This window comes from Humulus lupulus, chromosome X (assembly GCF_963169125.1).
Source record: "Humulus lupulus chromosome X, drHumLupu1.1, whole genome shotgun sequence".
Classification (NCBI taxonomy): domain Eukaryota; kingdom Viridiplantae; phylum Streptophyta; class Magnoliopsida; order Rosales; family Cannabaceae; genus Humulus; species Humulus lupulus.
The window spans coordinates 17,442,892-17,514,980 of NC_084802.1; the positions used below are offsets into that span (position 1 = coordinate 17,442,892).

At 34.5% G+C, this 72,089-nt stretch overlaps 3 protein-coding genes across 11 annotated transcripts; 2 read left to right on the plus strand and 1 right to left on the minus strand.

The window, feature by feature from the left end:
• The first annotated feature begins 25,829 nt into the window (after nucleotides 1-25,829).
• LOC133804503 (dof zinc finger protein MNB1A-like) lies at nucleotides 25,830-27,059 on the plus strand. Its single transcript, XM_062242659.1, has one exon. It carries the CDS (start codon nucleotides 26,023-26,025, stop codon nucleotides 26,902-26,904), a length of 882 nt encoding a protein of 293 aa, XP_062098643.1. The 5' UTR covers nucleotides 25,830-26,022; the 3' UTR covers nucleotides 26,905-27,059.
• A 6,199-nt stretch (nucleotides 27,060-33,258) lies between these two features.
• LOC133803435 (uncharacterized) lies at nucleotides 33,259-39,044 on the minus strand. Its single transcript, XM_062241483.1, has 6 exons — nucleotides 38,576-39,044; nucleotides 38,267-38,381; nucleotides 37,513-37,594; nucleotides 36,860-36,911; nucleotides 35,037-35,091; nucleotides 33,259-33,555 (listed from the first exon to the last, which is right to left on the minus strand). Exons 1-6 carry the CDS (start codon nucleotides 38,954-38,956, stop codon nucleotides 33,467-33,469), a joined length of 774 nt encoding a protein of 257 aa, XP_062097467.1. The 5' UTR covers nucleotides 38,957-39,044; the 3' UTR covers nucleotides 33,259-33,466.
• A 9,360-nt stretch (nucleotides 39,045-48,404) lies between these two features.
• On the plus strand, nucleotides 48,405-51,055 carry LOC133804463 (probable polygalacturonase At1g80170). 9 transcript variants are annotated; one of them, XR_009878497.1, is made up of 4 exons: nucleotides 48,405-49,126; nucleotides 49,675-50,178; nucleotides 50,348-50,716; nucleotides 50,829-51,055. XR_009878497.1 is itself a non-coding variant. In XM_062242619.1 (4 exons), the coding sequence occupies exons 1-3, from the start codon at nucleotides 48,929-48,931 to the stop codon at nucleotides 50,014-50,016; spliced, it is 390 nt and encodes a 129-aa protein (XP_062098603.1). In that variant the 5' UTR covers nucleotides 48,421-48,928; the 3' UTR covers nucleotides 50,017-50,716; nucleotides 50,829-51,055. The 9 variants fall into 9 exon arrangements, 1 of the variants encoding a protein (XP_062098603.1); XR_009878494.1 differs by having other exon boundaries at nucleotides 48,407-49,126; nucleotides 49,675-50,426; nucleotides 50,504-50,716; XR_009878495.1 differs by having other exon boundaries at nucleotides 48,409-49,126; nucleotides 49,675-50,426; nucleotides 50,600-50,716; nucleotides 50,821-51,055.
• Nucleotides 51,056-72,089: the final 21,034 nt, after the last annotated feature.

Here is a 72,089-nt window from a genome sequence, read left to right on the forward strand (position 1 = left end):
CTGATTGTAGGAATTTTGACCTCAATGGGAAACATTTCTTCGTAGCCGTAGGCTAGGGAGAAGTAGGTATGTCTAGTTGAGGTTCGAGCTGTTGTTCTGCAAGCCCATAAGACTTGTGGTAATTATTCAATCCATTTGACTTTAGATTCTTCGAGCGTTTTATTAATGGAGCTCTTTAGAGTCTTGTTTATGACTTGAACTAGGCCATTTTCCTGTGGATGAGCTACAGAAGAGAAACTCATAATTATCTCATTTTTTCGCAGAACTGTGTAAACAGCTCGCTATCGAACTGGGTTCCATTGTCTGAGACAATTTTTCTTGGTATCCCATGTCTGCAAATTTCCCCTCCAAGATAGTGTATCGTCATATCTTGTACATCAGTTTTCTAGACTCGTTTCAGTGTGCTAGGAGGCTCCTGGTTTTGAGGTGGTAGATTATGGGTGTTATCCAAGTAGGTTGTGATTCTATCATATCGACTTCAACTTCGTCAGGCTCGATTGTGCTCGGTACTGGTAAAAATTTGACTGGTACCACATTAAGTGTATCAACCTCCTTGGTTGTTGTGAGCTAAGCTAGAGTGTCTACATTTGAATTATGTTCTTGTAGAACTTGCTCAATCGCGTAGAACTTGAATTGTTCAACCGCTACTTTGAATTTTTCCAAGTATGTTGCCATTTTAGTTCCCTGAGCCTGGTATTCTCCTAAGACCTGGTTGACAACTGATTGGGAGTCACTATAGCAGTGAATGGATTTTTTTTTTAGCTCATAAGTTATTCGAAACCCTGCTAATAGTGCCTCATACTCAACCTCGTTATTTGAGGCCTCGAAGCCAAACCCTAAGGCTGAGTGAAACTTGTTTCCCGACGGGGTAACTAGGATAACGCCTGCCCCTGACATGTTCTCGTTACAGGAACCATCGACGTAAAGTCTCCATAGCTCACGGGCTGGGGTTACGACTTCCTCGCTGATGATTCCGGTACACTCGACTATGAAATCTTCTAAGGCCTGTCCTTTAATCGTCATTCTCGGGTGATACGCTATCTTGAACTGCCCAAGTTCGACCACCCATTTCAATAGTCTTCTGGATGCTTCAGGATTTGACAATACTTGTCTCAACGGTTGATCAGTCAGCACGTGTATGGGGTGTGCTTGAAGTAAGGTCGAAGTTTTTTGGATGCATGCATTAAGCACAATGCGAGTTTTTCAATTAATGGATACCTCGACTCTACCCCCAATAATCTTTAGCTGACATAATAAACAGTTTTTTGTACTTTCTTATCCTCCCGAACATGTACTGCACTAATTGCATGCTTGGTCATGAGGTACAAGTACAATATTTCCCCTATGACTGGTTTGGATAAGATAGGTGGCACAGTAAGATGGTTTTAAGAGCTTGAAAAGGGAGCTCGCACTCGTCTGACCATTAGAATTTTTTGCCCCCTCTAGAAAGATTAAAGAATGGTAGGCATCTGTGTGTATATTTCGAGATGAATCTACTTAAAGACGTCAGTCGTCCAGTTAAACTCTAGACATCTTTATGCTTTTGAGGTGAAGACATATCAATTAAATCCTTTATCTTATCTGGGTTTGCCTCTATGCCCCGAGCGTTTACTATAAATCTGAGAAACTTTCCCGAGGATACTCCAAATGAGCATTTTTGTGGGTTGAGTCTCATGTTGTACTTTCAAAGTATAGCAAAACACTCGACTAGATCATCAACATGGTTACAATTGTGTTTGGACTTGACCAACATATCATCCATGTACACCTCCATGCTTTCACCTATCTGCTCGGCAAACATTCTATTTACCAGTCTTTGATACGTAGCCCTGGCATTCTTGAGCCCGAAGGGCATCATGTTGTAACAATACAACCGTTTATTAGTCATGAATTTTGTGTGCTCCTAGTTGGGTGCATGCATGGCTATCTGGTTATATCTAGAATATGTGTCCATGAATGACATGATGTCATGACCTGAGGTTGCATCCACGAGTTGATCAATTTGACACAGGGAAAAACAGTCTTTTGGACATGCCTTGTTGAGGTCTGAATAGTCAATGCAAGTTTGCCACGTTCCATTAGCCTTTAGGACCAGAACTGGGTTGGCTATCCATTCTGGGTAGAAAGACTCTCGGATAAACCAATTTGCTTTTAGTCTTTCGACTTCATCTTTCAAGGCCTTCTTCCTCTCGTAGTCGAGGAGTCTTCTTTCCTGTTGCTTTGGAGGGAAGTTTTTATCGATGTTCAATGCATGGCTTATAATATAAGGACTAATCCTAATCATATCTAAGTGTGACCATGCGAATACATCTTGATTTTCCCTTAGGAAGCGAATTAATTGCTATCTCGCGTCATTTGGGAGGTTCTTCCCAATCTTCACCACCATGGTGGTGTTCTTCTCATCGAGCTGAATGTCTTCGAGCTCTTCAATTGTCCTGAGATCGGCCTTATCCTCATCTACCCTTGGGTTGATCTCTTCTTCTACCTTGTATATTGCGTCGCTTATTTCCTCAATAATTACCCGTGCTTGCGCACTAGTTTGGCCCTGACCCCTCATCGAGATGCTATAGCATTCTCAGGTGGCTAATTGATCTCCTTTTAGTGTCCCAATGCCACTTGGTGTTGGCAATTTTACGGCCAAGTGCCTCACAGATGTAACTGTCCCCAGCCTAATCAGGCCTGGTCTCCCGAGCAATACATTGTTGGTGGATGGGGTGTCTACCATGATGAACTCCATTATCTTGGTTATCGAGACTGGATAGTCCCCCAAGGTCACTGGGAGCTCAATAGACCTCGTATTGGCGACTCCCTCTCCTGAAAATATGTACAACGTTGTCGCTAGGCCTTCAGGTCTCGAACAGAAAATCCCATTTTCTCCAAGGTTGCCTTATAGAGGATGTTGACCGAGCTCCCGTTATCGATCGGGACTCGTCACACCTTCTTATTGGTGAGTTGAAAATTTATGAGCAGATGGTCATTATGAGGAAAATGGACGTGCGTAGCGTCCTCTTCAGTGAAGGTAATGGGTTAGGACTCAACCCTTTGTTGTTTCAGAGATCGTGGTCCAGGCTCGTAGGGAGATCCATCCCCAGTTTTGAGATCCCGAACATACCACTTTTGGGCATTCCTGCCCGACCCTGCAATGTACGGTCCTCCCGCAAAGATTATTACATCTTCTCCATCGATTGGGGGAGGTCGATTATCCTCCCTCACATGTGGGGCCACAGATTGCTGGACAAGTTGAGCCGAAGCTTCCTTTTGTTTAAGCAAAGTTTGAGCTGGATTTCGATTTCGGACATATTGCTCGAGGTAGCCTCTTGAGATCAATGCTTCGATCTCATCCTTTGTTTTCATCAGTGGTATGACCTACATCCCTGTGAAATCTGTAGAATTTGTTTGAATCCCTCTTGGATTTCTGGTTTTGCATCGCATCAGGTCACCTGAAAGGGATCTAATTTTCATTTGCAACAAATATATTTTCCCGAGTATCTGTGAGCTCAGTATAAACTGTATAAATGGAGAAGTATTTTTCTCCTTGATTTTTCTTACCCCCCGTTAGCCTCTGAGTTACTCCCTTCATTATTCTTTCTCTTAGAAGGGTTATACCTTGAGGGTCGCGTTGTGGAGGGTATAGCCGTGGTGGTGGCTGAGTACACGTTTTTCGTTGTAGTTGTTACGAGCGGAAGAGTTAGTTTGAGTTCCAACCTCACCTCTTCTACATTGAAAAACCTATGAGCCTGTAACGTCACAAATTACCTAATATGGCTTATGGCCTTGATTAGGGGCCAGGATGACAAATTATGGGAAAGTATGTGATTTAATTATGGAATATGTGTTTATGTGATATATATGTGTATAATTATATGATTTTTATGAATTATATTATAATATGAATAGATATGTATGTTTAGGTGTATTAAGTATGCATGTGGGCCCGTTTCTTTTTAGAAGGACAATTTGCATAATTTGGCCCGTTACGGGTGTATTTAGAATATATGTGATATATGTGTGAGACCACATTACTATGTGGATATATTTGGGTTACTCGGCACGAGGCGATCCTAGGGAGCAAGTTAGCAGGAAAGTCACAATGGGACCAACTTGGGGTGAGTCAAGGGGTATTTTGGGTATTTAGCACATTACCGGGATATCGGGTAACGGGAGTAAATATTTGAGAATATTATGAGGGAATTTTGGGAGTTTTTACCAATTTACCCTTGGGATTTACTTAGAGTTACTTGAACTCTAAGTAACCTCGCAAAAAAAAACACAGAAAACACTTACGTTCAAACTCTCTCAACTCTTTCTCCTTCGTTCATACTCCCTTTCTCTCTTAATTCATTGGTAATTCCTTGCGATCTAAGAGATATCAAAGCTAGCTTAGGCTCGAGATTGCTTGGGGAAAAGCTTGGTATCATTTTGGGCAGTTGAGGTAACAATTTCTAGCCTCAATTCTCTATGTTTCTATGGTTTTTAGCTGAGTTTTGGAGTTCTGAAAACTCAATTATGAATTTGAGATTTAGTAAGGTTTTGGTCAATTTTTAGCTTGGGTTTTGAGGATATTGAGGTGATGAGTTGATTGGGAACTGTGACGCCCCACGTCACTATGGCTGCTTTCTGGAATGATGACTGGCCCTACAAACCAAGACAAGTCTTTCCAGCGTGCTTTGTCCTCACTCGCACACTTCCTGGGAAAACTTCCCAGGAGGTCACCCATCCCTAGATTACTCCAGGCCAAGCACGCTTAACCATGGAGTTCTCAAGTGATGGGCTACCGAAAAGAAGATGCACCTTCCTGATATAGGTAGTACCCATCAATCCATTTAAGCCATCTTCAACTGTGTAGTCTCATACCTACACAGTCTTAGAATCATTACACTCGACCTTCCTCAGGCGGTGTGGGATTGCACAGCTTACCCGGTCTTTCCCCTTACGGATCACGGGATTCTGATTGTCACAGGAACTTTGTTTATGGGAATTGTCTATGTTTGGATAGGTTTTGGGCGAGATTTTTCTTGAACAAACGACGAAAAATTCGTGGCTTTCATGTTGATCCGCAACCCTGCTCTTGGGGCACCACAGCTCTCATGAACGAGAAGAAGAAGGAGGTGTTGAACCTCCATTTGAGTCGTGGCACTTGTAGGGGCATGGCCCGATGCGTGTGTCTAGAAAAGAGCCCTTGGGCTCTTTGACTTGGGTCGGGCCGCAACTCTTTTTCCTTGGGCTGCGGTGCTTGAAGGACTTTTGAGCCCAGAGAAGGTTTTGAGTGCGGGAACTCAAACCTAAGGGTTCAGGATTACCAGGTTTAGTATAATTTGACGTCCTAGAGGCTAGGACTCGGTCTGGAAGCCTTTATTCGCTTGTTATTGACGGGATTCAATATTTGGTTGTGACTAGGTTACCGCTAGGGTTGTTCTTATTTTACTTTGCACTCAAACCCGAGGTAAGAAACCGGCACCCGGTCTGCGTTTAGGGCTTGGCCCGGTTATAGTACAAGATTAATATCATGTTGAGAATGTTTTATTAATCATATTAAATGTGTTGTGTTTACCTATGTTATGTAATAACTGCTTGCCTGTATATATGCTTGGAAAGCTCAACTTATAAGCTAAAGATTTGTCTTTGTTATCTGATGAAGAGCTTGGCCTAATAGTCAAGGGCATAGCTGGTTCTAAAAGACTCGACTAATCAGTCATAGGTTAAAAGACTCGACTTATCAGTCGAAGGTTAAAAGACTCGACTTATCAGTTGAAGGTTAAAGACTTGACTTATCAGTCGAAGGTTAAAAGACTCGACTTATCACTCAAAGGTTAAAATACTTGACTTATTAGTTGAAGGTTAAGAAACTCAGCTTATAAGTTGAGAGTTTAAAGGCTCAGCTTAGGAGTTGAGGGCGGTAATAGCGTGCTGAACACTAGCCGATAGGGTTAAGCCAACTCGGAAGTGAGATATACGCTTGAACGCCTCTAAGGTCGTCTGGAATGTTAAGCATCAGATTTGCTTGGCCAGCTCTAAGGTTGGTTATACGAGAAGTGTGACTTTATAGTCACTTATCTAGATTGATTGCATGCATGAGTAGGGTTATTACTGCTAAGCATGCTAATTATGAATCTGTGATTTGATAATGTACTGCTTATAAGCATGATTATGTTTTCTTGCTGAGCCTCGGCTCACGGGGGCTAACTGGTGCAAGATAAGGTAAAGAAAACCTGGACCAACCATGAGTTAGAGAGCTTCAGGGGCAGAATGTACATATGCGGTCTGCTCGTCCACCACGGCCGAGGTTATCAGTTGGAACTAGGGTTGGACCCTAATTTTGCCGCCTAGGTCGACTCTTGTATACATTTATGGGTTTGTAACCATTTTAAACTATGTTGGGATCCCATGTATTGAAGTCAAACTCTTTTAATGAAATGGTTGAATTTTGACTGAAATTTTTAGTACCTAAACTTGTGGTTTGTTTTAATTACACGATTTAAGCCCAAATGAATCGTTTAGCGAGTTAAGCACTATGTAAATTACACAGTGTAATGGTCCTGGATTAGGAGGACGTTACAGAGCCATATTATTGAACTCGGCTATCGACCTCACAGGCTTCCTCTACATGTCGTCCAAGAGAGGACTCCTTGGCAATACTCCAGCTCGTACTGCCATGAGAGGACCACTGTCATCGACATTGCAAGCTCACACCACTTCTATATTGAACCTTGCCAGGTAGCCTTTTAGTGACTCAGTCGGCTACTGTTTGACATTGGTCAATGTGGATGCCTCGGGTTTGATGCTCTTCACAGCTTGGAACAGTTTTTTGAATTCTCTAGAAAATTGATCCCATGATGAGATCGAATGTCTTCAAATTTGTAGAACCAATTCTTTGTTGGTCTAGTGAGTGTGGTCGGAAAGAGCATACACCTGAGCTCATACCTGACATTACTAGATCGCAATACTATATTGAATTTACTCATGGGGATACCTTTGGTCGGTGGTCCCATCGTAGGGTGCCATATGAGGTATTTTGAAACCATTAGGAAATGGTGCATTTGAGATATGGGGGGAAAAAGGATCGAGCTCCTCTTCGAAATCGTAAGCCTTTTCTTTATTTTTCCCTTCTTGAAGGAGCCTGAATGCTTCCTCCAGCTGGTTGATCCTCTTTTGGACCAAATCCACCAGAGAGGGAGCTTGTACTGCTGGCAACTGGTTCTTGTTGTGAGAACTCCAGCTCCTTGTCGTAGCATAAGGTTTTATTGATTTCCATATACTGGTTGTAGGGGCTCTCTCCAAATATTTAAGTGTGTTCGCAGGTCTGGGTTTGGCTGATTAGATTGCCCCCTGTTCTGATTTAGGTGATCTCAAAAATTAGGATAATCGTTCTGATAATTCTCGTAATTTATAGGCTCAGTGTTATACACACTCACCGAATTGCTGTAATCCTGACTTCCACCAAGGAAGCTAACATTCCTCTCTGGCTGTTGCTGTTGTGGGGCTCGATTACGAGGTGGGTTTTGCACACGTACTCTCCTTCTGGTCGCTTGTGACCTTGACTGTAACGCCCTAGTTACTCCAAGATCATTACTGTGGACTTTAAACAGTGCTTAACTCACTAAACAAGTTATTTGGTTATAAACGTGCATCTAGGTGTTATTAATAGGCTAAGGTGAAAAATCTTGATCAAAAGGAATGGATATATTTTATTTAAAACATAAAACTGTACAGGGGCCCATAAAAGTGTTTACAAAGTTAATTACAATCCAAAATGGTCATTATAGTGTAAAAATTACAACCCGCCGACCTAAGCGGCAAAAATAGGGTTAAGCCCTAGTTCCTCTGAGAAACACCTTGGCCGTGGTGGTCAAGCGGCCACATATGTACACATCGCCACTAAGCTCTCCACTCAAGGCTGGGTGAGCTTTTCTTTCCCTTTACCTGCACCACATAGCACCCATGAGCCAAGGCTCAGCAAGAAAACTTATTACTGCATGTATGTAATATCAATAAATGATTATGGTAATCATCATGGGGCTTGCAACCCTAATCAGATAATGAGTCATACTTTGGGCTCCGCACCATAATCAGATAAGTGACTATTAAGTCATACTCTGAATAGATAACTAATAATTCTATCTCCGAATAGATGACTAATAAGTTTATCTCTACGGCTCTGCACCCTAAGCCATGTGACATTCAGTCACCTGAGCCTTTGGGCTCTAGCTCTAAGTAACTAGCCTTTAGACTAGACAAGCGCTTTTAGATTTCATTGAACATTGGGTCAGTCAAGCATTTCATGCTCATGGTTGTTGACCACGATTTTGGCCAACAATGAGTAGACGTCAAAATGACAATAAGCCTTGAATAGAAAATATGACACTAATAATTTTATAGTGGTTCAGCCTAGGGGTGCACATTTAACCCGCAAAACCCGAAAACCCGCAAAACCCGCCCGACCCGAACCCGGAGAACCCGTTTTTTTTCGAAAAAACTGACAAAATCAAGTTTAACCCGACCCGAACCCGAAAAAATCGGGTCGAATTCGGGTTTGCAATATATGTATTGTCGGGTTCGGGTGTAACCCGAAACCCGATTGAATTTTTTTTTAAAATAAAAAATAAAATCAAAATCTGAAACAATTTAACCCTAAACTTTATACCCGACCCCCTTTTTTTTTGTTCTTCTCCTTCGTTTCAGTCAAGCGGCAGCCCAGCCCCAGCCTCCCTCGTCGTCCCTCCTTCGGTTCAAGCTTCAGCAGCACCATCATCAAGCACGGCAACCTGAGCTGAGCCTCCCTCTTGGTTCAAGCTTCAGCACGGCATCAACAGCAAGGAGGAGAGAAGAAGAGAAGCCGAGTGCCACTGCCTTGCCTGCCGCCGACCCAACCCTTCGAGACGAGCCCGGAGCCTCCCTCACCCTCAGCTCTCACGCGCCGGCACCACCGGCCACGACCAGCGGCGCAACACGCCTCACCTCGCCTCGGTCCGGTAAGCACAACTATACATAATACATATTTACATTTAGTATATATATATGTATATATATATAATATATATATATATGTTAGGATAGGCAGTTTCGGTTAAGTTAGAATTTTATAATTCAGATTTCATATATATATGTATATATATATGGTAGGTAGGTTTCCGGTCACCATTAAGTTAGAATTCTTTCATATAATTCAAATTATGAGATTAAGAAATCATTTCTTGGTAAAAACCATTAAGTAACCAGATGGAATTATGAAATCATTAACTTAATATAATTCAAATTTCTGCCTAATGAATTCATATATATATATATGTTAGTTGTCAAACCATTAAGAAATGCTCTAACAGTTAGGTAGTTAAAGTTTTGTTTTGGTTGGAAATAAGGGCAAGTTTTGTACACAAAAGTCAGAGATTTTGGGTTTGAAATTGGCAATGTGGGTTCAGTTTGAATATTTTGTTAGTTTAACTTTTGTTAGGCAATGAACATATGATGCATTAATAAGGACCAATAACTAAAACTTTATTGTATGCGATGGTCAAAGTATATTTTTTGTGTGTATATCAGTGTGTGTTTTATGTTTATAGTATCTTCTTTTGTCTAGCAATAACAATTACTTGAATTTCTATTGATTTGTTAGGTAATGGATATTGATGAGGTAGATGAAACTCTTCCCCTAATAGATGCTCAAGATCAACCACCTCTCACTCAAACTGAAAACCCTGCTCCTCCTACTGATCAGGGTAGAAAAACTAGAGCTAGTAGAAAGAGGGTTAGACCTCCCCCCATCCCTAATGCTAGTAGTACCGGGAAAACAAAGGGAAAAGGGTCATCTATTTGGGATCATTTTACTAAGGAAGATCCTCCTCCACCCTCGACAGATCCTAATGAAGAGTCTCCTCCCCCCAAGTGCATATGTAATTATTGTGGGTCTGACTTCTTGTGTGACAGTAGAAAACATGGGACCAGTCATTTGTGGAACCATTTTAAGAAAGTATGCGACCTAAGTCCGTATAAGATTGATGAGCAGAGACAAAAGACTTTAAGCTTTCAGAATGTAAAGGGAGGGAAAGAGGGGGAGACAAACTTAGTAGCGGTAGCTTATAACAAAGAAGCTTGTAGGGTAGCCCTCACACAATATATTGTGTTGGGTGAGTTGCCATTTAGACATGTCGAGGGTGAAGGGTTCAAAAGATTTGTCAAAACACTCCAACCTCGGTTTGATATCCCTTCTTGAATGACTGTTGCTAGATATGTATTGAAGTTATATAAGGAGGAGAAGGCAACATTGAAAAATATTTTGAGTCGTGAGAGGATATCGATTACTACCGATACTTGGACTTCCATTCAAAATTTGAATTATATGGTCACACTGCTCATTGGATTGATAATTCTTGGGAGTATCAGAAAAGAATTATCAATTTTTGCCAAGTGGTAGATCACAAAGGGGAAACCATTGGCCATGAGATCGACTTATGTCTTTTAGATTGGGGCATCTCTAAGTTGTTTACCATTACGGTAGACAATGCTTCGTCTAATGATGTTTCCATTAGATACTTGAGGCAACAATTCAAGGAGAAAGAGCGAGGCCTAATTTTGGATGGAAAGTTTTTACATATGAGGTGTTGCGCTCATATTGTGAATCTAATTGTCACTGAAGGGTTGAAGGAAAAACATGGGTCAATTGCAGCAATTAGAAATGCTGTGAGGTTCGTTAGGTCTTCTCCTGCTAGGCTAAAAAATTTTAAGGGGCGTGTCATGCAGGAAAAGATTGAATGTAAAGGACTTTTGTGTTTAGATGTCCCAACAAGATGGAACTCCACATATCTAATGCTCAATTGTGCAATGAAATTTCGAAAGGAATTTGACAGGATGAAAAGAGATGCTAATTATATGAATTATTTTGATGAGGTTGACAAAAATGGAATACCAAAGGAGGGGCCCCCCACTGTTGATGATTGGGAAAATGCTTCAGTGTTTTTGAGGTTTTTGGAGACTTTTTACGAAGTAACATTAAAGTTTAGTGGGTCTACTTATGTTACTGCTAATAAGTACTTCATTGAGATCTCCAATATGCAACAAGAACTGTGTGACTTAGTAGCTGACGATGATGATAATGAGTTATTGAGGACAATGGCAATGAGCATGAAACTAAAGTATGACAAGTATTGGGGAAAACTTGATAATTGCAATGAGACACTTCTAATTGCCTTAGTCCTTGACCCAAGATACAAGCTTGACTATCTCAACCATTGCTTTAGTGCTACTTATGATGAGATGACGTGCAAAGAGATGGTGAAAAAGGTAGAGAAGAAAATGCGGGCAATGTTTGATCAATATAATGAGACAGCATCAAGTCTTCATCTATCGGCATCTATGACTCAGGCTCAGCTACAATCAACCTCTATTGTTAGTTCTTCATCCACATTTGTCATGCCTGTTAGTGGTCGACCTAGTGCCAACAAGAAGTCACGAAATTTGCATGATGAGTTTGTGGCACGAAGATTGGAGAAGGATGATGGAGTGACAAAAAATGAGGTCGATAAATATTTGGAAGAGGAACCTGAGCGACCAACTGAGAATTTTGATGTTTTGGGATGGTGGGCTAGCAGTGGGTGCAAGTACAAGATCTTGTCACTCATGGCTCGTGATGTGTTAGCTATACCAGTTACCACCGTTGCTTCTGAGGCGGCATTTTCTATAGGAGGTCGAATTTTAGATCCTTTTAGAAGCTCACTAATCCCAAGGATGGTCGAAGCATTAATTGTCTCAATAACTGGTGGAGCAGGTCACATCAACCCATCATAACTCGAGAATATATGGAAGAAGAAGAAGCGCTTCAAACATCAGAGTATCTTGAGTCAGGTAGTTTAATACATTTTAATATTTATTTTAAGTGTGTGAATGTTTTTTTATAATCTAATATTTATCTTTTATATTAAAAATATTTGTAGAGATGACCAATGATCCTACAAGTGCTGGGCCTGGGCCAGCTTCATCCTCCGTCAATTTTCAGTCTTCAGCCTCATCTGCTGCACAACAATCTACAAATTAAAAGAATTGCAATTGCTTGTAAGAATTTATTCATGCCTACCTGCCTTTATGTTATTTATTATCCTTGATTTCTTTTCTTTACTAATTTTTCTTATTTGAATTTTGAAAGGAATAAAGGAAAGGAAAGAAGGAAAGGGCATGGACTTTTGCTGTTCATGTATTTTGAACTTTTATAGACTTAATTTAATGTTTATGGTTGTAGACGACTTATGGACTTTATTTTGGTTTTGTGGTTAACTAGTTATGAACTTAAGTTTATGGATTTTATCGTTGTTTATTTATGGTTGTATTTTGGGACTTTGACATTTTTAGTGTTTGATTGACATTATATTTTAACTTCTTTTTTCTTTTCTTATTTTTTTTAAATTAAAGGATGTATAAACTCCAATCCAAGGGTAGGTTTTATGCTGGTATTATAAAAAAAAAAAAGTGATATTGGTGCTTGACAATTTTGGTCCACAATGTTACATGAACACATGGCTCCTGTTTTTTTTAGTCCATACACTAGAGATAAGTGCTTGATCACTTCACCATAAATACATACATATTTTTTTAGAAAATTTTCCTAGCAAAAAATACATACATATTTTTTGAGAAATATGATATTTTTGAAAAAAAAAATGGTATTTTTTTTTAAAAAATGGCATTTTTGCAAATCTGGGCTTTTCGGCCCAAAATCAGAAATGGCCCATCAAACCCGAAATTACACCCGAACACGACTGAACCCGAACCCGAAAAAATCCAAAAATTTCGGATCGGTTTCGGTACCATTTTTCGTAACCCGAAACCCGCAAAACCCGAACCCGAAACCCGAAAATCTGACCCGTGTGCACCCTAGTTCAGCCCCATTTTATTGGTAATAGCCTAATCCACTTGGAGTTGTGATATATATATATCCTACACTTAAGATCAGATGAACTTGAGTCAACTGAGTTTCTTAATTGTAAGTAGAAAAATACAGAGTTTCTCTCTCTAGAGAATACAATCTTTCTCTCTCTAAGCTCTCTCAGAAAATGCCCCAAGAATGCCCCAAGTAATAGTCTGAAATAGGGGTGAGCATCTAAACCGACAAACCGTGGCGACCGACCGCACCGCACCACACTACATCGCAAACCGCAGTGTCAAAAGTGGAATGGTTCGGTATGGTTTGTATTTTAGCTAAATCACGCAGTGCGGTGCGGTGCACGGTTTGGCAGTGTGAAATTTTGGTTTGCACCACACCACATCGTATACTTACAAATATGTTAAAAAAAAATTAAACTTTACATGTATACTATTTTTTAGTAATCCAATATGAAACTAGGAGCCCACTTAAGTTAAAGGTATAACCTTATTCACTAACACATCATACACAACAACAACTCCTTCCTCTCTCATCTCATTTGCGCCTCCTCCCTATCTCCATCTCTATCTCACACATTTTTTAACACACTTACACCGTGGAAAACCACCCAAACCACACCGCAAAAAATGTTTTGGTTTGGTCGGTTTGGTGCAACGAAATCACACCGCACGATGTGTTCTAGCTACTACACCGCACTTGTGGCGAGGTGTATTAAAAAGTGTTCAAACCGCCCAAACCACACCGTGCACACCCCTAGTCCCAAAGTCTAAAAACTAGAGAGTTCTTTCAGTCTCCCAAAAAGATCCCCCTAAATGATGCCATGAGCCATTTATTTATAGGCTCATGGATCGTACATCAGATATATCCCTTTGACCGAGTCCTTGGTTCTTCCAACAGACTTTAATTAATAAAATATAAATAAATTTAAATTACAATAATATAGCTATTATTCTGGGATATCTGAGAGATTCCCGCGACAATTGAGAATGATTCGGGTTGAAGCTGTTACTGAGGCTTTACTGAAGAGTCACTAGACGGTAACTTCTGAGATTCTAATCTGTGAACCAACCAAATCCACCCTCGAAGTGACTGATCGGCCAAGACAAATCACCGGTCGAAATAGGCAAGCACCTTTCATCGGCATAGGCAAAGCACTCCTCTAGCACACCTCTGGTCTAGCATGACACATCTCTGGTCTAGCATGACACATTTCTGGTCTAGCAAAACACTTTACTAGTCTAGCAAAACACTTTACTGGTCGGGCAAAACAAATGACTGGTCGGCCAAACTACTCCACTGGTCGGCCAGAACATTTTACTGGTCAGTCAAAAATCTTTACTGGTCGGACAAAAATTCTACCTGGTCAGTCAAATCACTTCCAAACCAGATAAATAATTTTCATGACCAGTTATATCACAACTCCGAAGATTGATCTCAAACCTTTCCATCCTTGGTCAATACATTTATTGACTATTAATGTGTCATTTATTGACCATGCATTGCCACTTGTCACTTCTGATTGCCACATCATCGAACTGAAATTTTGGGGATAACAATGGTGATTAGATCTAATTATTTCGACCTGTGTTAACCACATTAATGTCATTCTTGACTCTTAAGTCAATACCATACGACCAGTGCTTATATCATCGCTGAACTTGACTGGTAAGTCACAACTTCAAGGATCAATACTGAGCACCATTGTTGTTTTCTGACTAATAAGTCAGTACCATACACAAATAAGCCAAGTTGCTATGCATTTACTATGCAATTCATGCCAATATATAGAGCACTCAACATGCTTCATCAATTACCATGCATGTCACATTCTGGGTGCAGTTTTCTTACCTCTGGTTCGAGCGAAAAATACTAAGAGAACGACCTTTGAGAACGATTAGTCCTTAAGTTCCTTAGCAGTCACCTAGTCATAACCAAATATGGAATTCCATTAATAAAATAAATCATAAAAGATTCATAATCTAAAACCTCGCTCCCGGGACCTCGAATCGTACTAAAACAGTTAGTAGATTCGATCTCAAGCCTTAGGAAATGAAACCCCAAGCCTAAGCCCTCGAAATACCCTTCTTAGTTCAAAAATGAAGGGTGGGTCGCGACTTGGCTTAGTGGGTTGCGACTCACCCTGAAGACAGAAAGCACCATCTAAAGAACCAGGGGCGGGCCGGGACTTGGCCCAAGCAAGTCGCGGTGCGCCTGCTTCACAGAGCCCAAAGGAGGCTCTGACTTGGGTCCAGGTCGCGACTTGCTAGAACTCAGTCACGACTTGACCCCACGAACCCAGCTCCCCTACCATTTTCTCAATTCAAACCTCAATCAAACCTCCATCAAATCACCCCAAAATCAAAACCAATCATCAACGTAGCATATCCACTAGTTTAACCACAAAACCCAAGCTTTGAACCATTTAAAACCACACCAAATAACCACTTCTAAGATCAAAACTCTCAAACTCAAGAACTAACTCAAAACAGAGCAAAACCAAAAAATAAAGTTTAGAATTCTTACCCCTAACTTGAATTAAACCCCTTCCACTGGCTGAACCAATAACCTAAGTTCACAAGCCTTGATTCCCAAGTTTGAATCCTCAAAGTAAGCTTCAAAATTCCAACCTAGAAGAAGAAGAAGAAGAAGAAGAAGAGATGATCGTGGGATAGGAAGGAAAAGGCTATGTTTTTGGCTGTCTAAAGCTTCTACAACCAGACACCTAATTTAAATATAACTGTTGGTCAAAAGACCAAAATGCCCCTAAGCCCATTTAATCCTTTTTTAAGCCACCAAGGGCAAAACAGTCATTTCCCCCTTATCCCGCTAATTATAATTAATGTCCTCCAATTCTCATTATTCTCAAGTAATAATTAAAGCATATCCCATTACCCATTCATTCCCAGTAATGTACTAAACATCAAATTACCTCTAGGCTCACCCCAAGCCCGGAAATTAATCCCGTTGTGACCAAACCGCTAATTTGCATTCTAAGATCGTCTCATGCCGAATAGCTCAAACATATCCACATAATAATGTGGCCTCATCAATACCTCACCAACATGCATGAAAATATACAAATATGCCCTCAGCAGGCCAAATTACCAAAATACCCTTACAATGAAAAGTGGACCAACATGCATGCATTTATCATCATATAATAATATAACTCACATAATCATGCATATAATCATTTAATTGCATAATAAATCAATTATGGCCCTCCCGGCCCCCTAATCCAGCCATTAAACCACATTAGGGATTTTGGGACATTACATTGACATATGACTCCCTAATGGTTGGGGTTGTCTATGTTCCTGATGCGCTCCCCGTGGGGCCTCGCATTCACCCCTGTGCTCGGGCCGAGCCTGATGGCTCCTGTCTCGACTTCCGCTTCAAGCACTTCGTGAAGACCTCTGAGGTGCCACTACAAGAAAAAGGCTCTACATCGACGACATCTATTACGACGGCTGTATGTAGGCAAAATCCACGAAAAATTATTTTCTCTTAATTTATTAAAAAATAAGCTATAGCAACAACATGTCGTCGCTGTAGGGTCGTCAACAACACACGATCTGGCCTCCAAAATTTTTGATACCCTACAGCGACGACTATACGTCGTTGTAGGGTTCCAAGAATTTTGAGGGAACAAGAGGCGGGAACTGACTATACAACGACGACATGTCGTCGCTGTAGGGTATTCGTAGGAAAAAATAGGGAAATTTGTTTGTTTATAGCGACGACATGTCGTCGCTGTAGGATGCTTAGGGAACTCAACCGTCCAGAGTTGATTGCCTATTTTGCACACCCTATAGCAACGACATTTCATCGCTGTAGAGTCCAATATAATCCACTGATCAGTTATTTTGTACTCTACAACGATGATATGTCGTCGCAATAAGGTCCAAAATAAAACATGGGAACGTGAACCGCCAAAAAATTTAAGTCAAATTTCACTGACTACAGTGAGGATATGTCGTCGCTGTAGAGTGGACACATAGCACACGAGGGGATTCATGTACTATTCACTATTCTACAGTGGCGATATGTCGTCGCTATAGGGTCTCATTGTTTGAGTAAAACGATGCGTTTGATATCAGTGACGACATTCATATACTCTATAGCGACAACATGTCGTCGCTATAGGTCATAGCCATATAACCCCCAGGCAGAGGCTTTCTTCCTCATTTGTGCTCTGTTTTCTTAAAAAAAAACAGAGAGCTCTGGTGATTTAAGCCCCCCACCGGCGATCCAATTTATTTCAGGCTGATTACTTGCAATTTCTTCCTTGTTTTGGTAATCTAAACTCATTTTATTGGTATTTTATGGTTTAAAATATATATTTTTTGTTAGTATAAGTGTGTATTTTGTGTTCAGTATAAATGAGTTTTTGAAATTTTGTGGGTTATTTTTTTTGCAGATTACTTGTGCCTAGCCCGAGCCTTGGGATTAGATTATTGGCATTGGATAACGCTCTATAGCTTGACTTTTGGGTATTGTTTTTAAGTTTTTTTATTATTGATTAAGTGTTAAATTAAGTTTTCAATTGTGTAATTGGTTATTTTATATTGTGTTGAATTTTGTTTTTTAGGTTAGATTTGTATTTTTGTTAATTTAATTATATTAGTATTTTTTTAGGGATAGATTGTAAATATATTTATTAATTTGATTTAATTAAATATTAGATGATATAAAATATTAGATGTTATAAAAAATACATATGATAGGTTTAGATATTAGATGATATAATTTTATTTATTAATATATGTATGTTTATTTTTTTATGTGTATATGAATGTATGTATAAAAAATGTGAATATGTTTATATGATTTAATGTAAATGTGAACATTAGAATTTAAATAATAATTATATTATTATTTTAGATAAATATAATTAAATGTTTATAATATGATTTATGTTGTTGATATGAGATATAAATCTTTGAAATCAATTATATGTATGTTCTGGGACTGTTTTTGTAGTTTTTATGCAAGTTTTAAATTTTGGGATAGATTAGATTATAGCTATTATGCTGCCGAAATTTTAGTAGTTTTACAAATATTAAACATTATAATTTAATTTTTAATTAATTTTAAAACAATTAATTAAAAATAAAAAGTACAAATTTTAACAATATAATTTTTAAATTAGTGTTATTAGAATTTTTATGATTGTAAATTTTAAATCAATTAATTAAAAAATTATAAATTGTAAATCAAAATAATAATATTAAATAGAAAATTATAAATATATAATTAAAAATAAAAAGTACAAATTTTAACAATGTAATTATAAAATTAGTTTTATTAGAATTTTTATGATTGTAAATTTTAAATCAATTAATTAAAAAATTATAAAGTGTAAGTAAAAATAATAATATTAAATAGAAAATTATAAATATATAATTAAAAATAAAAAATACAAATTTTAACAATGTAATTATAAAATTAGTTTTATTAGAATTTTTATGATTGTAAATTTTAAATCAATTAATTAAAAAATTATAAAGTGTAAATCAAAATAATAATATTAAATAGAAAATTATAAATATATAATTAAAAATAAAAAGTACAAATTTTAACAATGTAATTTTAAAATTAGTGTTATTATAATTTTTATGATTGTAAATTTTAAATTAATTAATTAAAAAATTATAAAGCGTAAATTAAAATAATAATATTAAATAGTAAATTAATAAATATATAATTAAAAATAAGAAATTAAAATTTTAACAAAGTAATTTTAAATTTTGATAATTTATTCATAAAATTTACTAATGTATTAATAAAATTCAATAAGATATCATAAGTTAATTGAAACAATTAGTACTTTGGTGATAAAAAATTTATTACCAAATAAAAGTAGTTTTTTATGATTATCACATTGTGATAATTTATTTTCCACTTGAATCAGTTATGACAATTGACAAGAGTTGGATAACTAATAGATGACATAACTCTTATGAGTTTCACCGATGCAAGCAAGGGTCGAAATGTGACTGAGAATAACATAACTAGTACCATGATTAATTATGAATGGTACAAGAACGATCAATTTATTCTCGCCACTCAAACAAAACAAGTTTTCTACTTGGAAGATCCTTCAAGAAACAAAAATTGGATGGTAGTACAAGAAGTCAATCATCGAAAGATCTGGGATCATCCAAGTATTGATGATGATAACAAGGATGATGTCGTACACGATAGCATTTCATCAAATTTTGTACTCACTGTGGAAATAGGAGAGTTGGAGATTATGCATTTGGATCGACCTGGTCACACCAGCATAATTGGGGAAACGTCTCGATGTGTTCCGGATGTGGATGATGATTTCATCAATGACGATGATGCTAACGAAATTAGTGAAGATGATTTAGAAAGTACAGATGATGATGTAGGAATCGACATTGATGATGAATAATATTTTCTTATGCATATTCATATTTGTATGTTTAATGTGTATGTTTTAATTTGAAGACTTTTCAATCAATATATGATTTTTCTCAACAATGTTTGTTTTTCAATAGTTTTAACTGCATTACCGAAATTATTTAAGTTATGTAATTAACCTCCACCTATAACTGAGTTTAAGTTAATAATTATTTAAATTGCAAAGATATGTATGTTACTGTTGCTCGTTCTCATGGCGGTGATGGAGCGGATCCTCTTCCTCCTCCAGGTCCCACGCAAGTTCCTACTTCCTGTGAGACAGATAATATACTATAATTAGTCTATCTTTTATCAATAAATGACAAATTGTTATTATTTTATTCAAATTAATTGTATTGTTTAATTAACATATGCAGTGGCTGCTGCAAAAAGAAAAGGACGGTCTTGATCCAAAAATTTGCAGCAGCTCGTCAACGACAATAAAGGTCCGTTGGCTCTACAATTTGATCTAAATGAGGGAACCTACAAAGCAGTTGGTGATATTGGGACGATGTTCACGAGACTTATTGGCAACCTTATTAGTCACCATGTCCCGTTATATTATGACTCGTGGCAGAGTATTTCGGATGAGCACAAGATTGGATTGATGCAAAAACTTGAGGTAAATTTATCTACTTATTCAAGTGTAATGTTTTTTTATAATTTAAAAAATCTCACCATTTATTTTAAGGAATTTTTCATTCTTCACAAAGCTCTCCCTGAGTGGCGACTGATAGAGACTGGGATTGAGCGAGAGTTTCAGGATCGCTACAAGAATAGAAAATGTCGCAAGAAAAGACACTTCAATGAACATGGAGGGTGTGATGATATCGAGACAGCCAGAAAGAATCCACCAGAGGACATTGACAACGAGAGTTGGCAGAAGTTGGTTGACCTTTTCACTACTCCACAGTTCATGGCACGCTCAAAGACAAATGTTACCAACAAAGCGAAACAGAAGTATCCAAGTCTCCATGGATCGACTTCATATGCTTCTGCTCGATTTAAGAAGGTAAATAAAAAAATATATATAATTTGAAATATTTTAAGTTATCTTAATAATAATTTCAATATTTAACTAAGATTTTGTTAAATTTTGTTTTCTAAAGATGAATCTTCAGACCAAGGAGCTGCCCAGCATTATCGATACCTTCCATGACATGCACAATCATCCGATACGAGGATGGGTGAACACGAATGCTAAGGATGCGTATGTAAGTAACTTTCTAAGGTTTGTATCTATGTATATTATTCAATTATATTATGTATTAATTGTCTTGTTTCTAAACTGCAGAATGCCTTGCAGCAAAAAGTCCAGACACAATCCCAATCTCAGTCTCAATCTGAATCTGAAGCAGGAAGTGCTAATGTCAATGAGACACAAGTTGTCTCAAAGGTACTTGGTCAACGTTGTGGCCACAACCGAGGTATTGGACGAAAGTTGAAGGGCACTAGTACATTTGCCTCATGTGCCACCAGATCTTCTTCACAATCAGAGGCATCACTGTTTCCGTCCACCATAGTTGGCCCTCCGACGATACCACCTGAGGCTTTCCAGTCCATGATTCAACACTTCAGTCAAGCCTTTATGACCCAGAACAACAACTTCCAGCAAATGCAACAATATTTGCAAACAACAAATCCAAGCATCAACCTCCATAATTTCAGCCTGTCAACTTGGACATGAACATGATACAGTCCTTGATGGCAAGCTTTCAACCACAACAGCCACAACCACCACAACAGCAACCACCATAACCAACACAACAGCCCGACGATAATGACTTTGGAATTGATTTTGATGACATTTAGATTTATTAAGTTACTATTTTTAAATTATTAATATTTTGTGTTTTTTTTTACTTTGGAGACAATACTACTTGTGTTTTGTTATCTTACATTTTGGAGATTATGAATATTGTTAAATTGGTTTTATTATTTAATTAATAAATTGGTTTTATTTATTTAATTAATTAATATTTAATAATTTATTAAATAAATTTTAATCAATATAATTAATTAAATATATATTTTTTAAAAATTGTATACCTACAGCGACGACATGTCGTCGCAGTATATGGAGCGGTCGACAGACCTACAGCGACCACATGTCGTCGCTGTAGAAGTTTTTTGAAATTCAAATTTTCAAATCTTTGCACCACCAACAACGACGACATGTCGTCGCAATATCCCAGTCCAACCGGAAAAAAAAAAAAGATTTCCTACTGCGACCGACATGTCGTCGCTGTAGTAAAACCCTACTGTGACGACAGAGTTTTGTCGTCACCGTAGATTGCTACACATATGGACCTACAGCGACGCCATTGTTGCGACGACATATCGTCACTGTCTACCTACAGTAACGACTTCTTGATCTACAGCGACGACCTTTTCTTGTAGTGTGCCCTATCTCTTGCTCGGTTCCCACTAGGAACTTGCTGGGATACACCCTATGCTGGAGAGGGGTGTCTTATCGAAGAAGGAGGATGCCTAATGGGCAAAGGTGGTACCCTCCCATTATTCGGCCTGATAGGCTTAAGGCTAGTCCGGGCAGGCTCTAGGTTATCGCTCCGAGCTATCGAGGGAGCTCGGTTATACCCAGGTTCTGCAGGAACACTCCATGATGGATTATTCCTAGTAGGGTTCCGAGAAGTCCCCCAGGTCGATTTTTCCCAGTATTTTCCTTATGCCTCGGTTGAGCCTGTTGGGCCCTTTGTTCGGCCATCCTGGTAGCCATACTCCCCGAGGTCGCCCCCTGGTCCTCCGGGGTGGTGCCTGGACTTCAACAGCTCGTCTTGCCATCTCCTCGTTTAGTCATGTAGCTTCAACTAGCTGTTCACGCAACCTATGATTTTCATGCTCAACCGCTGGCATGTATCTTTTAGGATTATAGTAAAACTCCTCATTAGGTCTAGAACTCTAACCAGACCGTCCTCTAGGAGACGACGTGGCACTCTCTTCATCAGGGCTCTGGTCTACAACGAGTTGTTTACCAGGCCTTCGAGGATGGTCCTCAGTTCGTGGAGTATGCTCCTCGGGGATTTGAGGTAATGGTCGCCCAATAGTTCCAAGGATGTTCAGGGCGGCCATCGTCACTATGTAGGAGGTTTTATTCTAAACAATAGGAAGAATTGCTTAATGCTCTCAATGAAAATACCAAAATGTTGATACCATTTTTCGTTAACTTAATTATGTAGAACAATAAATATTGATTAGGAAGAAAAGAAAAGAAATAAATTTTTGCGTGGTTCAACAATTAAAATATGTCTACGTCCACGAGTCACATTTAATCTAGAACTTTGTATCAAGGCTTCAAGCGAAAGAAATTTTTCAGAGTCTTTTCTAGTACAAAATTGTGTGTGAAAAATAAATGACTAGGATCCAGGGTATTTATAAGCCTGATTGTAATAATATCTTCCCATAAATTCAGGGAAGTTACAACAGATATCCAAATTTAATTCAAAAAAAAATATTTAAATTATAATACAAATAAAATGCTTCATTTTAAATAAAGATTCCATTAAAATAGGAACTAAGTGCACGGTCAAACTTAATCAATAAGAAATAAGGATTTTCTAACAGTCTTCCGTGTTGTTGTTTAATCTTGTCTTCGAGCCTGACTTCTGTCTCGAGACACCTTTAAGACTATACTCTATTACAAGTTCACTAATCCAGTCATCAACACCTCAGTACTAGATGAGTTTGTCGAGCTCATTTCCTGGGGAAGACGATTTCCTTCGAGCTTACGACTTATGCTCGCAATCTGATGACGTGACGTTGACATTCTATGATAATTTGCACAAGTATAACGTGGAAATTCATTTATTTCGAGTCTATGCTTTTACAAGCTTACATTTCGAGGTTGTTTGCTTAATCTCGAAATTTGGGTGTAACAATGGGAATAACAAGCTAATTCATTTTGTCGAGCTCATTTCCTGGGGAAGACGATTTCCTTCTAGCTTACGACTTATGCTTGCAATCTGATGACGTGACTTTGACATTCTATGATAATTTGCACAAGTATAACGTGGAAATTCATTTATTTCGAGTCTATGCTTTTACAAGCTTACATTTCAAGGTTGTTTACTTAATCTCGAAATTTGGGTGTAACAATAGGAATAACAAGCTAATTCATTTTGTTCTTTTTTTCTTTCTATTTTGAATAATTATGTTATTTTAAATATTTTTATTTATTACTAATTTTTCTAATTAAACACATGCCAACGTGTGAATGGCACGTGGCTAACCTAGTAATAACAAAATGAAGAACAAGGTAGAAGAGCCTATACTAGTTATATAAATGGGTAAATTGATAATTAATCATCCTATGTAGATGGAGCAAAGCTGGCCTAAGCTTTAATAAAGAGTTTCCACTTACAATACTAAAACGCAATGATTCAATCAATGTAGTCTTGAAATCGCTCTCGTTCGTACATAAAATGAGATTTTTATATAAGACGTTTAAACATACAAGCTAAACTTAGGAGGATAAGAAAAAAAAAACTATATAAAATTAATATATATTAACATATATAAAATGAAAATATTTATAAATGGGTGCATCATCCAAAACTTTAGGTATAAATAATTGCCACAAAGGAGAGAGTTAACTAGATACGTTGACTATAAAATGGTGCCAAATGTTTAAAATATTAACTAAAAATTAACAATATATTATATTAGAGTATTGTTATTTAACATTTTAAGGTGACTAACACTACATAAAGTGACACTTCATGATTGGTTAGCAATAACTCATAATACTTATTAAATTTAAATAAGTACGACTCAATATTAAATTGCATCAATAAACATATACTACATGTGATGTTGCCTCCTAACCATTCTCATTAAATTAGGATTTTAGGATTAGCGTGTAACCAACTTGGTCCGCAACCTAGGATCAAGTCAACCCTAAGGTTTATGATTAATTAAATTTTATGTTTAAATTAAGAAATTGAAAATGAAGGAAATGGCGCCACGTAACCCAGAAGGGCACGTGGATTTAAGGGAATAGCGTAAGCTTAGCCTTTGATTAATCGAATCGAATATCTCTCATTCCTTTGTACTTTTAATTATTCTTTTGCTGATCCCCACGAGTGATCCAGTAGTAACGTGTACACTGTATCAGTCCATGCATGCCGACTTTTTTTCATTATTTTATTATTATAACTCTTTACTCCAAATTACAAAACTGTCCTTTTCTTTTTATTGTTTTCGAAACAGCCAAAGCTGATAAATTTACGGGTCCAAAACAAAACAAATTGTTATATGTCAAAGGCAATTTTGGTAAGTGGAGATTTGTGTGATATTACAAAATCATGCTCTACTAATAAATTGTAAATATTTAAGGAAATTCTACTATTTTAGTTACTCTTGTTTATATTATAATTAATTATTTATTGCTTACTTAATACCATTTTAATATCTTATATATTGTAAATTAGTTTAAAATTGTATTATTTTTTCACTAATTTGATTTTTTTTTAATGGAAAAAAGTTAACAAATATATTTAATTTTTTTAAAATTAAAATATATTTATAAATTTTTATTAATAAAAAACATTTACTAAAATTACTGGAAATGTATAATTTTGAACTACCAAAATATTAAAATGGTATTAATAATTCAAGAAAAACAATAAAATATGAAAATGATATATTGCCAATATTTATACCACATCTTCTTTCCAATTATTTTGAACGATCAAATATTGCGAACTGTCATTATATCATCTCTATAATACAAGATGACATGACTTTATAAAAAATATTTCAAAAAATGAATATAAATAAAATTACTTTGACTAATATATTTGTTAATATTTCGGGTATATTTTCTCCCAATTATCTCTCATAATATTTATAAGTTACTTAAAAAGTCATATATTTTGTTGGAGAGATCCTTTATTAAGATGTTTAACGTGGGCACTTTGGATATATTTATACACTTCAACATCAAAGTTGTTCCTTTCTACATGGGTTCTCTAAATAATAAATTTTACTTATTCAATTAACCAAAGGCAAATTGTCAAAGATTTTAGTATTTACTTTGTCTCTATTAGTTACCATATGGTACTTCTGTTATGGAACATATTCATGTGAAATTAATGTATGTCTATTTGGAGGAAAAAAAGAACAAAACAACTTCAAGATTAGGTATATATGCTTGTATGTATCTATCTTTGTATGATCGAATAAAAGCTATTAATATCTCCAACCAATCTCTTGTATTGTTTTTTTCTTTTTTCTTTTTTTGACATCAATCTCCAACCATACATATAAAATCTCTAGTACATAATAATACACAAGGGTGACATTGGTCATTTCATGTACTACAAAACAGAGAACATTAATGACAACTAAGAAGGCTTTGACTTATCAACTAGTTCAATTGATCTCACTTCTCACCCAATCAACAATCGCCACGATCACCATTGGAGCCACGCTTGATCCGCCTCCTAAACAGCTCTTCGTAACATGAAAAACTCTTCTATTCACATACATATTTACCCTTTTCCTTGGTCCCAACGACTCCCCAACCGACCATTAATTCTCTTATCAAATATCACTCGTCTCAGCCCATTGGTCAACAAATACAAATACAAGTACAAATCTCTTCTCCAATCTTCACAGTGCTCCTCAAATTCCACTCACTTTTCTTCTCAAATTCTCTCTCTTTTCCCTCACAGACATTTTCTCGAACACTTTGTCAACAGTAATCAATGTTCACCATTGCCGATATCGAAAACCAGATGTTTCAGTTCCCTTCTAATAAGACACTGACTGAAATCGAGAAAAGATGGAAACCCAGTATCGAAATCGCTCCCAACTGCCCTCGCTGTGCTTCTTCCAACACCAAATTCTGCTACTACAACAACTACAGTCTCTCTCAGCCTCGATACTTCTGTAAAGGCTGCCGACGTTACTGGACCAAAGGTGGGTCCTTAAGAAACGTCCCCGTTGGCGGTGGTTACCGGAAAAATCATCGGTCTAGGTCCTGTAAGGTTCCGGGAAGGGGTCGTTCTTCGCTGAGTACTTATTCTCCAGACTCAACCGAGCTCTCTGAGAGCTCTAATGGCGACTCGGGTTCGGGCTCTCAATCCGGTTCGGACATCGACTTGGCAGCCGTGTTCGCCAACTTCTTGAACCAAAATCCGAACCAACCGGAGCCGAGTTCAAATAGAGCAATCGTTTCAGGCATTTCATCAAACATCTGCAATGCACTAAAAGACGGATCAGTCATCGAATCCCAGAGTCAACACTGCCTTGTTCTTGAAGAAACCGAACTAGCCCAAGAGTTATTAGCTCCTTCCCAAGAAGAGAAAATGGCAGAAGTAAATCTGGGGAGTGAAATGAATGATTTCGGGTTTCAAAATTTGCTAGGAAACGATGACGATGATCAAGTCGGACAAGACTTGTTTTGGTCCGATTCTACAGCCACAGCGGCGGCGGCGGCGGTGGAGATCACGCCAAGCTTTACGTGGCAGCAGGCAACGGTGGCGCATAATTTTCAAGAACTGGAAAGCTTTCCATCAACAAATCTAGTAAATGATATATGGAACTCTTTTGATTTTTCTGGGCTTGAGATTTTCTCAAGATCTTAGTATTATGGCATCCACCATCTCTGCTATATATATTTTACATTTTTGTAATTTTACATAATCAATTAGTTTCCATGACATAAAGAAAGAAACAAAAGAAAATGTCATCATGGTATATAATTTACAATGATATAATTATACAATAATATCATTTTTCATCATACTAAATTTAATAATGGCTTCGATTCATAAGTAATTGTCAAATGTTTTATTATATGCAAATCTATGATTTCTTCCTCTGAATTTTCATGTGAGTGAGTGTTACGACATCGTTATAAGTGTGGAGTGACGGAGTGATAACCTATTTTTTTCATAAAATGGCATACGCAAATTTAACTCAAATACTTAAACTTAATGCAACTAGGTTTTATATTAGAAAAATTAGTGTTGCCATATGTCGTCATATCACATGAAGTAATGCACACGGAACTGAAAATTAGCAGGGAGTGCTCTTCCATCCCCGTTCTCATCCTCATCCATATTTATCATTTTAATTCTCTCCATGCTAGCTTATTCCTTGTCGATGATAGGGCGTGGGGAATCCCCTATTAGTTGGGGCGGAGAATTTCAATGGGTAACTCATTTATTTAAAAAATTAATTTTAGATTAAAATTTTAAAATAAAAATAGTAAATTATATATAAATTAAAATATTAAAAATGTTACTAAAATACTACAATAACACATAAAGAAAGATATATGATACATGTAAAATATTACAAAAATATATAATAATTTAATCGGAGCTCTGTCGAGGTGATGAGTGCCATCCCCGTCCCGCCCCATTTAACATTCAGGGATTGAAAATTATTCTCGTACCCGCCCCGTTCCCCATTAGTGGCGAGTTCCCACGGACCTCGTCCCGATAGGGAAAATGTGCATCCCTAATTACATGCTGCGAGAAATGATGGTTGAAATAATTTAATATTGATTTTTACATATTTAAACTTAAAATAAAACATACAATAATCGATATTAAATTACATTAATCATTATATGCCACATCACATGATATTGAACACTATATGACCTATACCAAAATGAATCTACCTTGTTGTTATCCATATTTTCCAGACACTTGGCATGGCCAAATAGGTTTCGTGGGCTCTCGGGGTGAATCGAAGTTATTGAGTTTTGTAATCGGGATCTGCAAAAATCAATTGAGAAATGAATGAAAATAAAATATGAAAAAATTAGAATCAATATTTGTATTATTTTGTTAACTAAAATTGTTCGAAAAGGGAATCATAATCATTTTATGTTGTTTACACCATCAGGAAACATAAATTATATTTTTTTATTAAAGAAAATATAAAGTAGTTATTTTGTGAAATATATTTTCAAAGAAAAAAATTGTCTTTTAATTTTTTATTTGTAAAAAATAAAAGATAGAAGTCATTACCCTGAACAACATTACTTAGGTATTTGGGGAGAAACATTCTCATTCTTTTTCTTTTATCCAATCAAATTCTATCATTTTTTATTTTAGTAAATATATGAATGAGAATCAATCCCTTAGAATTAGTGGAATATCGATGAGGTCATCATTATCAGTTTCAAAACAAAGAAAACATCACTAGATATCTTTGCTCGTTTAGTTCGAACAATATATCTAAAAAGAAAAAAGGAATCCATATAAGAAAAAAATGGAAAAAAATCCATATAAGAAAAATTTGGGAAAAAATCCCATAAAAAGCTTAGGAATTTAAAATCTCACATTTTAATTAAGTGGTTTGAGATTTCATGTCTAGTGTAAAAATCTCTTAATATATAAATTATACAAAAATAAGTTAGATAAAAAAATTGTAATTTTGTCTAATCATTGATATATACTTATACTGTAATTAATATTATTTCCTTAATGACAAAAAAGAAAACACACCTCTTTTTTTTATTATTAATCAAACATACGTATATCAATTTATTTAAAATATAATAAAATAATTTGACATCAATAGTCCTTAGAGTATATTGTTTTTTTTTATTATTTGGTCCTTAGTTAAACTTTAAAAAAATTCTGTTAAGTCCTTAAACTTCAAATAATGTCCTTGCAATAATAAGTATATTTTTGCAAATAAAGCTCAAATTTTTTCGTAGGAAGGCACATGTACTCAGGGGCGGACACACATTGGAACGAGTGGGGTCAACTGACCCCAGTGAATTTTTAGAAATTACATGTACATATGTTAATATTTTTGTAATATTTTAAGTATTTTAATAATTAAATGTATTGACCTCACTAAAATATTTACATTTTCTTTTTTCTTTTTTAAGATTTTATAGTTCTGTTTGTTTATTTCAAACTTTACCTCATGTACTTTGTTTTTAATTCATGAGAATATTATTCATATGTATTTTTGTTAATGGATGTTTTTTTTTTTTGAATTTCTTTTTTTGATCCCATTAAAAATATATTCTAAGTCCGCCCCTGCATGTACTATACTATTTATTCCTTACAATTTGTGGATTAATTTGAAGAATTGAATTGCTAAAATTATAACTTAAAAAAATATATCTCATTTCAAAACATAAATATTAATAATATATTTATACGAAGTTGAACCAACAAGATTTAGAAGGATCATCACGCAGCACATGAATAGTAAAATTTTGGCTAAAGATTTCCTCAAAAGAGGAATTTTAATTTTATATGGAAACCAATTGTAGCTCCATGAGGTCATATCCATCACATGGCAATGTCGATGAGATATTCCTCTATAGAGAATAATGGAAGATGAGTAGGGCTAGGGCTAGGGAACATGTGGGTCCCCATATATATATATATATAAATATCCAAGGTTTCTAATATCACCTATATATCCTTTTCAACTTGTTTTGCCAAAATATCGAAATTAGAAGACAGCAACTTGCATGGGATGTGTTACTAAAAATAATAAAAGGTCTCTATTCTTGCTACGTATCAAGGTTTAAATGGTATCTCTATGCCAATCCAATAATTATTTATAAACATTTATATATATATATATAAATTCATTACATGCTACAATGAATAATATACACATTATAGAATAAAACATGTCAATTAATAATCTCCTTGAGATTGAACTTGATGATCTTCAATATTAGCAACACATTTTTGGTAGTCTTAGAGGAGTGTGTGGAACCTTTTCACAAACACAGGATAAGAGTACCATCACCAATACTTTGGGGGAATACCACTACGACACGAGGGACTAACATCACCCCCTTAATATACTAAGGTGATGAATTAGGCCCACACCTAGAACTCTAAGTTAAAATGGGCCATCTTTTTATACAAAAAAAATCCTTACATTTTAAAAAATATCATTTTATATGTAATATTTTGTAATAATATCACTTTTTCATTAGGCCCTACAAAGTTAGGACCGACCTACCAATAAATAAGGGGACAATATATATAATACACATATATTTAAATATATCAAACTGCAGGGTTAAAAACCCCCGACCTTGGGTTACAAAGATCAAGACTCTGCCATCATCCATCTAAGGGTGATGGGCTACATTTACAGTATCTTTAGGTCATGTTTAAAAATTAGAATATCATTGAATTGAATATTTAGATAAAAAAGAAAAACATTGAATGGAATTAAATCCAAGATTTTTAGGGTGCTTTTGGAAAGTCATTGTGTAATTGGAATTGAGTATAATTTAGAGTAATTACTTTATTTAACTTGTTTGTTTGACCATGTAATTATGTAATTTGAAGTAATTATGGAGTTCTAATTACACTTTTCAATTCTCATAACTCTTATGAGAATTATGTGTAATTACTAATTGCTATCAATTTTAAATAGTATTTATTACATAATGTTATTTTTCTGCGTAATTACTATATATTTTGTCAAACATAACAATAGGAATTCATAAGTAATTACTACTTGACATCCAGACAAACTTTATGTTTTAAAATATAATATAATTACTCATATATGTAATTACTATCCTAATAATTATATGGTCTAGTAACTACACAATTATTTCCAAATAATTGTATATACGTAGCATAAATGAATACTGTAATGCCCCAAAATCCCTAATGAAGTTTAATGGTTGGATTAGAAGGTCGGGAATGACATAATGGATTTATTATGCCATTAAATTATTGTATGCGTGCTTATATGAATTATATTATTAAATGATGATAATCACATGCATGTGGGTCCACATTTCATCATAAGGACATTTTGGTAATTTTTCCCATTGAGGGAATATTTGTATATTTTCATGCATGTTGGTGAATTATGAATAAGGCCACATTATAATGTGGATTTGTTCGAGCTTTTCGGTATGAGACGATCCTTTAATAAAGTGGTTTGGTCATAACTAGGCTGATTTCGATGCTCGTGGTGAGTCTCGGGGTAATTTGATGATTAGAACATTACTGGGAATTCAAGGCTAATGGAATATGATTTATTAGTATTTGAGAATAATAGGAATTGGAGGGCGTTAATTATGATTAACATGATTAGACGGGAAAGGACGACTTTACCCTTGGGGTTGTTAAGAAGTGAGATAGGCTTGGGGGTATTTTGGTCTTTTGACCTAAGGTTATATTTATCAAATGGATGGTTGTAGAAAGCTTAAGAAAAGAAGAGCCCTTTCCTACCTCTCTCACGATCATCATTCTCCTTCTCCTTCCTTTGAAATTTTGAAGCAAGTTTGGGGATTCAAACTTGGAGATTGAAGCTTGAGGTCTTAGGCTAGTGTTCAACCATTGAAGATGATTCAATTCAAGTTTAAGGTAAGGTTTTAGTTCAATTTTCTGGTTCCTTGCTCTGTTTTTGTGTTAGTTTTGAGATTGGAGTTTTCATCATACGAATGGGAATTTGATGAAGTTTTGAATGGTTTAAGGCTTAGGTTTTGTTGGATATAAGGTGGATAAGTTGTGGTAATAATTGGGAGCTTTGCTTTGTGGTATTGGAAGTGTTTAACAGGTTTTTTAAATGAGTTCGAAGAGGAAAAACAGGGGTTTTTGGCTGAGTTTCAGGTGGGGCCGCAACTCTGTTCTAGAGCATCGCGACCCAAGCTTAATGAAGATGAAGGGTGGTGCTGAAGGCCCATTGGGCCGCGGCATGGGGATGGCTGGCTGTGGCGCGTGCTGATGGCTGGAAGGTGGGCACCTCTGTTTGGGGAGGCAGACTGCGGCATGGTGGAGTAGGGCCGCGGTCCTTAGTGGTATTTTGGCCAAAATTATGTTTTCAGCGTGGGGATTCAAACCTTAGGCCTCGGGATCGTTCCTACTACCCGGTTTAGTAGGATTCAACGTCCCAGAGGCTAGGTCTTAGTCCGAAAACCTTTTATTATTCATTTTATTGATGGAATCTCATAATTTGTTATGACTAGGTGACCGCCAAGGAACTAAAAGGCTGATCGTTCTCAATGATCGTTCTTTTACTAATTCTCGCTCGAACCAGAAGTAAGAAAACTTCACCCCATATGTGACATGCATGGTTATTCATGAGGCATGTTGAGTGTTTAAATGTGGACATTGATTGCATATCAAATGCTTAGCAAATCTTGCTTACTTGTGAATGGCACTGACTTATTTGTCAGAATCGGTGATGGTGTCAGTATTAACTGTGAAGCTGTGACTTACTAGTCAAGTTCGACAGTAGTACTGAGCACTGGTCGTATGGTATTGGCTTAAGAGTCAAGAACAGTTTTAGCGTGTTTAACGCAAGTCGAAAAGATTAGATCTAATCAACATAAGCATTGAATGGCTCATCATGAGCATTAATGCCTGACCAACCTCAAGTTCGATGAAAAACAAAAGCGCTTGTCTAGTCTAATGGCTAGTTACTTAGAGCCAGGGCCAGAATGCCCAAGTGATTGCATCGTCACATGGCTAAGGGTGCGGAACCCAAATTAGTGACCGCTCGTCAACCACTTATCTGGTTTAAGCTAGTGACTCCATGGTCACTCATTTGGTCTAAGTTAGTGACTTACACATCAGTCACTCATCTGTTTAGGGCTACAAGCTCTGTATGATTATCATTATCATCATCTTATAATATATACATGCAGTAATGAGTTTTCTTGCTGAGCTTTGGCTTACAGGTGCTATGTGGTGCAGATAAAAGGAATGAAAAGCTCACCCAACCTTGAGTGGAGAGCTTAGGTGGCGGTGTGTACATATGCAGCTGCTTGACCACTACAGCCAAGGTGTTTCTCAAAGGAACTAGGGAGTTAACTCTACTTTTGCAGCTTAGGTCTGCGGGTTGTAATTTTTATACTATAATGATCATTTTGGATTGTAAATAACTTGTAAACGCTTTTATGGGTCCATATACAATTTTACGTTTTAAATAAAATATATTCTTTCCTTAAGAATAAGTTTTTCACCTTAGTCTATTAATAATACCTAGATGCACGTTTATAACCAAATAACTCGATTATCAAGTTAAACATAGTTCAAAGCTCACAGAAAGAGTCTTGGAGTAACAAAGACATTACAAATACAAAATATCATTGTATGAGTACAATAAGTCAAGTACGTACTCCTACGTATGAAAATGAAAAATCTATAATAGGATTTTATTTTTATTAAATTTTTTTTTCTTTTAAGTTGATGGTTTCTTCCGAAGAAAATCTAAAAGCTTATCAATTCCTCCGTGACCGTCAGAGTGATCATTAGACTTCTGCAGTATCGCTACAAAACCCCAAAAGTAGGAATTAATACTTTTCTAAAAAATAATAATGTGTAATATATGAGCCATATCAGTTTTGAGCTCAAATCACATATAATATTGCATTCAGTAAGTGTTTAGAAAATTCTAGAGAAAAGCTTTGGCATATGTTATGTTTTTATCTCTTAATTTTTTTTTAAAATTATATATATGTTGATGATCATGTTAATATGTATTCTATATATAGATGGTTATATACATCTTTTAATTATTAGATTAATGGTTGTGATGAGTTTGATAGTTTAACAGAAGTTAAGAAAACTCAGTATTTGGCCCTATAATAAAAATATAATGTTTTATTTTTTAAAAATGTGCTCACTATGAATACTTAATTAGTATTAAAACCTCTTTCATATATCAAAACAGATCAATTAGTTTACTAATGATTGTATCTTATGTAGATTTACCTATATTGCTTAAAAATAATGTTATAGATACTCAACCTGGCATGCAATCAATCTTATTCTTATTAATATAAATTCTAAATACAAATAATGTACATATAATATACATTTGTTTAGTTTTATTTATATAATTTATTAATTATTTATTATTAAATTTATATCATTATTGTATAAATTTTAAATAAATAAATAATTTTATATATAAAAGAATCTTTGGTAAGAAATGACACGTGTTTTGAGATGGCTAATTCCTCTAGCGAGGAACTTTTTTTCTTATTTCTGATCAATCCAACTCTGGCTATGACATTTGTTTCCAGATGTGAATTAAGCATTTTGTTGATGACATAAAGATATTAAATGAAAAATTAAACAAAAATACTATTTATAATTTTTTTTTAAATATATATAATATGATAACTTTTTTAAAAAGAAATCATTGTTTTTTTAATAAAAATTAGGATTGTATATTATATATTATTATAATGATATTTTATAATATTTAAATTTATATTGATATATGTATTAAATATAATAATAATATTTTATAATACTTGAATTTATATTAATATAATTAGTAAAAGTTAGGATAATATTATCATAATAATATTTTATAACATTTAAATTTATATTAATATAGTTATTAAATATCAAGTTTTGTATTATATATTATTATAATATATTTTATATTAATATTATAATAATGATATTTTATAATATTTGAATTTATATTAATATAATTAAAAAAATATCTATTTTTAAGTTAGTTTTAAAAGTATATTATGTTAAATTTTTAGAATATTCTGTTAAAATTAACAAAAACAAGCAGTTAAAATCAACTATTTTTGTTATCTACACATTTTTTATATAAAAGAGATATACCTAAGATATTAAATTAATTGTCAAAATATATTGCATTTATAACAAATTAAAGACAATAACACTTTTTATTAATATAGATACCACTTTTTATTTTTATTTTTAATGAATGTAGTAAAAAATATTAGAATGAGGAAGAATATTATTATATACACATGACGTACCTTCGGCTGCGAACGGGTAGAGATCAAAAAATGTGGTAACTGCCTTTAATAATTTCTACAAATTGAAAAGCCATAAAGCTATATTAATAAATAAATTATATGCTTCTTTGAAAGAAAAAGAAGAAGTTATATATACTTGGGAAACTAGACTAAATATGCTGTCTATCACTTTTAAAGGCTTTGATGCCTCTCCAAATCATAGCTTTCTTTCATGAAATCTCTTTCATTTTCAAGATTTTTTTTATATGAATATTTTGGTATAACTTATTGGGATTATGCTTTTAAATTTTCCACTAGCCTTATACATAATATGAGTTTCAATACGTGTGAAAAAATAAAATTTATGTTCATTTTATTAAAAAAAAATTGACAAAGAAAATAGAAAAATCTTTAAATATTGGAATTTTTTTTAGAATAATTAGTATTTTTACCCCCGAACTTATGATACTATCATATCGTGCCCACTAAAATATACAATCGGTTAAATACTCCTTCTGAAATATATCATTTACAAAAACTTAGTCATTTTATTAGGTTCCATTCCATTTTGTCGTTTACACGTTGATGTGAGATTGTTAATTATAATAAATTAGCATTTTTGACTCTCAAATTTTAACCATTACCAAATTGTGTACTTTTTTATTAGAAAAATTAATTAAAAATTTAAAAAATCTACTTTTTGTATTAATTATTTAAAATTAATTCAAACCTAATAAATTTAAAAAAAAAAGTCAAAAATTAAAATCAAAATAAAATTAAAATGGTAACATTAAAAAGAAAAATGTTAAATCTTTGAAAAAAAATCTTAGTATTAGTTGGAATTTATAATAACTTAATTTATAAAAATCTAAAGTTAAATGAAAATAAAACCTAAATACCAAACTAAATATACCTTTTTTGTCTAAAAAAAACTAAATATACATTCAAATACAAATCGCATTATACGTATCTTCTTTCTTTTAAAAGAAAAGAAAAGAAAAATTATAAGAAAATGAAACGATTGGAGCCATACAACTCAAAACCCAGCATGAAGAAATCGTTTCTTTTTAATTTATAACTAAAATAAATAGGTTTCTAATATGTGTCTATTGAATTAATTAAGATTTTATTTATATTTAACTTGTTTATTTCATTCATATTTGATTTTTTTAATATCTAGAGTGAATTTTAATTTGATATTTAATTTTTTATTTCATTCATATTTATTAGATCTTTGTTTTTTTTTAAATCTATAGTGAATTTTAAAATTTTATTAGAGTTTAAATGACTTTTATTTAATTTTTTAAGATTTCAATTAATATTTGAATTATTTTTATAAGAATTAATAAAAAAATATATTTTTTTAATTTTAAATAATTATTTTTAATAAAAAGGGGCACAATTTTGTAGTAATCAAAGTTCAGAGGGCAAAAATACTAATTTTCTACATACGAGATTGACGTGACAATACCACATCAAAGTTTAAACAGAAAAAATGGAATAGAAGCTAATAAAAGGACTACGTTTTTGTAAATAGAAAAGTTAAAGGAGAATTTTTAACAGATCGTATATTTTAGAGGGCACAATCTGGAAGTGTCATAAGTTCTGAGAGCAAAAAAGTTAATTATTCATTTCTTTATGCTTATTATATAATAATACCAAAATTCAAAATATATATTTTAAAAATACCATATTTCTAAAGTTATTTATAAAATTACTATTTGAGATGATAGTTGATGAAATTGTTCGATGATTAGAGAAATATAATATTTTTAAAATTTCCTGAAAAAAAAATATGATTAATAAAACGAAAAAAAGAACAAGAGATGTATGGTGAACCATACCAGTACAAACTCGCCAGGTTTTAGTGGCAATTCTTCCAAACCAGTTATTTTCCTACATATACAAGATGATATAGTCTTGTCAATCATATAAGTATATATATATATATACATACATAAATATATAAATGAAACAATATTAGTTACATATAAACCTGTTTAATCATTACGTTTTTCTTTTCCTTTTGGATTTCAACCACGAAATAAAGAAACCAAAATTTGTTTGAGAGATCAATATGAAATAGGTTCTCATGAATCAAATGCAATTATTTTAAAGAAACTCAATTTGTAGATTTCAACACAGCATGACAAAAGATAGACAGTTTGACATGTCAAATTTGCAAAAAAGACATATTTTACGAAATAATTCATAAGTAGCCTACCCAATAACACTCCACCACATCACTCTTCATGATACCTAGGCTACTTTGCTAGCAAATACTAATAAACATGTTAATATATATATATATATATATTTACAAAAATAGATTATAAGAACTAATGTATTTCTATGTAATTTAATTTGTTTTCACAACAAAATCCCTGCGCAGTTTAGGAAATTATAATTCACACTTTTGATTTTGATTTTTATTCAATTCAAGTAATTAGTAATTATTATTAATATTAATATAATAAATTTATATTTATATGTATACCTAATGAGAAGCTTTCCTTCAACCTCTACACATTCAAATAATCTGCAGCTACTTGTGAAGGGTACCTCTTTCTCTTTCCACTCTGCAAGTAAGAAAAGACTTTTAATTAAGTATGAATTAAAAAAAATTGTTAATTAGTGGCAACAAAATTCCTTACTCTAAAATTTACTATAAAAGCCAATAATTATTTATGTAGCTAGTACAAATAATAATTTGTAAGAGAACATGAATAGTGATATAGATTACAAGTACTAGTTCGTAAACTACTACTATTAAAAGGAAGGTATAATTCTACTATCTTGGGTGATTTTCTATTTTTGGTATTTAAAAAAATTATGACTAAATTATTTTTTTATGACAATATATATATTATAGTTATAATATGTATTTTACTAATTTTTTAAAAATTTCGAATAATTTACCGTGTCCAAATCAGAGTTCAAATAATTTATTTTTCATATGTACAAAAATTAGTCATACGTGCAATTGACTATTTTAATTCTGATTTATACATTGTAAATAATTTAAAATTTTTCAAAAATTAGTAAAATGTCTATTATAATTATAATACACACAATCATAAAAAAGAGTTAGATTATAATTTTTCAAAAAGCTAGAAATAGAAAATACTCCAACAGTAAAACTATTTTCTACACCTCTACCAAAGAATTATAAGTAAGTATTAATAATGGTAATACTAATAAGAAATCTCAGTTCAATAATAATAATAATAATAAAAGGTTGAAGAAGATACCTATATGACAAAATACGCTTGCAGTCGATCCTTCGCCTTCTGCCACTTTGTCAATCACAATAATACCGTTTGGCCCCATTGCATCTATCACACTATCGAAAAACCTCTTCACACCCTACATTACATCATACTTCAATTAATTACCTATTCATATATTTTTTAATAACTACATAAAAATTCATATTTTACAAGTAGGCACATATTAAATCCAGTCGATAGGAAAAACAATTCTAACAAGGCACTAATTCGGGAAGTAATTGTTATTTATTTATTTTTACTTGAAAAATTAGCTAGAAATACAAATAGTACCTCTCTTCCCTCGAAGGGAACATAGAAAAGAAGATCTTCGTAGTGGCAATTATTTGTGAGAAGTTCGTCTAACTTGTTCAAATCTCTCTTGTTGAGATGTTTGTGGAATTCTTCAACCACACCAATAGGGGAAGGCGGCATGTAAGGCGCGATGCCACATGAACCGTCATCGATGCCCTGAATACTCCATCCACCATTGTTTCTCGCCAATTCTTTCCTTTTTTTCGATGACAACAATGGAAGAAAAGTAGGCTTAGTACTCCATGATTGAGAACTAGTAGTGGGGAATTTGCTTCTGATGAAGCTCTCATTGCTTGTGTTTAGAGGATTAGAATTACTAGCTCCTATGGAATATTTTGGTAGATATAAGGTCATATCCATATCTATAATTTCTATATAGGCTATAGCTTACTATTACTATATAGTGGTTGAATTTGAGAGAGAGGAAGTGAAAGTTTGGTTTGGATTAGTTTGCTATCTAATTAAATTGCATTTTTTATTATTGAGTTTATGTCTCAAAGAAAAATTAAGATGATTGTTGAAGAGGCAAAGAATAGATCTTCCTTTACTATATTCCATGTTTGTTCTTGAAAGGCAGATCTTTCTTTACTATATTCTACGATTGCTAGCACGTAAAGCAAGGAATAATACAGATACATTTTGCTTTAGAATAAAATTTTGGCTATATATGTACTCTAAGATTATATATGCATGAATCCTATGTTGTAGCATTGCATTACACAAATTTTATTATGGCACCAGAAGAACGATACAATTTATATTATTTTGTATTAATGAGTACTGTATACAATTTATATATTAATTGGAAATAGACCGGTTAAGTTCGATGATATTTGGTTGGGAGTAATGGAATGGAAATAAATCAATTTTCATATAATTCCTTTGTTTGGTTACAATGGAATGACTTTATCAATATTTTTGTAGAATGGCTATTTCATTTGAAAATAAGATAAAAGATCATTCTAATACATGATTATTATTACGGAAACGTAAAAGAGACAAAAGAAAGAAAAATAGTCTTATTGAATTGATTAAAAAATATACAGAGTAGTGAGCATATTTATACAAGCGGAAGAGAGTAGAACAACCTAGCTATACATAACAAACTATTAACCAACTCAGCCTATATTCAGGGAAATAGTTTTAACAGTTAAGTATAATATTTAGACTCTATTACCCCTCCTTCAAGATGGACTGTATATATCATATACAGACATTTTGGCAATATGAGAAGTGAGGATTGTAGATGGCAGAGGCTTGGTGAAGGCATCTGCAAGTTGTAACGCACTGTTGACAGGAATAAGGCGGATTTTGGAGTTTTTGATTTTGTCCCTTATGAAATGGCAGTCAAGTTCAATGTGTTTGGTACGTTCGTGAAAGGTAGGATTGTTGGCGATGTTGATTGCTGAATGGTTGTCACAATAAATAAATGCTGGATTGTCTTGTGGTATGTGAAGGCCGTGAAGGAGATATTGCAGCCATGTGATTTCACTACTGGTTGCAGCCAATGCACGATACTCAGCTTCAGCTGAACTCTTAGAGATGACGGGTTGTTTCTTTGTTCGCCAAGAAACAAGGCAGCCACCGAGGAAGGCGCAAAAACCAGTGGTGGAGCGCCGGGTAGTGGGGCAAGAAGCCCAATCTGAATCAGAAAAACCTCGAAGATGTAACGAGGATTTGGCTGAGTATAAGAGTCCTTGGCCTAGACTTCCCTTTAAGTACCGCAGTAAATGGTGGACTGCTTGGAGATGTGGAATGCGAGGAGATGCCATAAATTGGCTGAGATTGTTGACAGCGTAAGTGATATCAGGTCTAGACAGTGTAAGGTAGAGAAGCTTGCCAATAATTTGTCTATATGAAGAAGGATCTTCGAGAGGATCCCCTTGTTGATCATCAAGCTTGATGCGGGGATCCATTGGCATTTTGGCGGGTTTACTGCCAGTGTACCCTGTGTCGGTGAGCAATTGGAGTGTGTATTTCCGTTGAGATAAAAAGAGTCCTTCCTGTCCCCGAGCAATTTCAAAGCCAAGGAAATATTTGAGAGGACCTAAGGCTTTGAGGGTGAACTTGCTGTTGAGAGAAGCTTGAAGTTGATGTAGGAGTGAAATATTGGGACCAGTGATGATGATGTCATCCACGTACACAAGTATGGCAATGAAAGAGTTGTTGCTGCCTTTGGTGAAGAGAGTATAGTCAGCCAGTGATTGGGTGAAACCTTCCTGAAGTAGTGCATCAGAAAGCTTCCGATACCATTGTCTAGATGACTGTTTAAGACCGTAAATAGACTTGTGAAGTCTGCAAACCAGATTTTTATCTGCACAGGTAGAAGTGGGTAAAGTTAGTCCTTTAGGTAAAGTCATGTAGACTTCCTCATGGAGATCTCTATTGAGGAAGGCATTATTAATATCAAGTTGGAGAGTATGCCATTGTTTAACGGTGGAAATGGCAAGTAAAAGTTTGAAAGTGACCATCTTGGCCACGGGAGAAAAAGTATCAAAAAAATCCAATCCTTCTTGTTGGGTGTATCCTTGAGCAACGAGACGAGCTTTGTGTCTCTCAACTAAACCATCACTGTTGTATTTTATCTTATATACCCAGCGGTAGCCTATGGCTCTTTTATTTGGAGGAAGGGGCACAACCGTCCATGTGTTGTTCTTGAGTAGAGCCAATAATTCTGTTTGCATTGCTTGATTCCAAACATCGTATTGAGCAGCCTGTTTGTATGTTGTGGGTTCAAGCTGAGCTGTCACTGCAAGAATAAAAGATCTATAAGAAGTAGAGAGATTAGTATATGATAAAAATTTATGTATAGAATGAGGAGTAGAGGATTGGTCTTGGATGGTTGAGTGACACTCATAGTCACGAAGATAGCTAGGCGGTTTAGATGGTCTGCTGGTGCGTCTGAGAACAACTGGCGGATCGTGTTGTTGTTGTGGGGAAGTTGTATGTTGGTTTTCCTGTTCAAGATCAGGTGGAGGGACAATGATGTTGTCATTGTGAAGAGGAGTGTTATCCTGTAATGAAGTGTTAGTACCAGAAGTACAAGGAACAAATAAAGGAAAATCACCTACTGGTGTATGAGAAACATGAGAAGAGGGTTAACGATGTTAGAAAAAGGATCAATATTACGATCATTAGTATGCAGTTTATGAAAAGGGTATATCTGCTCATGAAACACAACATGCCTGGATATAAAAATGTGTTGTGTGTTTAGATCAGATAATTTATATCCTTTTATTCCTTGAGGGTACCCTATGAAGACACAAGTACGAGCTCTTGGAGCAAATTTAGTTCTATGTGCCGTGAGTGTTGATGAGAAAACAAGACATCCAAAATTTATCAAGTGGTCATAAGTAGGTATTTTATCAAACAAAAGCTCATAAGGTGTTTTATTTTCCAAATTAGGAGTAGGGTTACAGTTTATAAGATAAACCGCTGTCATAATGCAATCTGTCCAAAATTTTATTGGCAAATTACATTGAAAATAAAGAGCTCTAGCAACATTTAGGAGATGTTGGTGTTTCCTTTCAGCTGTACCATTTTGTTCAGGAGTTTCAACACAAGTAAATTCATGTAGGATGCCAAAATCAGCAAATAAATCTTTAAAAATTAATTCAGGAGCATTATCAGATCTGAAACACTTAAAAACACAATTGAATTGAGTTTTAACATAAGACATGAATTGAGGTATAATATGTTGAGCATCAGATTTATGTTTCAGCAAATATATCCAAGTAAATCTAGAAGCATCGTCAACTAAGGTGAGAAAGTATCTATGATTAGAGTGAGAAGGAATATGGTAAGGTCCCCAAATGTCACAATGGATCAAATCAAATTTTTGTTGAGCAAAGTTGTTGTTATTTGAAAAGGGTCATTTTCGCTGTTTTGCTAAAGGACAGATGTAGCAAGGAGAATTCTTATGTAAATCATGCATATTACAATGGAAATTATTACTAAGTAAAGCTAGGCGTTTGTGAGATGGGTGTCCAAGCCGTGAGTGCCATATATCAGCAGAAACAGTGAGAGTATAGGCAGGGACAGGTGAGAGATCCAACTTGTAGAGGCCATTGTTGTTATTACCCTTGCCAATCACTTTCTTTGTGTGTGATTCCTGGATATGAAAACTGTCAGTATAGAATTTAACCTTAATGGACTCATTGGTAGTAAGACAGCTTATAGAGAGTATATTGAACTTGAAATGAGGCACATAAAGAACATTGTTTAGAATGAGTTGTTTGGTTAAAGCAACAATACCACTGTGATGAACTAGAAATGATTCATTATTAGGCAAAATCAATCTTGTAGCTGATACAGGACAAACAAACTGAAATAGCTTGATATTATTGCATATATGCCTTGTTGCTCCTGAATCGATAATCCAAGATGTATCTAGAGGAGCAACGGTTTGAGTAGTTAAAATCATACCTGTATTTACTTGTGGATGGACTAGTATCTGAGATAGACATGGGTGGTTGTTGAGTAGCAAGCAAGTTGAGAAGTTGCTGGTATTGTAGTGCATTTAGTTGAGGTAGGAGAGTATGATTTTCGCCAGTCATAGTGTTGGTGTCGCTGCTAATGTGGACCTGATTTGCAGCCGCTTCAGTGGATTGATTTTGTTTGTTGTAGCCTGGAGGGTATCCATGTATCTTGTAGCATCTTTCCACAGTGTGTCCATGAATGTTACAATGAGTGCAGAACGGTTTCCCCTTCTTTTGTGGATGATATTTTGGCCCTTGATATACTGATCTAGTGGAGGTAGGCTTGTTTCCTTGGAAGGCAAATTCCATGGTAGCATTCGGATTTGTATCAGTATCAAGAGTCCCTTTTTGATTTTCCTCTTGAGTAACTAAATGAAAGACACGATTCACTTCAGGCAATGGATCCATTAACAGAATACTGCCACGAACTTGAGAGAACTTATCGGAAAGCCCCATTAAAAAGGACATAATGTATTCCATGTGATGGTGTTCTTGTAGCTTCTTGACACCACCATAAGTACAACCATTACATGTGCAAGAAGGGCGGTAATTGGAGAGCTCTTCCCAAACAGTTTTCAGCCTTGTAAAATACATACCCACGGTCTGAGCATCTTGTTTCAGAATCATCAAACTTTTTCTTAGATTGAATATGTGTGGCCCATTTCTCTGATGGAATCTAACTTTCAGACCAGTCCAAATAGTAGCAGCTGATTCATCATAAAGAATGCTGGAAGAGATTTCTTTAGATACAGAATTCAAAATCCAGGAGATAACAATGTTATTGTTTCTAATCCAGGCATTGTGAAGTATGTAGTCAGATGGTGGAGGTTTGGGAATAGTGCCATCAAGAAACCCTAATTTATTCTTGACAGATATTGATAATTGCATAGCTCGACTCCAAGACACATAGTTATCTTGACCAGTCAAGAGCTGAGACACAAGAATATTACCTGGATTATCTCCATGATGAAGGTAATAAGGATTCATGGGATCTTCCAGAAAGCTTTTTGGATTGGTCATTTGTGTACTTTGATTCCCATGGATGATGGGGTTTGGCGGAGCTTCAGCAGATTGTGGAGTTGATTCTCCAGTTCCTTCCGGCATGGGTGTTTGATCATCAGTGGACATGATGAACAGAAAAAAAAGAGTCAAGAACAGGACCAAATGCTGGAAAACAAGAACGGAACGGAATGAAAGTCAAGAATGGAAGGTAAGAACGGAAAAACGGAACACAGGAACAGAGTGTTCGAGGAGAAGAGGAGGAAGCATGACAAAACGAAGAGAATGAGGAAGAAATGTTTAGGATCGATCAGGGAAAGCACCTCTTTCCCGGGCTGATACCATATTACGGAAACGTAAAAGAGACAAAAGAAAGAAAAATGGTTTTATTGAATTGATTAAAAAATATACAGAGTAGTGAGCATATTTATACAAGCGGAAGAGAGTAGAACAACCCAGCTATACATAACAAACTATTAACCAACTCAGCTTATATTATGGGAAATAGTTTTAAGAGTTAAGTATAATATTTAGACTCTATTAATTATTCTTATTAATTTTTTTTTCCATTTCTATTCTTTTTTCCAATCTAATTCTCATTCTACCAAACATCACATTAGTATTTAACGAATGTCACTAATTACTTTTCTAACAAATAAATCTATATGCTGCCAGCCTGCCACCATTCAATGTTAGTAACCATATGTAGTGATCAATAAATTATCAATAGTACCATATTAGTTACTAATTAATATTTTTTGTAACAATTAATATAAATTATCAACAATTTAGTGACTGTGAGTAATCAATCGTTCTAAAAAATTAGCAAAGCAATAACAAATAGTTATTAATTTGATACGCATGTAATAACTATTTATAATACACTAAATATTTTGATAACATCTGCAAAAAATAGCGAGTTTTCAAAATGTTGTTTGTTTGATTTTAGGTCATTGTAAATTTTAAATTTCGACCGACATTATAGTTTTAGAAAAATACAATTTTGTCAAAATAATACACAGTAAAATAAGTAATGTCCAATTTAATAATTAATTAAGCATAATTATATTTAGAGATTTCTTTTCCAAATATACCCATACTAAGAAAAATAATAATAAGTTTTTGTGGTTGATTTTTTTTCTTTCCAAATTTAGGACATCACCTATTTTTTTTTTCTTTTCAATTTTCAACTTATTTTTTTTAAATAGTTGATATTTTAACTTTCTCAGTAAAACACAGTTCATGTTCCACAGAAATTGTCGACGTGTCAAGTTTCCCAAAAAAACCCTCATTTTTTATCACTTTATTAGAAGTAATATTTTTTCTCAAGATTTTAACAAAAAACCCCCAAAAATTTCTATGAATTTTATATTTTCTTTAAAAGTGCCACATATATTTTAGTTTTTTTACAAATAACTCCACAAAGTTCATATTGTAATAAAAAATCATTATAAAATTTATAAATAATTCCACAACAATTTTTTTTAACAAATTCATTAATTCTCCTACCATCATTAGAAACCATTGATGTTTCATTTTTCCAAAGAAAGAGTTGATGTTCCACGAAAAAACAATTTATGGTTTACCAATTTTTCCATGGAAAACCCTATAACCGAAGGGAAAAAAAATTGATGTCGTATTTTTTATTTTATTTTCTTCAAAAAGTAATATAAAGTGTAATATTCTCTTATATTTACTATTGATTTAATTATTTTTTTATCCAATTTTAAATGTGAACTTCTAAAACTACCCCTGTCTTGTTCGCTTTCTCCATCACTCTTTATTTCTCTCTTCCATCACTTTCGATAACTCTTTCAACTTCCATTAAACTCTCTTCCTCAACTCTTCCTCTACGCCGCCATTGGAACATTCTCCTTCGCGATCTCTTTCTTGTGCATTCTCTTACTATCTTCCGCATGTTCTCCATTTCCCAACCTCTAAAGAAGTTTCTCCCCCTACACTGGTACTGACGAAGCTCCAAAGAACAAAGAATTTTTGTTGCGAGCAAACTTACAAATACTAACTATAATTGTTGTGTGCTTTGTAAAAATGGTTACATTCTAATCTTAGTTATTTGATGTTAGTTTTTGTATAATTTCTCATATTGCACAATTGTTTTGGTCACAGGCTGGCTCAATACCTTCTGAGGCCTTAAGCATAAAGAAAACGAGACCTTATTTTTGAAGAAATTGTTTTTTTGGTCCTTATTTGTAAAAAAAAAAAAAATCTATTCTCTCCTCATTTCATATTAAAGGATACTTTTGGAGGCCTTTTTTTTAATAGATAACTTTTTGGGCCTTTTTTCTCATGAAAAATTGAAGAAAAAAATTGAGGCCTTAGGCTAAAGCCTAGTTATCCTTATGGTTGAGCCAGCTGTGGTCATTGGTAGTGATCTACAAATAGAATCAGTAAGCATTTTAAGTAATAAGTAACTAGCTTTTCAATTTTAGAGTTGTAACAAGTTAATAGTCATTCTGGTTTTTTGTTCTAAACCATAAACTATATATAAAAACTCCAATAAATTTATTTCTAAGATAATAGCATAATACTAACTAATTAAACTAATCACTGGACGATAATTGCACACTAAACCAATAACATATTGGAAATTAGTTACTAATATCTTTATTAAAATTATAGTAATTGGTTGCTAAATCAGTAACCTCACAACAAATAGTAACTCCCGTAATTACTCAAATTCAAGAATTGAAGACATTAGTAACTAATTACCAAACTAGCAATAAACAAGTAGATTCAGTAATTAGAAGCCACTTAGTAACTGAAAAGATAGTAACTCGTTGCTAATATTGCTACAATAGAACTAAAAGTGTGCATTATAACAAAACAGCAATAGGTTCAACAACTAGAAAATGCTTAGTAACTGAAAAAATAGTAAGTAATTAATAATATTGCTAAAAAAGAACCAAAGATGGTCAATAGAGCCAAAAACCCATAACCAGTGACAGACCATGTTTATTTTATTTTTAAATAATAATAATAATAATTTTTTTTTTATATAATTTAGTCCGTTTTTGTACATTTTTGCATCTATACTCTCATTTTTATATAAATTTGATTCCATCTACACCCCCTTTTATGGAAATTTTACATTTATGCCCCCCTAAATATCTTTTTTAATTTTTGGCCCCGGTAAACAAAATTTTTAGATCTACCATTGCTCATAACCACTGTAAAAAGTGAAATCATTAGTAGAAATGTATAGTTTGTAGTAAAATAGTGACTAAAGAGCACTCCTAATAGGTGTTCTACTCCATTTTTTAAAATACCTCATCAAAACATAGATTTTTATATTTTACCTCTAAATTTTACATTATACCATACATCAGCTTCTCTATGTATTTCTCTACATCATTTAAATATTATATTTTTAAATCTATTTTATTACTTAAAGTCAAATAAAATAATTGAAAAATAAAAAAATAATAATAAATATATACTAAATGGAGAGAGAAAGCTTATAAAGAAAAATAATAATATTAAAATATTATATAAAAGATATGTAAATGTTATGTAAATGTAGATATAAATTAATTGAAGTTTGTGCATAGCTATTATAAATATATGTATAAAAGAGCTGATGAAAGATGCTTTTATGAGTTTTAACTAAATATTATAGAGAAAGTGTATTACAAAATATATCACAAAAACATACATTTTTATAATTTATCTCAAACTTTTACATTATACTATACACCTGCTTCTCTATTTTTTCTCTACATCATTTATATATATATTATATTTTTTAAAATATTTTATTCATTTTAAGAAATAAAATAATTAAATATAATAGTATCATACTCATATATATACAAAAATTTATAAAAAAAATAATAAAATATTTATAGCTTGATGAATAGTGTTTCACTATATATAGAGAAATACTATTCATTTATGTAAAAAAATATAACTTTACATCATCCATTGGAAGACTACTTAACAATTTCTTTTTTTATATTATAAAGAATAACACATTTCAGCTCATCCATTGAAGATGCTCTAACTATTACAATCAATGACCAATAAATACTTAATAAAGAATAACTATAGCTAAAAAATTTATACAAGTCTTGCTAAGGCACCCTAGGATTCCCAATACTGCCAAACATGACATATTACTTTTACCCCGATTTAAAATTAGATCTTATATATTTTTAATTTAATTAAAATATGTGTAACCCGATATATCCTTATATTAATAGTCATGTGTCACTTAGGCTATTGATACTCTATAGTGCTCTTTAGCATTATTTCTCTTTTTATATATAGTTCTTTTCGTAAATATAACTTTTATACAAAATCTTGGCAAAAATATGATGAAAAACTTTTCCCACATTTTATGGGAAAATTTTGAGTAAAAACACGAAATTCATGGGAATTAAATCACAGATAAAAAAAAACAATAAAGTTACATAACAAAAATTCATTCAAAAAACAAATGGCAAATTCGACCACCCTGAGACCTTCTCTTCTTCCTCGCCTTTTCTTCTCCTTCCTCTCTCTGAGTTTTTCTCCTGTTGGCTAATGAATCAAAGCTACTAGAATGTCGAGGGAATGAGGGGTAAAGGCCTTGATTTGGTGGTCGAGTCCGGCATCAATAAGGGCGACATGGAGAATTTGGTTTCTTCTTCTTCTTCTCTCTCTTTGATTTCATTACACATTCATTAATTATAATCTCAATCTTTTTCTCCACTTGCAAACACCTTAGTCTTTTATTTTTCTCAAATTTAGGGTGTGTGGGTTGAACTCTATGCATATATAAATACACTAGTTGAGAGCATCTTCGTTATAAGAGTTTCTTTTTTTAGAAGGAACGATGTAGAGTTTGATAACAAAAATGAAAGAGAACCTCAATAAGATCACACAGGATGTGCATGACGATGAAGATGATGACGAGTTCCAGATCTATGGTGTCAATGGAGGTGGGGCGTTGCTGGTCTTTGCTCAGGGAAATTCTCACTGTTTTGTGTATTTCAAGTTAGTTTATCGCTCACTGCTCGTGAAAGGGATCGATTACTCTACTACAAGTCTTGAGGTATGTTGTTGGCTCTTTCAGTAGTCTGGTTTGAGACATTTGTGTCATTTCCAAATCAATGAGTTTCTTGGCATGGGTTTTAAATTCCAAATTCAAACCTCATTTAAATTAAACACTTTGGATAGATTTTGAAGTTTCTTGCCTGACTCTGTCTATGGTTCTTTGATAAGTTTTGGATGTCGATTACCCATTCTCTTGGTACGAATGTAGCTTGATATAGATGTTTTATTATTTAGAAACAATTTTGTAGAGTTAATGACTTCATGGCAGTCTAACACATATTTTCAATTATTGTTGCATTACTTTTCTAATCAAAACAAACACAAGTTTAACTAACTAATTCCTCAACACTCACTCACTCTCTCTATGTGGCAAGTTTCTATTATTCGATTAACTTCTTAGTGATTTTCATATCTCATATTATTTTCAAGAATCACTATAAGGGTATGAGCCAATACTTTTGATAGCATTAGCTCTCCTTTTTCTTCATACACATTTTTAACATTTTGCATTACTCCTTATCATATGGATTGTATATCTTTTAGTAGATGTCTGGAACCATCACTTCTCCGAAAGATCCTAAAGCCTGGTCTGGTTTGAATCCATGTAAATGGCTTTACATCCATGAAGTGAACCACCTCACCATTGAAGGAGGAGGTACAATCAATGGGATGGGACATGAATGGTGGTCTCGGTCTTGCAAGCGCACCCCAGAAAAAGTATTACAATCTTGTGCCATGTCGACATGCTCCCACTATAAGTGCTGCTATATTTTTCAGACATGCAATTAGTTTTATTTTTAAATTTATTTTTCTTATCTGCCCTTTAGTTTAGATCATTATCTCACAGTAGTATCAATTATAATTCAGGCTATTACTTTCCACAAGTGAAAGAATCTGAAGGTTAAGGACCGAATGCTTGTTGATAGCCAACAAATACACATGGCATTCACTAATTGTATCCTGGTTTTGGCATCCCATCTCAAACTCGTTGCACCTGGTTCTAGCCCTAACACTGATGCAGTCCACATTAGTTCATCAAGAAGAATTGAGGTCGACCATAGCATTTTCAAGACATGTCACTTTAGGCCTTGTTCAGATGGCTTTCATTAAAACCACTCCTCTTTTTCATCTCCTTGACAATGGCTACACATTGATGAGCTATATTTCTTGAGTTTGACATTGGCTCTACAAAATTCTCATAGTTATTTAACTTGTCCAGGTGATGATTGCATTTCTATTGTTGGTACCTCACAGATTAGGACACGTGATATTTCTTGTGGCCCAGGTCATGGGATTAGGTAAGGGGCTCTACTCTTTTAATAATGCAAGATTGTGTATCATGATCACCATAACTGACTCTAACCTACATCCATAGTATTAGAAGCTTGGGAAAGTCAAAGTCAAGTTTCTTAACCAAGCTGGCACCGTTCCACTCCTGGAGCAATTTATACTTTTTCCATGTATTATTCAGGGTGGTAGTTGTTTTGCTTCAAAGATTTCATTCCAAAACGTGTTAATGGAGAATGTATCAAATCCAACAATAATAGGCCAATATTACAGTGACTCTCAGAAACCATGTCACAACCAGGTTGGGATATGTCAGTAGCAGCTTATGCCATTAGTTCCTTCTCTTAAAATAATGTGGACAAGGTACTAATAAAACCTGACATTATATCTTTAATATGTCCTTAGAGATGCAGATTTTGGCAGCGAAAGTGGAGAACATATCTTTCATACACATTAAAAGGACTTCGGCTACAGAGGAAGCGATGAAATTTACTTGCAGCGATATATAGGTTACCCTGTGAAGGGTTGTATTTAGAAGATGCACAACTTCTGTCATGCATTAGGGAAATGACCATGTCCTTTTGTTGGGAGGCTTATGGCTCAAGTTTGGGTTTAGTTGATTCACCATATTGTTTTTCTACCAGTGACGGCTCCATCAAAGAGCCAGGGTTATCAATTAGCTATTCACACGTACAGAGCAGCTAATATAGTTTGCCATAAAATTTCTTTAAATTGCTTGGAGTTTGGTGAAGAGTAAATAAGATGGTAACTGATTACCCATAATATCGGGTAACTGGTTACTTTGATGGGTAACAAGTTATCCTGATTGTAACAGGTTATTTTGCTTTAAAAAATCACACCAAAACACAAAGTATCAAACAAAAAGGTAACTAGTAACCTTGATATATCAGAAAAAAAAATATCATTTGAAGTAACTGGTTACCTGCAATTGTTTTTTTAAAATAAAACTCTGTGGTGTAATTGGTGACCTATCTTTAAAAAAGCTCACCAAAAAAATATCAAAGAATATAGATAACTGGTTACCCCAAAAATCATAAATGATTACCCGATGGAGACATCCATATTTGAAAAAAAAAATCATAGATTTTGAAAAACGAAACGTACAATCTAAAAAAAAAAATGTTTATAATAAATAAAAAAAATTAATAAACACAATTTATATTAAAAAAAACTTTCCAAAACAACTATAGTAAAATTTAAAATAAAAATAGTTATATAATATTAATATAAACAAAATCAATTAAGCTAAAAAATAATAATTAAATTACAAAAAAAAAACTTTCTACTTTAATAAACTTGATTAAGAGTAAAACTATGTTATAAGCTAACTTTTATACAAAAATATGGTAAACTAAATCTATAAAATTATAAATTCTAAAAAAAAAGCCATAAAATAAGGTTTTTTTTTTTAAAAAAAAAGCCATATTTTTTGTACTTGGTTAAAAAGGTATATAAAATGTAATTTCTACTTTTATATAGACTAGCAATCAATCTAGTAGCCCTATGTACTGTTCTTTGTTCTTTCTGATGCATCTCCAGTTTGAATTCTTGATATTTATCTTACGAGATTTTTAAGTGCCAAAGTTAGGAAGACGAAGAAAAGAGAATTTCCTTTTTAATAGATTTTATTTTATTTTCGTTAATTAATAAATAAAAACTAAGGCCATTTGGTCTTATTAAAAATATTTTAATTAAATTTGAACTCGTTAAACATTTTTAACCATATTATAAAATAGCATGGTTGACTTGTAATTTTTTAAAAAGAGTCTAAACTAGAATAAAATTTATATAACGAGGACACCAAAGTTCAACTAGAATAAGATCCTTTTAATTCATGTTGTTGAAAACTTTATGTGTTAGTATTAAATTGAATAAATTTTATTAAAGCATATATACTCTCTATAAATATATATAGTGCATACATCAAAATTACAATCCAATATATTAGGTTCAACAACATCAAAATCAAAATCAAACACTAAATTAAAACTATATACAGTAATATGTTCATGATATTATATTATAATAATCCCTGGGAAAAAAACTAAGCCTCCTGAATCTGGAGAACTTCTAGAGACTACCCTTAATCTATAAAGATAATTATAAAATAGAAATTTATAAATTAATTATGTAAAAATAATAATCCACTAAATAAAGAGAAAAACATTAAGGTGGTGCATCTAGCCAGATGGAAACCAAACAATATTAACCAACAGAAAATACAATTGCATCAAATCATATCAAATGATAATCATCCAATGATAAACATAAATTTATGTTTATGCAATGCTATATTCTGCTTCATGTTCACCTAATTAGCTTCAATTTACATCTCATTAATGATTGATATTGCTACTTCAAGCAAAGCATTTAACCTCGCTTTGGAATATTATATGGTGATTTTTTCTTTCTTCAAAAATACCTATTGGAGAAAGGTGATGATTAATTATATGTATTCCTTTAATTCAAGTTTTGTAATTTTTATCAGTCAAGTAATAGGTATAACTATTGTTTAACACTATAATTAATATCAGTAACATATAAAAGTTTAATATGTGCTCTATCTCTGTAGTAGACATATGTATCTAGTTCGTTCATATTAATTTTACTTACGCTATTATAAAAATAAAAGATACGTAGTAAATTTATTTTGTAACCGATATATACACTCTTAAATATTGGTTTCTATAAGACTAGTTGTAGTGTTATCATACATATGAGATTATGCTAGTTTTATATTAATGTTTAATTTTCTTTTTTGATGACATTTATTGACCAATGTTTATCCTCCGAAGTGTTAGCAATAATTGTAGATATTTACTACTATTGAAAGATCAAATGAGTTATATCCATTCTATTCTTTTCCTTTCCATATTTCGTTCAAATCATAATTATTTCAATATGGCTAACAAATTTTATTATGTTCTCCTCAAAATCAAATTTTAAATTCATTACATATATAATGCCTATCCATCATCATCACACGTGTGAATGTGATATAATAAAAAACATTCATATTGGAAAGAGACTGATTTTTTAGGGCTATACGATAAGGGTAGTTTACACATATATATATATATATATATATATGAGAAAAATATATATAGATTCTAAACTTATGGAAAAAAAAATTATACAAAATATGATAAGTTTTGGAAAAAAAAAGTTTAAAATATGGTAAATAAATTACCATAAACTTAATTCTCTTATTTTTTCTTCTCTCCCTCACGATTTTTCTCTCTCTCTCTTCTCATTTCTTTCTTTCTCCTCCCCCATTCAGTGTCCATCTAAGATATCTTCCGGCAATGCCACCTCTGTCGCTGCCTCCGACGACGACGACGATGACGACCTGGTTCTTTTTCTTCTTTCTTTCTTTCTTTCTTCTTCTTCTGTCTTTCTTATTCTTCTTTTTCTTTCTTCAAATCTAGTTTTATTCTTCTTCTTCTTTTTCACATCTAATTTTGAATTTCATATTTGATTTTTCTGAGTTTTTTTTTTTTTCCAAATTTGTTTAAGTAACCAGGTACTTGACTTCATATTTGATTTAATTTAAGAAATGTACTTTATGAAATAATAGACTCATGGATATAAGCTTATCTATTGCTAACCATGTAAAAATCTCTTTCATTGTCATTTTATTAACAAATTGTTGTTAGAATTTTCTTGTGCCAACAAATATAAAAATAGCCTAAATTAAGAGTTCAAACACTTGAATAGTTCTCACACGCATATTACACTCATCTGGTTAGGTTCTTTGGTAGACACATTTTCTAAACACAAAATACACACCAATATAATATATAAAGTGCATATCACACACAAACCACTGCTCTATTAAAACTTGGAATAAAAAATTATCGTTGAAACTGGCAAAATTAATATTTCAGATCATACTTAAAGTATTTAGCACTAAAAATCTCAAATTAGAGTTCTATCCAAACTTTTGAAATAACACTAGCGTGTAGCATTGATAGGATCTCACCTCTTTTTGTAATTTAGCAGTTTAGACTGAAAGGAAATAACACATGAAATTGCTAGTAGTTTTAGTGCCAAATATTTCTCTAGTTTTCTTTCTAATACGCTCTAGATTAAAGAAATTCCTTGTACAGTCGTTGGATAGTGCAGTGTTAATAGATTATTAGATGCTGTGTGCCAGAAATGAAAGCAACAGATTTTTGTTATGACAAATCAAGAGAACAGCAACTACGATTAATTTAGACCTAGGTGTAACCAGTTACAATAACGATTAATTTAGATTTTTTTGTTTAGATTTGATTTTGTTTTCACACCTGACTAAGTAACCAGGTACCATAGCAAGTGGTTCTTTTTTTTAGATTTGATTTTTTTTTTCAAACATCGCTGTAACCAGTTACGATTATAATCAGTTTAGATTTTTTGTTTGAATCTTATTTTTTTCCAAGTCTGGCTAAGTAACCGGTTACCATCGCAACTGTCTCTATTTTTTTCAGACCTAGTTGTAACCAGTTACCTTCAAGATCAATTTAGTTTATTTTTTTCATATCAGTTTTTTTTTTCTTCCAAATCTCACTAAGTAACCAGTTACAATTCAGTTGATATTTTGATAATGATACATTACCTAAAAAAATAAAAATTATTTTTATAGTTGTAACTAGTTACTACAACACCACTTAAATAATAAAACTGATTTTTATAGTTGTAACCGGTTACCACACATCACTAAAAAAAATGGATAGTGGCATACGATTATTATCACAAAAAAAAATCAAAATTATTTTGATAGTGGTAACCAGTTACTGTGGATAAAATGTTGATTGAAGATGATAAAAAATAGAAGAAAAGAAAAAGAAATGAGAATAAAAAGTATGGTGATGAATATGTCTCAGTTTTTTTCTTTCAAAGAATTATGTAACAAATATTTTATCAAATATAAATGATAAAAATTAATACAAATAGATTAAAATTATTAAAACAACCTCAAAATATAAATGATACTTGCTTGATGATGATTGACTTCTTCTCTTCTTTGGAGGAGCAGTGGTGGAAGCAATTGAGGAAGTGAGAGTAGCAGTGGATGAATTAGGCTGCTGTTGCAACATTTGGTTTTGATTTTCTTGTTCTGATTTGCCTCCAAAAAAGGTCACCGATGATTGAACAGCCGCCATCTGAATTTTCTCGAAAAATCTTTGCTTGCTAATATATCTCCAGGAAAAGAAGAAGAAGAAGAAGAAGAAGAAGAAGAAGAAGAAGAAGAAGAAGAAGAAGAAAAAGAAGACGAAGAAGATAAGATCAATCCAAATTATATTAAGACATATCCATATGAATTTGAAAACCAAGCAGCAGTAGCAACTTTCAAACAACTAAGAAAAAAAAATCAAAGCATCTGAAGAGAAAAGAGAGATGGATAGATAGATAGATAAATATAGAGAGACAATAAAAAATCCAGAAAATCAATAAAAGAGAAAAGAAGAAAAAAAATAATACTACCAATAATAATATAAGAATAATCAATACAGGCATTTTCTTTTGAATATGTCTTAGTTTTTTCTTTCAAAGAATTATGTAAAAAAATATTTTATCAAATATAAATGATAATAATTAACACAAATAGATTAAAATTCTTAAAATATATAAAAAATAGGTACTAAAAAAGTATAAAAGATAAAATATGGTATACAAATATATGAGAAAAAAACTCCCATAAAAAACTTAAAAAAAAAAACTGCTATATTTTTCAAAGTTTATAAAAAAATTTCATATTTGGTATAATTTCCTCATATGATAATTTTATAATAAAACTAATACTTATATATTAAAATAAAATTTTACTTTTGTATAGATATTCGATGCATGCATGTATAGCAGCAGAATTAATAATATGACAATATACATACAATACTTTTTGTTAGACTTGTACACATTCTGACTAGAGAATTAAGCAAGGGAAATTTTACGTTATATGCATTATAATTTAGTGAATTTGTGTAATATACCAACATAAGTTATTATCCCAAATATATGACAATTTCAATTTTTTAGACAAAAATACCCCTAACATTCAAACACCAATTTTCTTTCTCAATCCAAACTCTCTCTCTCTCTATCATATCTCATTCTCTCACTTTCTCAAACTCTCTCTCTCATTCTAATATTGTAGAACTCGAAAAAAATACCAAATTTAAAAAAAAAAAATCATCAAAACACAGACATTTGAGTGAAAAAATATGAACTTCCAAAGTTTTCGTCAAATTTCAGTATAGAGAGCATCGATTTTGCATCGAAATTGCTTCGAAAAAGCATTGCTTTGGCCAAAAATCAAGTTTTCATGATTGCATCGCAACAGCATCGAAATACCATCGATTTTGCATCGAAACACCATCGATTTTGCATCGAAAAGACATTGTTTTGGCCAAAAAAATAAGTTTTTATGATTGCATCGAAACACCGTCGATTTTGCATTGAAAAAGCATCGTTTTCGGAAAAAAATCAAGTTTTCATGATTGCATCGTAACAGCATCGATACACCATCGATTTTGCATCGAAAAAGCATCGTTTTGGCGAAAAACAAGTTTTCATTTTTGCATCGCAAGAACGTCGAAACACCATCGATTTTGCATTGAAATTGCATCGAAAAAGCATTGTTTTTTCAAAAAATAAGTTTCATGATTGCATCGAAATTGCATCGAAAAGACATCGTTTTGATGCAATTTAGATGCTTTTTTTATGGTGTTTCGATGCAATTTCGATGCAAAATCGATGGTGTTTCGATGTTCTTGTGATGCAATCATAAAAACTTATTTTTTTGGCCCAAACGATGACTTTTTGATGCAAAATCGATGGTGTTTTAATGCCAAATCGATGGTATTTTGATGCAAAATCGATGGTGCATCGATGATGTTTCGATGCAATCATAAAAACTTGATTTTTGTCCAAAACGATACTTTTTCGATGCAATTTCGATGATCTGCACTGAAATTTGATGAAAACTTTAGAGGTTCATATTTTTTTCACTCAAATGTCAGTTTCAGATTTTTTTTTTTTAATTTTGGTATTTTTTCGAGATCTACAAGATTAAAATGTTAGAGAAAGTGAGAGAACAAGAGATGTTAGAGAGAGAAAGTTTGTATTGAGAGAGAAAATGAGTGTCTGTTAGGGGTATTTTTGTCTAAAAAATTAAAATTGTCATATATTTGGGATAGTAACTTATGTTGACATATTAAAAAATTTCACTAAGTTATTATGCATATAACATAAAATTATTATATGTACTACTATTGTCATGGTCGCATGTGTGAATTGTCATATAGTGATTTTGCCAATATGGACTAGATGCTTTTGGTCCTATTGATACTTCTCTTGTAGCTATATCACATTTAAATTAAACACTTTGGATAGATTTTGAAGTTTTTTTGCCTGACTCTGTCTATGGTTCTATGATAAGTTTTGGATGTTGATTACCCATTCTCTTGGTACAGATGTAGCTTGATATAGATGTTTTATTATTTGGAAACTATTTTGTAGAGTTGATGACTTCATGGCAGTCTAAGACATATTTTCAATTATTGTTGCATTACTTTTTTAATCAAACCAAATACAAGTTTAACTAACTAAATCCTCAACACTCACTCTCTCTATGACAAGTTTCTATTATTTGATTAACTTTTTAGATTTTCATATCTCATATTATTTTCAAGTATCACTTTGACTTGTTCATTGGTGGTTCACTATAAGGGCATGAGCCAATACTTTTGATAGTATTAGCTCTCCTTTTTCTTCATACACATTTTTAACATTTTGCATTACTCTTTATCATATGTGTAAATCTTAAAATTGGTATATTTTATAGAAATATCTTTTTTATTAAAATATCAATTTTTGTTTCCCTTATTGTGCTTTTCGGAATTCACTTTCTATTTCTTGTGATTTGTGGAATATTTACATTCCTTATTTAATTGTATTTTATCACAATTTGTTTATAAAGGGAAGTGATATCTTGCAAATATTCAGATCTTATTCAAAGTCATTTCTGGAATATTTGTCTATATATTTTCGTGCAACTCAAGTTTATAAAAACAGGAAACTAAATCTTTGTTGTCATTAATTGTTATTTCTATCTTGAACTTTTTGATCCAACACAGGTATTAGCTGTCTCCACCAAAATCGTATCTGTCAGGTCAACATCTTCTAAAAAATGCAATTCTTCATCAATCAAGAATATCTTCATCTCACAGCTTGGGACCAAGTGTGTCTTCCTAAACAGTTGGGGGGTGTTGGCTTTAAGGAAGGTGTTAAATGGAATATGGTTTTACTTGCTAAGTATATATGGGCTGTTTCTTCTAAACAAGATGTTCTTTGGGTTAAGTGGATCGATGCCATTTATCTTAAAGGTCAATCTATTTGGGACTATAAGCTTCAAGCGGATGTGAGCTGATATTGGCGTAAACTCATTAAGCTAACATCTGTCATCACTTCTGAGTTATTGATCAAGGCAATAGTGAAGAACAAGTTGAATACCAGTAAATTGTATGGTCAGTTGGTTCACAAAGACAGAGTTCATTTTGATCATGTTGTTTGGTGTAATTTGACTTTGCCAAAGCATAGGTTTATCCTTTGGCAATCTACTTTGAGGCATTTACTAACTAGAGACAACTTGATAAAGTGTCACTTACAGTTGCCTTCAGACTTATGCCCTATATGTGAATTACAGCAAGAATGCCATGAACATCTTTTCTTTCAATGTCAATTCTCTCAAATGGTGAGACATAGAGTTGCTGCTTGGCTGAAATGTGATGTTTGGCCTATTCAGTACCAGGGATGGATTGAGTGGATGAAGGGGAAGCCGAAAGGAATTCAGCAAAAAATTCTTGCTGCTGGTTTAGCAGCCGCTGTGTATCTAATCTGGTGGAATAGGAATCAATGCTTGTATAATCTGTGTTCTTTTTCTGTAAACTCTGTTGTTTCTTTGTTGCAAAAGAGCTTATTTGCTAGAATTAAAAATCTGCCTAGATCTAAGCTTACTAGTAAGGATGTAATTTTTCTTGAGAGAATCAATCTCTTGTAATCCTCGGTTGGAGGGGCTCTTTTGAGCTTGTTTTGTGGTTCAATATATTTCTTCTTTCATAAAAAAAAAAAAAGAATATCTTCAATTATTCTTTCCTTTATTAAGAGATTCTTTCTCAGTCTTTATGAGCACAAAAAATGACTCTATAAATAGGGCTCTAAAGACAGTGAGAAAAAGTGAACTCTTAGATTCATAATCTGTGAGTGTATTGTAATATTTGTGAGAGTTCATTCTTTGTATTCAAGATCATAGTATTCACACGATCTTGTAGAAATATGAGAGTTTAGTTTATGTGGTGAGTTTATATCACGTTCATGAGTGAATACACATTGTAATTTGAACACAACTTTTATAAGTCTTCGGGAGAGGATTTTTACAAGCCTTACGTCGGGAGGATGCAAGCACTCGCTGGCCATTGAAGGGAGTTCAAGTGGTTGAGTGTTTCAATCAAGATCAGATTAGTGAAGAGAAGTACAACAAAGTTGCGGCAAATCTCAAGAGGGAGTCTTGTTTTGTTTAAGTCAATATTTTGTACTTGTGATTATTTATTAATTGGTTTTATTCTCTGGGCGTGGTCCCAAGGAGTAGGTTATTCGAAAGGGTTTCTGAACCTTGTAAAAATTCGTTGTGTTCTTTATTGTTTTGCACTGTCTTTTTATTGTGTTCAATTTTTGTCGTGACAAGTTCGGATTCTGTCCCGACAGAATTGCAATCTGTTTAAACAATTAATTACCATTCCGCACTTTAATTAATTTACATGGTTTAATTAATTTAGTAATTACTAAAAACAGAATTTCAATATGGATTGTTTATCATTAAGTAGATGTCTGGAACCATCACTGCTCCGAAAGATCCTAAGCCTAGTCTGGTTTGAATCCACGTAAATGGCTTTACATCCATGAAGTGAACCACCTCACCATTGAAGGAGGAGGTACAATCAATGCGATGGGACATGAATGGTGGTCTCAGTCTTGCAAGCGCAACCCAGAAAAAGTATGACAATCTTGTATCCTTTTGTTCATGTTTCCTCCACATATTAGTTTCACCAACCTTATTCTAAGAGACTTTTTTCTTTTTTTACAGCCATGTCGACATGTTCCCACTATAATGCTGCTATATTTTTTAGACATGAAATTAGTTTTATTTTTAAATTTATCTTTCTTATCTTCCCTTCAGCTTAGATCATAATCTCATAGTAGTATCAATTACAATTCAGGCTATTACTTTCCACAAGTGCAAGAATATGAAAGTTAAGGACCGAATGCTTGTTGATAGCCAAGAAATGCACATGGCATTCACTAATTGTATACCGGTAGTTGTTTTGCTTCAAAGATTTCATTCAAAAATGTGTTAATGGAGAATGTATCGAATCCAACAATAATAGAACAATATTACTGTGACTCTCAGAAACCATGTCACAATTAGGTAGGGATATGCCAGTAGCAACTTATGCCATTAGTTCCTTCTCTTAAAATAATGTGGACAAGATACTAATAAAACCTGACATTATATCTTAAATATGTCCTTAGAGATGCAGACTTTGGCGGTGAAAGTGGAGAACATATCTTTCATACACATTAAAAGGACTTCAGGTACAGAGGAAGCGATAAAATTTACTTGCAGCGATAGGTTACCCTGTAAAGGGTTGTATTTAGAAGATGTACAACTTCTGTCATGCATTAGGGAAACGACCATGTCCTTTTGTTGGGAGTAGTTGATCCACCATATTGTTTTTCTATCAGTGAAGGCTCCATCAAAGAGTCAGGGTTATCAAATAGCTATTCACACGTAAAGAGCAGTTAATATAGTTTTCCATAAAACTCCATTAAATTACTTGGAATTTGGTGAAGAGCAAATAAGATGGTAACCGATTACCCATAATATCGGGTAACTGATTACTATGATAGGTAAAAATTTATCCTGATTGTAACAAGTTATTTTGCTTTAAAAAACCTCACCAAAAACAAAGTATCAAACAAAAAAGTAACTAGTAACCTTGATATATATAAAAAAAAAAAATTCATTTGAAGTAACTGGTTACCTTGCAGTTTTTTTTTAAAAAAAAAAGCTCCATGTGGTGTAATTGGTGAACTATCTTTTAAAAAAACTCACCAAAAAATATCAAAGAATATAGATAACTGGTTACCTCGAAAATCATAACTGGTTACCTGATGGAGACATCCAGATTTGAAAAAGAAAATCATATATGAAGACGTGGGGTAACACAAGCAACTGGTTACCCAGACTTTGAAAAGAAAAACGTACAATCTAAAAAAAAAAGAATTTTTTTTTATAATAAATAAAAAAAAACTAATAAACAAAATTCATATTAAAAAAAAAACTTTGCCAAACAACCACGGTGAAATTTAAAATAAAAATAATTATATAATTGTTGACGCTGTTTTTCGTCAACTTAATTCTGAAGAGCACTAAACAAAGATTCTAAAAAGAAGAAAAGAACAATAGAGTTTTTACGTGGTTCAGCAGTTAAAAATCTGCCTAGTCCACGAATCAATATTATTGATTCGTAATACTCTCTCAAAGCTTTCTCAGAGCAATTCAATAGAGTAATCTCAGTACCAGATTGTGCGTGCCTACAAATGAAAAATATCAGGCTATTTATAGGTTTGGTTAGGAGAATATCTTCCATTGATTCATGGAAGTTACAACTGATTATTCTAATCTGAAATAAATGTAATTAAATACATAATATCCCATGATAATTGGTATTTAATTACCAGATAACAACAAATCCCTAAAGAATAGAGATCTCCTAACAGTTGTAGTATGGAAAACGCGTTGTTGACCTCGAATGCAAGGTTAACGTGCTTTCGAGATCGACATAAACTCGAGCTTGTTAATTTAGTTAGCCTCCTCCTCAGCTGGTGGTTTCATCGAACTCAATCTTCGGAGACCAATACCTTCGAGCTTGCAACTAAGGCTCGAATAACACCCATATGCGTCGGAGAAGATTCGTTCTTTCGAGATTGATACTTAAGCTCAAGCCTTTTAAACTTGTGCTCGATCACCAACAAGAACAAGTCAGGAATCATGCATATTTATACAAGTGTTCAACCACTGCTTGTTATTTTCGAGCTTAAGCTTTACGAGCCTACATTTCGAGACTCATTTATTCATCCTCGAAATTTGGGTGTAACATTTTTCCCTCTCAAAAGTGTTGGTCCGATTCCTATAAGAAGAAGACTTTTGAACTCCACTTTGTAGAAAATCGTGCCACCTACCACACTCGAGTGTGGATACGCGTCACTTGGAGATTGTACACCAGGAGTACTCAAGTACTCTCTTTTTCTGCACACGTCCCTTCATATGACCTCTTTTTTCCGGCAATGTTAGAATTAAACCCCATCCATCAGATCATTTTTCAACTCAAACCAAGGGCCCATATCCATTTGACCTTTGACATCTCCACTGGGGTATATATATACACACCCCCTTCATCTTCATCACTTTCACCTTTCTTAACATTACACACCAGAGAAAAGCAGAGTAAAATAAAAAAATTATTTCCCTTCACATGTTCTCAAAACCCAAAAAGAAAAGCAATCTTTCATCCTTCGGTTCAGTGGGACCGTTTCAGCTACCTCTCCTACAATCGACAATATCATCGTATCCTCGATCCAATTTGCGTAAGTGCTCTAATCTTTCTTGGTTATATATACATTTTTGCTTTTTTACGTGTTTCGTTTGTTTGTGAGGATGCCTCTGGTTTTTACCAAATTTTTATAGCTCCTCTATTGCATTAGGCAAGTTTTTTGATTTGAGTAGTTTTGGCATGCTTAGAATCACGGTTTAAACCGAAAAATTTATGGTAGAGATGTGTAAAAATGGAGTTTTTCTAGTAATGGGGTTTTTTTTTTCCATAGGTTCTGTGTAGCTTAAGAAATAGGGTTTTGGTTCAGGGTCTTAATGCACGAATCCCGAAAACATCGTCTTTTCGGGTAATTGCCAACTTTTTTCCTAGAAATATGGGATTCTTATAAATTGGTAATAATTGCCCCACTCTCATGTGGTGCACGTTTGATTCCTGAAATTTAAAATAGTTCGAGATACACATCTGAGTCAATATCTCCTTTTCCAGCCTTCAAAATCGATTATGTAATCTCATTATCTCGAGCTTTCGAGCTCGTATTATCAAAATTTTAACCCCTTCTTATTATTTTCTATATAATGGGCCCTCGCCTTTTTCTTCCTTGCTAGATGTAGCAGTACTCTGAGAATTGGTGGGGGCCCAAGTTTGCTATCCCTTACCACCCATCAACTCCTAATCTTGAGTCGCCTTTCACTCGAAACCAGCGATTGATCCGCGAGCACAAAGAACGGTGTGAGCAAGAAGATATATGAGGCCACTTTCGACGCTAGATCGACGAGGTCGAAGAGAGAAAAATGAAGAGACTCCGAGTGGCAGCTTATCCTGACCTAGACCCCAAACTCAAGTTTACCGTAGTCTTTTCACCAGGTGAGCTCGTATTCAGCTTAATGGAGGGTCCTTCTAACCAACCACTTAAAGCTCCCAAACCTCTTTCTATCCCAGTCTCGGAGAGTTCTTTCTTCGTGGCTGAACATTATCAAAGTTCTGTAACCTCGACTCGACAAATTTTTGAGCTCTTCTCTTGCCACGGGTTGAAGCTCTCCGGAAAGTTGATCTTTCGACCTTCCAGCTCCGACGAGAGGAGATGCTCTGCACCTGGGAAGATAACCCAAATAGAAAGGTTAAGCTCGCGGCCTGGAGTCGTGAGCATTTACGAGTTGGGGCCTTACTGCTCTTAAAGGACTACTTCCAGAGCTTTCTCAACTACGTCAGCATAGCTTCGTTCCAACTCCACACGAACTCGTATAGGGTTCTGTCTACGCTGAAATTGTTATACAAGGAGATGAAGTGGGAGGAGCCTACAGCGCACGAGATCTTGTATCTCTTTTGCAACCCTTCCCGAGCTCATGGCGGGGTTGGGTTCTACTATCTTTCCAGCTACCCAAAAGAGAAGCGACTGTTCGAGGACATTCCAAACCACCATTTGAACTTCAATCTGGACAGACGGTCTTGCTCCCTCTCGATTCTACTCCTTTTAGAGAATTTGTAAGTTCATTGTATTTTTTGGGCTAAATTCTCTTTTAATTTGCGAGCCCGACTGACTTAAATCTTTTATATAGCCACCTACCATCGCCCTCATCCTACGAATGCCATGAGGGAACGTAGGGAAGCCATCATCAAGGACAAGCTTCGACTGTGCAACCTTCTTCACGAGGACAAGCTTCGATTGTGCAACCTTCTAGAAGAAGGCGAGACCACTGATGTAACGACCCAAGATTTCTAATAAGGCTTAAGGGCCTTGATTAGTGTGCCGCAAGGGAACAATTGGGAGTTATGTGAATTAATGGTGAAAATGCATGGTTATGTGATAAGCATGCTTATATGATTATTTGGATATATGTGATGCGTGGCTATGTGTATTAGTATGCATGTAGGCCCTGATTATGTTATAAGGGCATATTTGTAATTTTGGCCTATTGAGGGCATAAGTGTAGATATTTGTGATAAAATTTTGAGACCACATTATTCTGTGGATATATTTGCAGCTTGTGCCTCAAGGCGATCCTAGTGAGCGGTTTAGCAGAAAAGTCACTGTGAGGATTTATACCCGGCTCGTGGGAGTCCAGGGTTATTCCTGGGAATTTGAGAAGTATACTGGAGATTATTTGATATTGAGGAATATAATTGGTGATTATTTAGGTATCAGGATGTAAGTGGTAAATATTAGAGACACTCGAGGAATTAGTGGGAATTGGGAACAAATGACCAAAATGCCCTTGGAGGAATTAAGGGCTAAGATTTAATGGGAGGGTAATATGGTCATTTGGTTTATAAGGGATAAGAGTTATGTCTGTCTTTATGACTTAGTGGAATGTTTAGAGGATAGTAGAAGCTGAGAGAAAAGGGAAAGAGACAAAAGATAAGGAAAGAAAAGAAAGGAAAACAGAACTCCTAAGTTACCCCTTCTCTCTCTCTCTCTCTCTCGGTTTATCATTCTTCTTGCACCATTTCTTGTGAATTCTTGGAGCTGTGGTTCAGAGGAGGATTAGGTCAAGTCTAGCACCTGAGGTTCTTCGTGAAACTAGGAGGTCCTATTGGAATTTAGTCCAATTGAGGTAAGTTTCAAAGTTCTTTTCTTGAGTTTCTGGTTTTAGCTGAAATGGTTTTCTAAACTTACGTTCTGGATGGAATCAAGGGGGATAAGCTTGAGGAAGAGAAGGGCTTGAGGTTGAAAGGATACTAGAGATAACCTAGGTCGAAATTATCCATTGAAGGTATGTGCACGCCCTGATTTTCCCACGGGATGATTAGCAGGCTGAGCTGCGGCCTAATCATGATTATCTCGTGGACATCCCCAAGACCGGAGCTTCCGTCATAAGGTCGTACCTCCTTAGCTCGAGGAAACCCAAGGGTTCACCAAGATTGCCTGACTTGAGCCTGGACTCTAAAGGTCGAGGGGCGAGTTAAGTATCCAGCTCGTGGTACGAGCTGAATATGGAGGCTATGACCCTTTGTAAAGTCAACACACGCAAGGTAAATGTGCATATATCAGACATCATGTGTCTGATATGCCCCTGACTTCTTGGATACGCAGCAGGAACGTGCATATTCAGACACCCACGACTGGGTTGGGCTGTGCGGCCCATTATCTCTTTACCTATCGATTTGACCACACTTATGTGTCAGGTTTATGAATTAATCATGAATGTCACAGAGTTGATATGATAGGTAAGAAGGTCACGGGATGACCTTCTTACCAACTCCCAAGTGCCTTCTCCTATAAATATGGAGACCCTGGGAGTTGATAGGGGTTGGACTATCTCTTGTAAGAAATATCCTGTAATCATATACCCAGAATAGAGCAATAATATTGACTAGTGGAGTAGAAGGATTTTAACCTTTGAACCACTTAAAAACCGTGTCTTGAGTCACCTTTCCATTTCCTAAGATCATATATCTGTTTCGGTTCATTATTAGCACTAATCCCTTTCTCTTCCTTTCTTAAATTACCTGTTGGCGAAGAACCGCGTCAACAGTATGAAATTCTAGCTTTAAAGTACTGAAGTTTCTGTTGAGTTTTTGAGCTTCAAGCTCAATCATGGTGGTTTCTTTATTTTGGGATGCATGTGCTTAAGTTTCATGTGGTTGGATCATATGGGGTGAGTTATAGATGATGGTAGACTTGTTTTGGTGTTTGGTTGAGGTTTGGTGTTGATCCCAAAAGAGGGTGTTTTAATATTTAAACTTGCAAGTGCACGAATCGTTTCAGAATATAATGTTCATGTAAGTACGAGGTCGAACCCATGGGAGTTGACTAACATAAAAAGAAACTATTTCAAACAAAGCAAGAATATTCTAACCTAGTTCCAAATATTTGATGAGATTTTGTTTTAGAAAAATAAAAGGCAAGTAATAAAAAGATTTAAGATTAAATATGTTATCCCAAAAAAATGGAGATCGATGACGTGGCAATAGAGGTGACAAGTGGCAGTACATGGTCCGTAAAAGACACATTAAATAGTCAATAAATACATTGACTCCTCAGAGTTGTGATAAAATTTTGACTGGCTTGAGAAGTGTCATGACCGACCAGGCATGACCTTGTTCGACCAGTCACGACATTACTGCCCAGGAGTGACATTGCTACCCAAGAGTGGCGTGCTAGACTAGAGTGCCATGTTAGACGAGAGACATGGCATGCTAGACCAGAGTGCCATGTTAGACCAGTATGCACATGTCCTAGCACTTGCATATGTCCAGCATGCATGTGTCTAACCAGCGCTTGCATATGTCCAGCATGCATGTGTCTGACCAGCACTTGCATATGTCTAGCATGCATGTGTCCGACCAGCACTTGCATATGTCCAGCATGCATATGTCCTACCAGCAAGTGCATGTCCTACCTGCAAGTGCATGTCCTACCAGCCAAGTGCGTGACTGTCCAGTAGAGGTGTGTTCGACCAGCTTGAAGGAGATATGGGTCGACCGGATAGAGGAGGACTAAGTCAAGATTCCCAGAAACGGCTTCAACAAGAACTGGTCTTGGCACACGCGGGAATCTCTCATTCTTCCCACAAATTTGGTGTTCTGTTATATTTTGAATATTTTTGTAATTTAAATGTAATAAATATAATAAAATATCCCGATTCTAGGGGATATCAGATGTATGATCCTAAGCCTATAAATACATGGCTTATGAGATCAGAATGGGTCTTCTTTTTCTTTTGGGACTTTTGGGAAATTTTGGGTCTGAGTTTTCTAGAGAGAGAAAGTGCTTGCATCTGAAAGAATTCTTGTATTCTTGTAATCTGTACTGAAGAAACTCAGTTGGCTCAGTTCATCTGATCTTGAGTACAGATCTATAATCACAACTCTAAGTGGATTAGGCTATTACCAACATATTGGGGCTGAACCACTATAAAAATTGTGCGTGTTATTTTGTAACGCCCTACTACCTTAGAGCCGTTACTACGTGAGTTTTTAAGACAAAACAGTGTGCAATGAACTCGCTAACCGAGGTTTTGAGGCAAAGTGTGACCAATTAAAATTTAAGGCTGTAATCTTAGAAAATGCGTCGATTCATTTAAAACTGCTAGTATTAAACATTTGGGATCCCAAAATAAGGTTTGAAAACTATTTACATCTTGAAATAAGTTTACAGTTGATAAATCATAAAATCTTAGATTATTACAGCCATTTTCAAATAAACCCCCAACCAAAGCAGTCGGGCAGGCCAAACATGTACACGTCGCTTCACGCTCTCCGTACTCATGGTTGGTTGACTCAGTCATTACCCTTACCTGCAACACAGAGCACCCGTGAGCCGAAGCCCAGCAAGAAAACTCATGCAGAACATAACATATGCCAATATATATAGTTAATCATATCAGATAGCCCACAGATAAACAAGTCAACCATTAGACTAAGCAAACACGGCCAAGCCGCCCCAGAGCCTTACCGAAGCCTGGGGTATCGGTTCTCACCGCGAGGATAACTCATGTATCCCTTGGGTCCCACCCTGAATGTAGCATAACACATGTATCCACCGGGCCCCGCCCTGACTATAGCATCCCATGTGCTAGGTGTTACTTTCGGCCCCACGGCCGCCCCGGCCTACGCTGTACTCGGCCCTTGCTGCCCCGGCCTACGCCGTACTCGGCCCTTGCCGTTCATTTCATCATAATCACACATATAGTACATTCGAAATGAACATTCACACACATCACGGTTCATTTAAGGTTAAACATTTACACATAATACAATCCGGGGCCATGCCCTACAATCACACAGTGGGGCCATGCCCTATTAACGGGTGTTACGGTTTTCTTACCTTTCCAATCAATAGCTTAGATCACCTGACTCCTTGAGCACGATCCCACTCGAGCCTTAGCGCACACCTAGGCACAAACATAGGTCAAAGTCAACACCGAACCCCAAGTCCGAATACCTAGACTCGGGACCAATCCCGAGCCCCCGGGAAGTCCCAAATCCCCAAAACAAAGTGGCGGAAACAAGCCCCGAACCCTAGGTCAAAATCCCTCATCAAAACTCAAAAATTCCCCTCTGTGAACAGTGCAGCGCTACAGCGCTCTAAAGAGGGCGCTGTAGCGCTACAAGCAGAATGCACCCCCCCAGAAACAGGGACTAGCGCTACAGCGCCCACTGACTAGCGCTGTAGCGCTAGTTGCAGCCCAGAAAACCCAAAATCGCATTTCTGCGATTTCTTTCACCCAATCTCAAACCAAACTTCCCCAAATCTTTACCAAACTCAAAATCAAGCTTATGAACACTCTCCATTCATCCCAAGCATCCCAAATCCTCAAATCCCAAGATCATTTATCCCAAATCTCAAAATCTACCATGAACAACCCTAAACCAGAAATTCATGCAAACCACAAAGATAGAGTCTTAGAAATCATACCATTGCTGCAAATTTCGACGTTGAATCAACCCTAAGACTCCTTAGCTTGCTCTCCCTCAAAGCTTGCCCAGAAATCCCTAAAATTCCCATCAACTTAGCTCAAAACACAGCTTAAACCATCAAAACCCTTAAAACCGAAAATCTCTAAAACTTACCTCAAACATTGATGTGTTCTTGCCAAATCTTCAAGTCTAACCCAAGATCCTTGATGCTCAGCCTATCCTTGCTCTCCACTAAGCTTTGCCCCAAGAAAAATGGAGTGGAATGGTGCAAAAATGCACAAATCGACCCTTTGGAAAACCCACCTGTTTTTCCCTCTTTTCTTTCTTTCCTTTTCCTTCTTTTCTTTCTTTCTCTTTTCCTTCTTTTCTTTCTTTCTCTCCACAGCCAACACTCTCTATAAATCCCACTAAGTGTAAAGCCTCATAAATCAATTTCTAAAAGCCAAATGACCAAAATGCCCTTCCTATTAATTCTCAATCCTTTTGTCCAAATAGGGCCATTTTAGTCATTTTACCCAATTCCCGCTAATCCTCAAGTGTCTCTAATATTTTCCCGTTGCTTTCCAACACCCGATAAACCACCAAATAAATATCCCCCATCATCAAAATAAATCTCAATCTAATCTCTGAATTCCTGCTTATACCCCCGGGCTCGCCCCGAGCCGGGTATAAATTCCTGTCATCACTTTCCGCTAGCCTGCTCACTGGGATCGCCTCGAGTCACAAAGCACAGAAACATCCACATACCACTGTGGCCTCAACAATCAACACATATCAATACAGTTACGCCCAAACATGGCCAAACTTACAATTATGCCCTTCTAACACGATCCGGGCCTACATGCATACTAACATACATAGTCATGCATCTCAGATAAACAAATAGTCATATAACATGCTTTAAATCATAACCATGCGTTTAAATCATTAAAATCACACATAAATCCCATCATGCCCTCCTGGCACGCTAATCAAGGCACTTAAGCCTTATTAGCGAATTTGGGTCGTTACATATTTATTTTCTTTTCAAACTTGTATGTGTCGTTTTATTTCTCTTGAAGGTTTCATCGTTTTTGACGTTCTCACGTCGTTGGCCAAAAATGCGGTCAACAAAATAGAAAAATGGTTTTCAAATGAGATATATAAAATAAGATTATTAAGATATTAGAATCCACAAAATGCAAGTTCAATAGTATTTATAAGTATGTTAATTCCCAAGTTTAGATATAGTTGAAATAAATCACACTATACTTTTTTTCAAAATACATTTTCTATTCAAGCACAAGTTACTTTAAAAAATGTAGGATTTTTCTTCACTTATATAAGATATAATTTCTAAGCATTAGTTGTGTTACAACCTAATGAAACTACAAAAAATCAAAGAGATTATGTTTAGGCAAAATATGATACTTATGCTCTAAGAATTAGATGTGAACAATTTAATGAAAAACATTTAATCAAAGAATATCATATTTTTGCATAATGAAGAACTAAGTGTAATATGCTTTAACAATCAACACTAGATGAAAAATGCATATCTTTGATAGAAAAATCCATAAACAATGTTGTACAAATGGGAAATCATACAACAAAAAATACTATCTAGTTACATTTTGCTTCATCATCATCTTAATAATCTTTGAAAAAGATTAGAAGCTCATAACTAGATTGAAATAAAAGTTACAAAATAACATACTTGACATGCTCTTCAAAAGATGAAAATGGTAGAGAAAATATAGTGAAAAGAAGAAAAATATGAAGTGTGGAAGATGTTGAAAAGATGAAGAAGAGCCCCCCAAATGGTCTTACAAGACTCTATTTGTAGGAAAAATATGAAGATTAAATTAATCAAATTAAAATAAATAAATTGATTAATTTAATTGTGTTGGGAAGTGGTAGGATAAATAGAGTAAGTGTAAGAGTATTGGAAAGATGAAATGTTTGGTTGGGTAAAAGATTAGTGAAAAGCTAGGGTAAAAAAATGAATTAGGAATGTTTATTTAGGTAAGAAAAATAGGGAAGAGTGAATTGATATTTGAGTGAAAAATATTGGGAATAAAAATGTGGTTTTTGGCCTTTTGGTGGCTATTGGCAGCTTGGTTGTCTTGGCATGGGACATCATGCCGAATTGGGCCAGGCGGGCTGGGCTTGGGCCGAATGGCTGCTGAAGGGTGGCAGGGAGGTGATGTTGGCGGGCTGGGCTTGGGCCCGAAGGAGGTGGGAAGGCTGGTGCATGTTGAGGCACGACTTGAGCTTCGGTGGAGTCACGCTGGGAGGCTGAAGTGCTGGGGTTGGTGAGGATGCTATATGCTGAAGCTGATTTGTTGATGTGCATATGTGATGCTCGGCTAGGCAGGAAGGCTGGACACTGATGGCTGAAGAGGAGAGCTTGGGCTCGTACGGCTGGGAAGGAGAAGAAACGTGGGCCTGGGCCTTGGAGCTGGTGTGGCTGAAGAGGAAAATGCCACAATTCATGCTATTTTCTTTCAAATTTGCCACTCTTTTTTTTCCTTTCTTTTCTTGCATTTCAAGCACCTAAAAATAACATTATTTCCTACAAAATAATTATAAACTAAATTAAAATTAAATATTTTCATTAATAAAATATATCATATAACTTCCATGAAAATATTAATTAAA

Coding starts and splice junctions, on each gene's coding strand:
- LOC133804503 (XM_062242659.1), top strand. CDS start 26,023: ATGTTCACCATTGCCGATATCGAAAACCAGATGTTTCAGTTCCCTTCT.
- LOC133804463 (XM_062242619.1), top strand. CDS start 48,929: ATGAAAGAGAACCTCAATAAGATCACACAGGATGTGCATGACGATGAA. Junction 49,127..49,674: donor ACTCTACTACAAGTCTTGAG/GTATGTTGTTGG, acceptor ATCTTTTAGTAG/ATGTCTGGAACCATCACTTC. Junction 49,846..49,995: donor GCAAGCGCACCCCAGAAAAA/GTATTACAATCT, acceptor ATTATAATTCAG/GCTATTACTTTCCACAAGTG.
- LOC133803435 (XM_062241483.1), bottom strand. CDS start 38,956: ATGGATATGACCTTATATCTACCAAAATATTCCATAGGAGCTAGTAAT. Junction 36,912..37,512: donor GAAGGAAAGCTTCTCATTAG/GTATACATATAA, acceptor TTGTATATGTAG/GAAAATAACTGGTTTGGAAG. Junction 33,556..35,036: donor CTACCCGTTCGCAGCCGAAG/GTACGTCATGTG, acceptor GGGGTTTTGTAG/CGATACTGCAGAAGTCTAAT.